We start from the raw sequence: 68285 nt of genomic DNA, 5'->3' as shown, positions 1-68285 counted from the left end.
GGAAGGATATGGTCATAGGTGTCAGGTTGCTTAAGCTGCAATAAAGTAGAGAATGGTTGGGCAGTAGGGACAGAGGGTCCAAGCTAGCCATGTAAGTGGACCATGTTACTAGAGCCTGTCAGCCACACACCAGGATTGCCATCCTGGGACCTCATTGACATTGGAGCTACATTCTTTTTGTTGTAGGACACCTGTCACCATCCTGTGCTTGGGAGTTGCTGAGCAGCCATCCTGGCCTCTGCCCACTGGGTGCCAAGAGCAACCGCACCACTAACAGAGGCAACCAACCATGTCTCCAAACTGGCCAGGGCCTCATGGGGAAGCTGCTCAGACTGAGAACAGTTATCGGAGGAAATGAGGAAAGCAGTGGCCTCTATCAGAGGTCACCAGAAGCTATGCCTGTAGTGAATCAAGGCAGGAAGCAAAGAAAACAGACTGAAAGGATTAACAGGAGGCTGAGTCAAGTGGATGAAGAAATTCTTGTTCACTAAGGTTTCCACTGTAGAAGCTTGAAGACCCAACTACACTGAGCAACACCCACATAAAAATGTCAGGCATGAAGCTAACAACCAACAGAGCCAGTTAGTAAGGGTCAAGTTCAGTGAGAGACCCTGCCTCCAAAGAGGTATGTGGAATGATAGAGGAAGACATCTGTCTTAGTTAGGGTTTTACTGCTAAGAACAGACACCACGACCAAGGCAACTCTTACAAGAACAGCATTTAATTGGGGCTGGCTTACAGGTTCAGAGGTTCAATCTATTATCATCAAGGTGGGAGCAGGGTAGTGTCCAGGCAGGCATGGTGCAGGCATAGCTGAGAGTTCTACATCTTCATCTGAATGCTTCTTAGGAGAAGACTGGCCTCCAGGCAGCTAGGAGGAAGGCTTTTAAACCCAAGTCCCCAGTGGCATACCTACTCCAACAAGGCCACACCTTCTAATAGTGCCACTCCCTGGGCCAAGCATATACAAACTATCACAACTTCTGACAGTGACCTTTAGCCTCTGCACACAAGCACACATGCACACACACATGCACATGTGCACTCGAGCACACACAACCAGGCATCACTAGTGATGTGTATACTTCAATCCCAACATTTCTCAGGCACAGACAGGAAGATTGCTCAGACAGAAGGACTACTGGCCAGCCTAACCTAATTGGTGAGTTCCAGGCCAATTAGAGACCTGAGAATAATGCCCACAGTTGTCTTCTGACCTACATTCATAAACATACACACATGTACACACACAGAGATTTTTAAAAGTTAGGATTAAAGATAACAGGTAAATGTTAAAGGGGAGGGGAGGAAGTCCAACCCTTCATGGCATTGCCCGATGGGTCAGGTGAGATCACATGAGAGTCTGAAGAATGGGATGAGGAGGGTACCAGGCTGTCCCAAAGTGAGTGACAATTTAAGAGCATGCGGCAGGCCATCAGTGGGCCTTGCTTCCTTTTAAGGGTTATATATTCAGCCCATGCTGGAATGGACACGGGCTTTCTATTGAAGCACACTAGTAATGCAAGTAGCTAGTTTTAAGTTGCTTCCTACTGGTCTCTCCATACAGGTACATTAGTGTGAGAGGAGGGCACACACATGCAGTTTCCTGAGGACACTCTGCTTGGAAATTCAATCAGTCCCACAGGCTAAGTACCTAGTCCCTCAAGACTGCCCCTACCTCTGCCATCTTTGGACATCTGATCTCAATTCTGCCTGGTCACCCGCATTCCTGAGTGACCAGCTATAAACTATCTCTCTGTCTACACCCTCCTTTTTTATGACTTGCTAGGATGTCTCAAAAGGCCCCAGGGAAAACCCTTTGTTTTATCATTATAATAGAGGATGGTGAAAGATGGTCAGATGGAGATGGGGCGGGGTTCACAAGGGTCCAGTACACAGGAGCTTCTGTCCCCATGGAGTAGGTACAATGCCATCGGATCCCCTTGTCCATGATGCTTTGCAGAGCTCAAGCTCCAGCTATGGCCACCCTGGGAGGAACAGAGATGAAGGTTCTAGCCCTCTAATCGGTCTTTCCCAGGTCTGGCTCCATCCCGAGGCTAGTATGATCCTATTTATATCATATTACCATCCTCACTGTGAGTCAGGAAATCACAAGAGCTCAGGAGTTCTGCAACAGAAACCAGGGACAAGTACCAAATACATATATTATTACGGTAGTGGCTTCTTATTCTCTGGGATGTGATTCAAGGCCCACGGTGGATTCCTAGAACCATAGATAAGAAGTGTACACAGCACAGCCCCCCTGGATGGTTTACATCAGTGGGTGTTGTACACAGCACAGACACTCTGCAGGGTGTGTCCAGAACGACAGGGGAGACTGAGCTGCAACAAGACTTCATCACACCACTCGGAATAGTATACAACATTAATCTCATGAATTATTGACTTCTACAGTTTTTCATTTAATATCTACAGTAGACCATGGATGGTTGAAGAATTATGGAAAACAAACCTACAGATAAAGGTGGATTATTGTATACCACACTGATCCAAAAAATTTAAGTAACTTTAAGATAAATTTAAATTTTATCAGATGAAATAATGATGCAAAGTATGACAAGTGGAGGGCGATTGAGCGAAGCTTCGAAATCAACGGATCAGAGGCCCAGTCAGAGTCAGAGCCAGAAGCAGGGCTTGTCATTGAGGCCCATTCACACCAGCTCCTCCTCACAGTCCATGGTCTCCCCGACATAGAGCCTTCTCTTTGGGTATCTTGTGGTTTTCTCTTGACTTGTCGTTTGTCCCCCACCAGTTGTGAAGTTCCTGGCAGGCGGGAGTCACAGGTGCCATCCCTGGGGCAGACTCAGGAGATCCAGTCACCGTATTCCAAATCAAGTCAATGTCCTAATGACTTCTCTCTCAATAAAAGGAACCATTACTAACATGACTCTTAAGGGTCTAAACACCTTGTTTTGCATCCTCAGTGAGCCTCTTAGTGTGTCCCTAGGAGGCAGTGATAGAAGGAAGACCTTGTTTTCCAAACCCCAAAGAGTTATTAGCATTTTTTAGTACAGGGAGACACAGAAAAGACCATCGGACCCCAGACATCCACCCACCTAACGATCCATCCCCATCACTCCAGATGAAGGAAGCAAAATCAGTAGACTGGTACAGTCATGTTTTGGAGAGCAATGGAAAAGAAGTAAGTTTTCTGGTATGACTTTGACAAAGAAAAAATCTTGAACTGGGGGCAAAGAAAGAAAAGAGAAAAGAGGAAGAGGAGGAGGAGGAGGAGGAGGAGGCAGAGGAGGCTGGCCAGCTAGCTGGTGAACAGCTTCATGAAGCTCTAGGGCAGCAGGGACTGACTGTTCTGTAGTGACTGCACTAGAGCCAGTAATACACAGCACTAACTTCACATCTTAACAAAGGCTGGGGCCCTCTCAGCAGCCCTTAAAACATTATCTCCCCAAGAAATCACTCAAAGTACTGAATATATATATATATAATCCCCCAGGTAAAACAAATTACACTTAGCAGCTACCAACCATATTATTTCCTTCCTGTCTAATATAATTTTTCTATCTTTTAAAATATAAACTGCTTTGGCTATTTTAAAAAAAAAAATGATCCACCCTCCTAAATTAACCTGGCTTTATTTGTTTTTAACAATTGAACAAACTAGGGACAAAGGGTAATTCTAAGTAGCTCTTTAAGTACCGAGATGCAAAGATTTTCCTCCAACTGTCATTTCAAAAGGCAAATTGTTCTGTCGGGAGGCACAGGATGCGGGGAACAGGGTGCGCAGAGGTGGGAAGCTACACCTGAAACCCAAGCCAAGCAGTTCGTCCATCTTACCCGGCACATCTCTGAATAGAACCACATGCCATCCGCTCCTGCCCCCTCACTTCTTAGTCATTCTCTCACGAATGTCATCTGTAATTATTAGGTACAGGGAGGAAATCACTGAACAAGCCTAGCAAGAGCCTCACCCTCACGTGCCTACAGACTAGAAGTCAAGCAGATAAACTAAATGGCCTAATTAATTCATTCCTCAAATAACTATTTCATTTTCAATAACCTTTAAACCCCTGCTATCCAGAGGTGCTGAGTGCCATGATGGAGACAGGCCAGGGCTGGCTTTCTGGGGGATGACTTACAATGGGAGCTAACAGATAAACAAGATGACTCCAGAGTGGTAATTGCTGAGGAATATGTAACAGGAAGTTGTGGAGGCACAGGAGGGCGTGGGCATCACTGAGAAATGGTGATGGAGATGACCTATGACCGTAGAGCAATTGGTCCAGCCCTGTCTGGGTGGCCTGTTCCACCAAGGGTAACCAACCCTGGGCTGGCAAGGGCACGGGTGCTGATTGAAACCACCCCTGTCCCGCCACCCCACTGCTTAGATTGAAGAGGTGGGACTAACTCTCTAAGACCACACCACAAAACCGTACTCTGGCAAACGCCGCCAGGCTCAGCCACATCCAATGAGAACTTTAGACACATATCAGCAACCCGCCAAACCAGCCAAAAAGTCCCGCCGCCAAGGCCCGCGCATGCGTAGTGCGGCGCCGGCCGGCCGCCTCACTTTTCGGCTCTGCGCCGGCGCACTGAGCCTTCACGAAGGAGGGACTTGATTGCGCCGAGCATGGGGGGCGGGGCTTGGTTGCTCTGAGCCAAGAAGACTGGGCAGGACTGCGCCGCGGGGCGGAGCCAAACCCGGCTTGGCTAGGCCGCGGGATGGCACTTCCGGGCGTCCTAGCGCCTGGCTCGACGGCGCCTGCGCGCTGCGAGGCCGGCCGGCCGGGACGGGGCGGGGCCGGCGAACTTCTGTGCCTCACTGTCCCCGGACACTGAGGGACACCGGGCAGGCAGCTGGCACCATGAAGATCTGGACTTCGGAGCACGTCTTTGAGTGAGTGTGGGTGCGGCGCCCGCCTCCGGCGCCCTCGGGGAACTTCCTGGCGTCGGGTGTAGCGAGACAAGCGGAGCTCGGGACTCGGGGGGATCGCCAAGGTCACGACCCCGACCCGAGCTAGGGCTCCCTGTCCCCAGGCCTGGGAATTCCTCCCACACCGTCGCCACTGACGGAAGACAAGAGCGGGCCGTCGAGCCTGATCCGGAAGTGACTCCAGGGGTCACAGAGCACGAGGCCCGAGGGCTTCACAGGGTTTTGGGGTGTCCTGAGCGCCGACGTATCCAGGGTATCCTGGAGTTTCCTGACTGATACCTGACAGACTCACCGGGACCTGACTGAACCCCGACGGCTTGTGGTGGCTGGAGTGCCCTGACTGATACCTGACAGACTCACGGTGTCGTGGCTGAACCCCAGTGATGGCATGATGGCCTGAGTGACCTGGGTTGTTCTGACTGAAATCCCCCATGTTATAGCGCCCCTCACCCCCACGGACATCTAGAAAGCTGGCCACCCACGTGGAGTGTCTTCCTGTTGGTCTCAGCTCATGCTACCATGATGCCAAACATTGATGACAGTCAATCTGGAGAGCAGATCTCTTGATTTCTTGATCAAGATCTCTTGATCTAGAGACCAGGGCCTGCTCTTGCAGATAATTTGTCACCTCTGTTTCCTATTCCTCTCAGCCATGACAGCTGACTGATAGCCAGTGTCTGCTATCACATCCAGTCACAGCTTTATGGTTCTCTGAACTTATAGTGGGAAACAGGATCAGAGTCAGTGGGGTGTTGGGAATTATACCACCCAGGTTCATGGTGCCACACACAAGAACAACAGAGCTTTCTACCTAAATAACTGGTTTACGCCTTGTTCCAGCCCTCCTTTCTGACTGATTTATTGTGCTCTATTCTACAATGTCATCTTGTCATAGTTATTGTTGACTTACATCCGAAACCACTTCCAGATGATCTGAGCTCCTTCACTCACTTGGCCAATGTTGCCACACTGTTTTAATAGTATAGCTTTATGGTGCCTTTTAATCTACAAATGCCAATCCTGATTACTGAGGGTAATTGTAAAAGAAGTTTTACATAGTAGATCATATCTGAGTACCTGCTGTGTCCCAGAAAGGACAAACTACTAGAACTAGAAGGGACTCTCAACGTTTGTACCACTTCTGGGACTGAGGGGCTGTGGTCCTTAGGATGCTGTCTGTTTCAGAACAAGGGGTTCTGGACCCCAGTCCTCTTCTACATCTGAATGCTTTGCTTCAGAGCTGTTGGCCCAAAGTGTCATCCTTAGAACTTAGAACTTGTTCCTCCCTTACGGTTCTCTACATCTATACTCTTTCCTCGGCTTGCCTCCCCCCTCACCCCCCCTACCCCAACCCTTGGATCCATCCCTTCCCTTTCCTAACGGCATGTGTTCAATGAAAGTCGGTCGTTGGTGATCCTAGTCTATTTTTGCCACAGACCTCTGGAGTAGATGAAAGCTGAAGGACCTGTCTTCTAGAAGATAGATACACAACTGCTCCCTGGGAGGAGCCCAGCAGTGCCTTGTATCCAGACCGGTTGGGCCACCCAAAGTCCCAGCCTACATGCACTTTGGCACCAGGATCTGTATGTCAGCCAGGATGGTGCTGCATGCCTGTAACCCTAACAGTTTGGGAGCCTGAGACAGGAGAATTCCCATGAATATCAGGCTAGCCTGAACATCCGGGTACACAGTGTGTGCTGGGCAGCCAGGACAGCATAGCAAGGCCACATCTCAAAACAGTAACAGAGACAGAAGCGCACTGAACTTCCCACTTCGCCTCCTGAATTGCAGTCTTGATGTCTTGCTTCCTTTTTCAGGGTTCCATCTTGAGAACATTGCTCTCTCAAGCAGGACTCTAGGTCATTCCTCATCCAACCTAGCTTGGATTTTTTTGGGCACTGTCTTCTTGAGAAGCCCTGATTAACCAGTCACTACCAAAGCTGCTTGGTATGTTTTTAGTCTCACTCCACCGATTTCCATACTGTCTGTGTCCTTGCTTTCTGAAGATGGATTTCAAACTCTACATATTGTATAAGTGAGCCTTAATTTGTTTTTAATCTCAAGCCCTATTCCACAGTCAACAAAGGTCTGTAAGTAGAAGCTTCATAAATCTAAACAGTCCCCAAATGGCAGTGATATAGGCCAAGGCCTCTTCTTGTCACTATGGCAACTATCTAAAATGAAAATCAGAGGAGGCCCTTCTTGGTCCCTCATCCAATCAGGAAGCATGGTTAGCTACCGACCATGCACTTATCTCCTCCCCCATTCTGAAAATTAATAAACATCCTGGGGCCACCGTGCCTTATTGTGGTTTTTCCATATCTCTTCTCTTCAGGCCAATAGGGAAACATCACTGTTGACCTAGCTCAAGCTTCACCAAGGGCAGATACATGATAGCTCGTGTCCCCGCAGTTAGGTTTATCTGCATTAACATAGCATCACTATGTGAAGAAGACCCTGGCCACAGCTGACTGGCCTGTCCAATCTCACTCCTGTAATGGGAACACTGGTAACTGACAGAAGTGGAAGCAGTTATCTTGGACAGGGCAGTGCCTAGGACAAACTGTACAATCAGTTGATGGGGGGGGGGGGGGGTCTCAAAACTTACTGCACACCTGAGCACCAATCATGTGTCGTGCCTCCGAAGTCCCCGAAAAATCCAAGCTGGGTTGGATGAAGAATCACAGTTTGCTCCCGGAGGCAGGTGATCATGCTAAAGGAGGTCATCAGGGCCTCCACCTTTCCTATTGCGCGGCCTTTGCAGAGCAGAAGCCAGACATGGAAAAAACAGCGGGGAATGACCAAGGGAGCTCATGTTATTTACCATATTGATAAGGAAGATGCTAATTGTGAATTGGTGGTGGGACCTTCCTAGTTCTTATCACGGGTCCTGAACTTCTTATAGCTATACAATTGTGGTCAGATGCAGGAATGAATGGTAGGCTGGCATTTTCCCACTTGTTTCTATGAACATCATTTCTTTAATGCATGTTCATGGGCTGTTTTTTCTTCCCTCCTGTGGAAGTGGATAGTGGTAAAGATTGAGAAAGGACTATCATGATGGCTAGCCTCTGTAAAGTGCTTTGCTTCAGAGATATCAGATGTGTCAAACAGTCTGTGTTCTGGAAAACACTGAAGTCTGTTCACATTTAAAATCGTCATCACTCAGCATCTTCAAAAGTTACTTCCCCACAAAAACCTATTGCCATCATGAGGCCTGACTCGCTGTGGTAGAAGAATGGTTTACCTCATCCGCAGTTTTACACATTCAGTTTCTGGTTTGTCTGCAGCCATCCATGGGAAACAGTCACTACGGCTGCAATGCAGAAATATCCAAACCCCATGAACCCGAGTGTGGTTGGCGTCGACGTGCTGGACAGACATGTCGATCCCTCTGGAAAGTTGCACAGCCACAGACTGCTCAGCACAGAGTGGGGCCTGCCTTCCATTGTGAAGTCTGTAAGTGTGCTAGCGTGTTCTACCATGCTTCCATTCGAATGCTAGGTGTGGTTTTTGCATGGGTTGGAATTGCATTCTAAAAAAGGATTTCGGAGCGTGAGATGAATCGGAAGTACTGTTCATTCATGGCTGCAGGAAGCTGGCCCTGGAGCAGGAGTCACATCTTACCCTGCTTTTGCCGCAGCCTGAGGCCTGTGATGAGATTCACAATGGTGGGGTCCTGGCTATTGGGTGACAGTGGGCTCTTGTCGGTTGTTTCCATTAAATGACAAGAATTCTGTTTGCAGTGCTTTTTTCACATTTAGGCCATGGTGTCTACGTTTAGAAGTAGTTCTGTTTCTATGACAAATGACCAAGCTTTAGTTAGCTGATAGAGACAGTGAGAAATTAGAGTGCCAGTCAGTGATGATACAACTGATGTGTGCTTAAATCCAGGTTTCTGCATTGTCTCTTTAGAGAAGGTTGCTCAATTCAGGATAGGGAGGAGGGTGAGCCTCTGGGACACTCCCAGGGAGGAGCACTGGCTACGGATATACTCCCCCTTCAGCTGTGATTCCTGCTTTTACGTAGATAATGGGGACATGGGGCTTCTCTCTGTGCTGGTTGAGACTCTGACTGGTCTAGTCAGTGTTCTGGACTCTATTAGACACTGTACTTCCCCAGTTCTTATGACTTCTAGACGTCCTTTTCCCTGCCCCACTATCCCACCTCTACAAATACAGTGTCACATCATGACAAGTATAGCGTCACATCATCGGTGAGCTGGCTACTAGTTGCCTCTGGGGAAGGTTCTTCAGTAGGGCATATGACCATCTTGGGATCCTCTGTGTGAGAGTCCCTGTTGCCTCCAGTAAGTTTTGGTTCAGTATAATTAACACAGCTGTACCTTCAGATGAAAGATTGACACGCTTGGCTGGCAACTGATTGCTAACTGTAGTGTTGCTCGTAGCTTATTGGTGCAGCAAGAACGAAAACGTACGTGCAGGAGCATTCTGTAGTTGACCCGGTAACGAGGACAATGGAGCTCAAGTCCACCAACGTGAGTCCTGCCTTCTTCGTTTTTACTCCTAACCTTTCTTTCCATAGAGTAAAATGTGTGGGGCTAGATGAGCTGTCATAGGCAGCACCTGCCTGGGCAGAGTGGCTGTGCCTACAGTTGCAGCTGCTTTAAAGGCTCAGGCAGGAGGATCACAGATGCAGACACCATAGTACAGATAGCATTCAAGGTTGGTTGGGGTAGCATGGACAGAGGCTTTCTTCCTTTTTCTGTCTGTCTGTCTTTCTTTTCCTCCCTCCCTTCCTTCCTTCCTTCCTTCCTTCCTTCCTTCCTTCCTTCCTTCCTTCCTTCCTTTCTTTCTTTCTTTCTTTCTTTCTTTCTTTCTTTCTTTCTTTCTTTCTTTCTTTCTTTCAAGGCTGAGGGTATAACAGAGCACCTGCCCAGCACACCACAAACTTAAAAATAAATAATATAAATGAGGAAAGGTGCTGCATGCTCCAGGGTCTCCCTCCTCACCCTAAGCAGCTTCCTTGCTGCGAGGCTCTGCCTCTTTAGGTGCCAGCACTCAGGACAGTGAGCGCAGCATCCTGCAATCCTGCATCTATTTATCTATCTATCTTCCTTCCTTCCTTTCTTTCTTTCTTTCTTTCTTTCTTTCCTCCTTCCCTCCTTTCTTTCCTCTTTTCTTCCTCCCTTCCTTTTCCATTTGGAGTAGAGGGAAAGAGTCCATGTGAAGGGGGTCAGAAGACAGCTTGCTGTGCAAGTTGGTTCTCTCCTTCTCAGATTTGTGGGGACAGGACACAGATCAGCAGGTGTCTTACTTAGGGTTTCGTTGCTGTGAAGAGACACCATGACCAAGGCAACTGTTACAAAGGCAAACATTTAATAGGGGCTGGATTACAGTTTCAGAGGTTCAGTTCATTATCATAGCAGGAAGCAGGGCAGTTTGCAGGCAGCCAGACATGGTACTGGCGAAGGAGCTGAGAGGTCTGCATCTTTATTCGAAGGCATCCAGGAGAGACTGTCCTCCAACAAGGCCACACCGCCTAATAGTGCTCCATAGGCCAACTATATTCAAATCACCACAGTAGGCTTAGAAGAAACATTTCTTTACCCACAGACCCACCTCCCTTTCCAAATAAAAGTTTGCTGAAATTTTAATATGAAAATTAAATTCTAGTTACCCAGTAATGCCAAGATGGGTTATTTTTAAGTTTTTGGTTTTTTGTTTTGTTTTGTGTGTTTAGTGAATAAGATTTAGGGTTGCGTTGGTTTTGGGAATCTTTCTAATCTTTTCCAAAATGGCTTGACTTTTTCTCCAACCTGTAGATCTCATTTACAAATATGGTCTCAGTAGATGAGAGGCTGACATACAAGCCACACCTACAGGACCCAGAGAAGTAAGTAAACCAGGCATCGACCTGACTCAGTGAGGAGGCTCTTTCGGGTCTTGGTAGATTACTCTTTGCAAACCAAGCATGAGTCATCTGAAGCTATGCTTGTTTTGCCAGAACTGTCCTGACCCAGGAAGCCCTCATCACAGTGAAAGGGGTCAGCCTCAGCAGCTACCTGGAAGGACTCATGGCAAGCACCATATCTTCCAATGCTAGCAAAGTAAGTGCACCGGTCTCCATGCCAGTCCTCACCACCCAGCTTCACTCCGCTAAAGGCTGGTGCTGAATGCAACTGTCCCCAAGCTGACGGGAAGTTTGGGGGAAAGATGCCTAGCACGTTGTTTCTTTAGCACATTTCATCAAGTCATTCCGTTGAGGTGTACAGGCAGCAAAACAAATGTGCTCTGCCCTCACAACACTCAAGGAGGCAGCGTTAATCATATTCTGTTAGGAAAGCAAAAGTAAAGGCAGGCCCGAGGGTTAATGAAGGTTTGCTAATTGATGTTTTTTGCCAAGTGTTAAGAAGGAGGGAAGGACTTGGTGCAAGCAGTATCCAGAAAGAACATTCGAGTGGGGGCTGCCCCTTCATTCCTCAAGAAACTGTAGAGCCACGGGAAGGAAGAGGGCGAGTTGGGGGGGGGGGGGGGTTAAAGACCAGATTCCAAGGTGTGTGTATGATTGATTTACAGTGTTGATATAAAAAGAAAAGGGGCGTGACCAAGCTAACCAGTCAGTCAGCAAGACACCCTGCCACTCAATTGTACGATTCTGAGAACATCTTCTGTATACAAAATAAAATTTGTTTCTGGATCAAGCCAATTGCTCAAGGCATTTGGTATTTGGTAAATAATAACTGAAAAGAGAAAGACAGCGAGGACAAGAGATCTGTCCCTGTGGTTTAGTTAGCCTGTAACACACACACACACACACACACACACACACACACACACACACCAAACGTGGTCACACCTTCACTGTTGCTAACAATAAATGCGTTGCACTTTTTAAGGGCCGAGAAGCAATGGAGTGGGTGATACATAAACTGAACGCTGAGATTGAGGAATTGGCAGCATCAGCAAGAGGAAGCATAAGGACACCAATGGCGGCAGCGGCAGCACTGGTGGACAAATGACAATGGAAATTGGTGTGCAGCATCAGGGCTCCAGGACTCTCAAGCTGGCATCATATTATTTGTTATTTAAAAGACACAATTATTTTAGGTAGATCTTTTTTTTTAATGAGGTGGGGTAAGGCTGTGACTTTTGATCTAAACAAAAGATCCAGAACCTCTAAATCAGAGGGATCATCTGAGGGGAGGATGTAAGACTGGGAGAGGCTGTGTTCATGTGAACAGTTAACGGGTTTGTTTGCTGTTGTTGTTGTTGTTGTTTAAGTACTTAGAAGAAATTGGTGTTGATCTGGAGTCTCTTAAAGCTCCAGGTACTGGAACACTACCTGGCTGCGGACCAACCAGAGCAGAGCCCAGCCGCCCTCCTGTCCACAGCTGCCCGCTGCTGTGAACCAGAACTGCCTGCATGAGGGACTCACTCTACAAAGAGAACCTGTAAAATTTAAATGACATTAATTTATATAAAATAACCTGCCCTGCTGGAAACCAGTGTTTGGATTTGGTACTTTTAAATGATATTTTTGGAGTGAAAATTAACAGTAAGGTAATATATGACTCCAGCAAAAATAGTATTTTATTGTATTAACGGGTACTATAATAATTTGCCAAATTTTGTGACTTAGTAAAGGCATTCCCTTCCTTGAATTTGTACTTTGTGATTTCGCATGCTGTACTGTGGGCTGGTTATGTTAACCGAAAAAATAAAGTCATTACCTGAGTGTCTCATCACTCTTAACAGAACACTGAGACAGAAGAGCAGCTCTTCCCATCTCTGAGCACTTCACATTGACTTATAAATGTCATGGGTTTGTAGTTGCTAAGACATGGTATGTCAGGTTATCGGAATATGAGTACTTCTTGAGGCAGTTAAGACCACAAAACAGCTTTATTACATGAAGAGCTGTCCATCATTTGAGACAACACATGTCACCTAGGACCCAGATCTTCTCACCTTAACTCAGGGCATTAGATGAGAAGAGCCTGGAGGAACACCATGGTCTGAGGGAAGTCCTAGAAGATTGCGCCCCGTGGGGACTCAGGATGGCTGCAAAACAGCCACAGAGATTGTCTAAGTGGTGTTGGCTTTGATGTGTACAGTTTTGCCTGGGTGACTGGTGACTGCCTTTTGCCTTTTATGGGGTGGGTTTTCCTGAAGAGACCAGTTAGCATGCATACAAAACCACAACTTCAAGTTCTTAGCTTCCTACTTTAAAGGATTACTCAGTTTAATAATTCTTTGGACATTTGTAAAAGATTTTTAAAAAGTAAAGGAAAAATCGTTTGACAAGTGGAATGAATGTTCCAGCTAAACAGAGCACTACTTAACATTGTTGGACAAAGTGTCAGGTACGGTTTCTAGGAGTTACACCTGTTCTGGAAGGGTCTGATGCCCTGATGATGTTTTTTTAAGTATATACATTTCCACTTTGCAATGTGGTTCCATCGTGAATTCTGCCTGAGTACAAATGGAATCCTGGGCATGGGTACATGCAGACAGGAACATTAGCTGTCACTCAGAGCGGGCTCGAGGAGGCCCCGCCCCCTGCCCGCAGCACCTGGAAGGTGACCGGCATGCAGCGGCCTCGCTTTCCCAGGTGTCTCTACGGCCACAGCTTCCGGTAGCCGCTCGGCCAATGGGCAAGGCGCGACCGGCGCTCCTATTGGCTCCTGGTTGGCAAGGGCGGGATGAGGCGCTGACTGGCAGGTCCGCGTACCCCACCCCTTCCGCTACTCAGGCCTGACCTTCCTGCTGCCGGGCCGGTTTGAGGCTACTCTGAAGCGACCCAGCGGTTCTGCCCGACGCGCCCGCTCGAGACACCATGGTGGCGTACTGGCGACAGGCTGGACTCAGGTACGCCCAGAAAGCGTTGGGAAGGCCTGGCCGGCCGTCACCAGGCCGTACGAGACGGCCAAGCCACGCGGCCACCCTCCAAGATGGCGTCGCCGTGGACAAGGCTCTTCGCGGGGTCATGGGGTCAGGGACCCTAAACAGAGGTGGCTGCTCCTCGGGAGAGGTAGCCTACAGTACCTGCATGATCGCTGTGACGGCCAAGTGCACAGCACCCTTGACCTGGCCACGCTGACACTGACCTTGCTCACCTGCGCAGAGGGAGGGGCGCACAAGTTCATTTTCAAGTGTGACCTTAGTGACCTTTTCCCAGTAGTGAAAAAAGGTGAAAGCCCTCTAACCTGTGGAGCGCCCTGCAGGGGCCCCGTGATGGGTGCGAGCTGTGGGCCTAGGAGTGGTGGTGCATGGTTTCCTTGCTCCAGGGAGTGCATCTTGTTAGTGTGCTGGGTGGAGGAACACCTTTCTGGGTATCAGGCTGAAGGCCCAGTGCCCCGACAGAGTTCAAGCAAAGTTGTGTAGAACAAAAGGACGGTAGGCTCACAGTTGATGCCTCTTATTAAACTATCTCCCATGGCGTCCATCACCTTATTTTCCTGCGCCCAGCCGCTTGAAGGACAGCTATTATTTTTACCCCGGTGCTTTGCAGGTTAAACCCTTTGCTCCTGAGCTCCCCAAACAGATTTAAAGCAGGAGAAACAGCCAGCCACTCCTCCATCTCTGGTTTCAAAAAGTGTGAAAAGTGCTATCTTCTGGGATAATAGTGTTGACAGGTGAATCCATCTACCTAACAGGAAGTTTCCTCTGAGCTCTGTTTGCTACTGGTGATGTTCTCTGAGAAGTTTGGAAACCTTGGTTAGGAAGTGTTTTCACGATAGACAAGAGCAAAAATCCAATATTTTCAGCAGTGCCTTTAATAGTTGACCATGAAAAGCACTCTTTTAATTCAAAATAGCTTTCCTAATTGTGTGTGTGTGTGTGTGTGTGTTGTAGGAATAATATAATTAAAGCAATTAAATACAGAAATGGGCTGGGGAATCTTTCCTACATTGTGGGACTTAAAAAAGCAAACAAACCAACCAACCCTTATTTTAAATTACTAAGTCCTGAAAAGATACACTGCCAAGAATTGTGACCTCCCAGCCAAGTACCAGCTGATCTGGGGGGCACAGTTCCGATTGTTTCCTTTGAATAGATCCTGTTTGATATTGCCCAGTTTTCAGTCCAATTTTACCTTAGTAATCAACCAAAATTATGGAAAGAAAACCAGGGTATCACACCTCATGACACCGCCATTCCAGCTGTTGGTAACCAGCCTCGTATCCTCTCTCACTTTGCCAGCTACATCCGGTTTTCCCAGATCTGTGCAAAAGCAGTGAGGGATGCCCTGAAGACCGAGTTCAAAGCGAACGCTGAGAAGACTTCGGGCAGCAGCATAAAAATTGTGAAAGTCTCGAAGAAGGAGTAGCTGGTGAGTGAGTCACTGGTTTCCTCACAAGTTGCCTCTTAAAGTTTTTAAAGTGCCATAAAGCCAAACCCAAAAACTTTAGTTTGAGCGTCTGCCTCTCGGTGGGCGGTGGGCTTGGATGATGCCGGATACTGGGGTGATCATTCCAAGTGTGCAGGTTGTAGAGGTCGCCTGGCATGAGGGAGGGGAGCCCTGTACAGCCCCGGCAAACAGTAATTGGCAAATTGATTTTTCAGTGCAGTTAGCAACCCTGAGATAGAAAGCCATCTTATTTTAATTAAACCTGGTTCATTTATCTGCACAAAATCAAGTAATTGGGAGGATGCCCCCCCCCCCTTATAATTGCTATTGGAGTTATGTAACGGTCTGGAACATGAGGCATGGACGGCAGTACTTCGAATGGTCCTCCCCATAGCTGCTGGTGTCTCACGCATCCCTTCTCCCAGCATCCGGGCAGGAAGGCTCATAACCCCAGGCAAGTCCTGCTCTGCTGAGCTCCCTGTGTGCTCAGGGAGGCTGGCTCAGTTTCCCTGTGCGGAGGTGTTGGGGTGTAAGAAGTTGCCAGGACAAGGTGGTCCAGTGAATTCAGATGCACTTCTCCAGACTGATTCTATCTCCCCACTACTGTGTTTGCATGGTTACTTCAAAAATAAGCCCCTCAAGTTATCAGAGAGACGTTCCTCGGCTTTCATTTTCTGTGCTTTTGAAAAGTGTCAGCTCTGCAGTAGCACAGTCCGTGACACCTGTGCTCCAAGCCTGACTGAAACTCTCCTCTAAGCACTTTTTAGCTTCATCTCGAATGAACAGACATCATACTCTGAACCAGGAGATGCAGGGTTTTAAATGGAGGCCCTTTCCTGGGGTCTGTCTAATCTCAGAATCTAGACCAGTAAAACCTGATTCTTGTTAGGCAGTTCACTCTCCACAACGAGCAGAGTGAGGCCATCTCCTCACCTGCCTGCACTCACACCACACTAGTATTGGCTTATTTGTCAGAGCCTTGGGGTTGGCCAGGCATCTCTTCAACAGGGAGAACCCCAGCCTGTTGGGAAGAGGGAAGAGGGTCATGGTATCTTGAGGACAAAGCTTTTTCTGTCACAGTAAGAAGTGATTGACTCGAGGATGTGCCTATTGCAGGCTGTGTGCCCACGGGTGGCCCAGGTGCAGGTCTCCCCTCTGGGTTGCTGCTGCAGGCAGATGCAAGTGCCCTCTCTTGTTCATGGTGGGTATGAAGAAGATGTGACAAGCTAGCAACTGATGTGTTTTCTTTTCTCTTTCTAGAATCTGAAGCCTGAAGTGCTGAGTCTTGAAGGTGAAGCATGTGGGCCCCTGTTCTGGCAGATGGAAATCAACCTCACCTCCTGGGGGACAGGCTGCCCATCTCGTTGATAAATTGACTATGCCAATAAATTAACATGGTTCACTTTCTGCTGGGTTTTGTTTCTGTTCTACTCTTTTCTTTTTATCTTTTTCTTTTTTTTTTTTTTTTTTTTTGAAATAGGAATTTTCCACATAGTAATGTCAGTATGACCATAGGAACCAAGAGTTTTTAAAAGGACGGAAGGACTTACTATCTCCTGACCACGGACTACAGGGCCCACTCCTTACATGTATCAAGGTCCGTTTGTCACGGCAATATTTGGTGAGAGTTTGGCACTGTCGTGGAGGTTGTGTTGTGTCAGGAGCCATCACAGGAGAAGCTAATAACTAGCAGGTGATCTTCATGAGATGAATCCTGCTCCGGAAGGCAGGCCCAGGAGAAGTCCGTTTTTGGAGAGCTTCCTGCTGGTTACTAGCTTCTCCTCGGATGCCTTACGGCTCCTGACAGTGGTGTTCCTCGTCTCTGGATGGCATTCACGCTAAAGCAGTGGTTCCATGTGGTTCCGATTAGCCGGTAAACCAAATGAAACCGAGCACACATTAGAGGGACGGATTGTATAACTCACCTTGCTTCACGCAGCCTGCAGAGAAGAGCCATTAACATCAGTTTATCTAGACAAAATGCGCCTTTATTAATCTGTATTTTCTGGGCGCATTTCTTACTGGGAATGAGGCAGAGCCGGTCAATACCTTGCTTCCTGTGTCGATGGCTGAACTGCAATTAAAACCTGTGACTCTTAATGACCAGTCTAGCCACAGTGATTAGGACAGTCTGATGATATTTGGGTGGCCATTCATTCATTAAATGTTTAGAAATGAAGTGTTTTGTTCTTGCCTTTCTTTGAAACATGGCCACTCTTGGCTGAGCGGAGCCGCTGAGAAGTTTAGAGCAGAAAAATGACTAGAACCTGCTCAGCCCGCAGCTTCAGCTGAGACTGAAGACTGAGTCGGGAGAAAGCCGCTTTGTTTTCAGCCCCTAGGGCTGGCTTCCGGTCCTCAGTACACTTCACATCTGGGTCTTACTGGATTCTCAACTCAAGGCTGACCAGCAGATTGAAAGATTAGGAGCCCTGGTGTCTGCCCAGGGGCTGAAGTCCTCTGATGAACTTGTAGCACTCAGCAATATACCACCTTCCCTAGGTTAAGGTTCCAAGAAGTATCTCCCGTGACCAGGGATGAGGGCAGTGGTCTCATAAGCCTTCTTAACTAGCCAGGTTAACTAATACGCAAAGGGCTAAGTGACTCCCAGCTTAGGGAGTCGTTCCATTAGGGGAGTCAGAGGAATGGCTAAAGGTGGACTCAGGGATATGGATTAAAGTAATAAATAACAACCAAAATTGAGTGTCCATCAAGAATTCTGAGACTATAGCTGATCCAACAAAAATATTGAATTAACACCAGGATCAAATAAACTCAGGTCCAGCCCCTCACGGTGACACAGGACAACTTGCCAAGTGATGGGGCTAAGCCAGCCACTTATCAGCATGTGAGCAACCAGTGGTATCAAAGGCAGAAATGTGTCCTTATGTGCAAAACAAAGGAATCCAGGGAGCTTTGAAACAAACTCCTGTTGATTTGAGGTGCACCAGTGTCACCATGGCAACCATACTACTGAAGGGCCCAGGTGTCCCTGGGCATTTAGTCAGTGGTGATTTAATCTGCCTGTGCCTTATAGAGCTGGAGGTGAGATGCTTCAGTCTGAGTGGTCGGGTTCCAAGAAAAGGAGTTTATTGAGTCTGAGATAAAATGACTTAGTCATCTAAAGTGGAATTTATTTGCATTTTAGTGATTACTAGTGAACAAACAGAAGTCTTCACAGTCTTACAAAGCCAAAATAAAATTGTTTTTTCAAAAGAATTAAGGTCTGCTTTTTGCACTATGTAGTTGCCTTTTGAAGCTTACAGTGGAAGTGTCCAGGTTAAGTATGCAGCTGACTCCGCAGAGTCGTGGGCTGTTGGTACCTAAGGAAGCTTTTCCTGCTAGTCATGAAGAGGTGCATATTTCACTTAAGCCGGTGTTTCTCCGTCCACAGCAAAGTGGAAGGTATCTAAAGGACTTAGTGCTTTTTTCAATTATATAAACTGGGGCTTGGCAAGTCATGTCAACACTAGGGCCTGATTTCCTCTAGATAGGAACTTTAAGTATTTTCTCACAGTGCACATAGGAAGAGAATGCCATCCACCTGCCGCTTTATTATTGATGATTATAAACTGGGGCCCAAGGGAATAGCTGGTGACAGAGGACTTGCCTAGCACATCCCAAGGCCTTGGGTTCCATCCCTCCTCCCCATCCTGGGGACAAACCAGGACTTGAGAATCCAGCATCATGCAAATAACTCCCTTTGGAGAGGTCAAATAGGAGAGCTGGATAATTCCAGCAAACTACGAAGACCACATGTACCTCAGGCCTAGGTCAAGCCATAAGAGGCCCCTGTGTGCTCAGTCCTGTTATAATGTGAATTGCAACTGCATAATGCTTAGCGCTGTGTCATTCTGCTAATGTCTATGGCATCTTCTGCAAATTAATCTGAACTATAAAAGTTCCCTAATGAGACCGTGTCCTCTGTCACCAAGGAGGATGCTGCGGCATCTCGGTTACGTCCCTGTGCTTTCAGATGGTTGCTGAGCATGCCTCGAGCCCTTTCCAGAGAGCGGAGAGGCTGTACAGCAGCCTCAGGGGTGGTGAGTGAGAGAAAATGAAAAGAGCATCCCCAGTCTTTAAGAGGAAAACCAAGGACAATCATTAGCGAACTACTGGCATCTCGTTCTATTAAGAAAACACAGAGAAATAGGTTGGAAGCTGGTTACTGGGAAACAAAGGCCTGGGGACTGGAATGCTTTGCTCTTGATGGTCTTTTGGACGGTGGGAGCCGAGAGAAGAGACGTGGCTTTTCTTGCCTCCCTTTGTCTTTTTCCAGTCAGCCTGCCGAATGGTACATAAGGTCCACACAGCTTGGCCATAGAGGCAGAGTCATACTTCCGTTGGCCCTGAACCTCCCTCCCACACACTCTTCAGACACCCAGTTCTGCTGGCTTTGAGAGAGAGGACTCTGAAGCATCCTAGCTGCCCTGGGTACCCAGCAACACTGCTAAACGGCTCCTGGCAAACTTGCACACTTTGTCTGCATGTCTATCCTACAACTAATAAAAAATAAATAGGGCTCACTACAGTAAACTCACTCACTATTTAAAAAGGAAGAAGGAAAAGCAAGCATCGGCTGCCCTATAGCTTCTCTCCTAGCTAATGATCTTTGTCTTCTGCCTCCACCTCTGCCTCCTCCACATCCTCTTCACTGTCCTCTAGCCCTGCTCTGACATCTTGGAATTGTTGGTACTCAGACACCAGGTCATGGATATCACTCTCAGCTTCCCCAAATTCACTTATGTCCATCCCTTCACTGGTGTACCAGTGCACAAAAGCTCTCCTTCTGAACATAGCTGAGAAGTGCTCAGAGACCCTGGTGAAGAGCTCTTGGATGGCTGTATTGTTGCCCAGGAAGGTAGCTGCCATGTTCAGCCCACGGGGCGGGATGTCACACACAGCTACCTTGACATTGTTGGGAATCCATTCCACAAAGCAGTTGCTGTTCCTTGTCTGAATGGACAGCAGCTGTTGGTCCACTTCCTTGGTGGACATCTTACCCCGGAATATACAAGCCACAGTCAGGTAGCGGCCGCGGCGAGGGTCACAGGCAGCCATGATGTTGCGGGCATCGAACATCTGTTGGGTGAGCTCCGCTACTGAGAGGGCTCGGTACTGCTGGCTACCCTGGGCTGTGAGTGGAGCGAAGCCAGGCATGAAGAAGTGAAGACGAGGAAAGGGCACCATATTCACGGCCAGCTTGCGCAGGTCTGCATTGAGCTGACCGGGAAAGCGCAGTGAAGTCGTGATTCCGCTCATGGTCAAGGACACCAGGTGGTTGAGATCCCCGTAGGTGGGTGTCGTCAGCCTCAGGGTGCGGAAACAAATGTCATAGAGCGCTTCGTTGTCGATGCAGAAGCAGGCATCTGTGTTCTCTATCAGCTGGTGGATGGATAGCACGGCATTGTAGGGCTCTACCACCGTGTCTGATACCTTGGGTGATGGCATGACGCTAAAGGAGTTCAAGATCCGATCCGGGTACTCCTCCCTGATCTTGTTCATGAGCAGGGTGCCCATGCCTGAGCCCGTGCCTCCACCCAGAGAATGCACGATCTGGAAACCCTGTAGGCAGTCGCAGCTCTCGCTCTCCCTCCTTACCACATCCATGACATTTTCGATCAGCTCCGCTCCCTCTGTGTAGTGGCCCTTCGCCCAGTTGTTACCAGCACCAGAGTTACCTATGACCAGGAGAAGTGTGGGAGGGGGAGAGGTAAGTGGAAGACATCCAGCTTTTCTGGTAGAAGCTTCGGGGTTGGGGCTGGGGGCGGGGGAGGAACCTACCATGAACAAAACTGTCAGGCTGAAAGAGGACTCCCAATCTGCTGGATCGGATGCTGTCCATTGTCCCGGGTTCCAGGTCCACAAGGACGGCTCGCGGCACATACTTCTTACCTGTGCAGATTAGTTGCAACAAGTCAGCAGGTGGCTGTTTTTCTAAAGGTTACTGTTTCACTGAAATGGATCCTAGGGATGCTGGTCCAAAAACCATGAGTATCTTAAGGGAGGCCTTTGGTAAGTGGACATCTTCTTCCTTCCTTCCTTCCTTTCTTTCTTTCTTTCTTTCTTTCTTTCTTTCTTTCTTTCTTTCTTTCTTTTCTTCCTTCCTTCCTTCCTCTCTCTCTCCCTCTCTCTTTTTCACTCTCTCTCTTTTGTTCTTTTTTTTTCAGTATAGAATAGAGTTTATTTAGGGCATGGGGAGGGAAGTTGAGGAGGTAATGGAGACAGAGAAGGGGGAGAGAGAGAGAGAGGAGGAGGAGGAGGAGGAGGAGGAGGAGAGGCTGGCCATGAGCATGTGGAGAGAGAGTGGGAACTGGAATGGGGAAAGAAGGGACGGACAGAGCAGGAAGAAGCGAGTGAGAGAAGAGAGTAAGCAGACATTTTATTTTCTATGATCGTATCTGACCCAGCCCACCATGACATGGATCTGTAAAAATACCTTTTAAAAACTCTACTTCTGTCTTTCCTGTGTGTCTAGCTCGTTGTCTCAGCAAGAGCATGGCTTCTCTCCCTTGCTGTGGGGAGTGGCTGGCTGACACAAGGCTGAATGCACCTCATCCCGACCCTTGCAACTGGAGTGGGCCACTCGCCATCCAGACTCCAAAACCCTGCATGCCTGCCCGTTCCATGCTGGGACTCCATTCTTTCACACTAGGGTCATCTTCTCTGCCCACGCCGCCCAGATGACAGGCCAGAGCTCACCCAGCAGGCAGCCCTACCGTAGGCTTCGTTGTAGTAAACGCTGATCCTCTCCAGCTGGAGAGCAGACGTCCCACAGTAGCTCCCAGCGCAGTCAATCCCATGTTCTTCCCCGATCACCTCCCAGAACTGTAGGCAGAAAGAGTAAAGTCAGTTCGCAGTCCTGGGAGGAGAAGAGCCATCCTGTGGCTCGGCAGCTCAGCCAGGAAAGGTGCTTGCCACCCAGGCTGACCACCTGAGTTCGATCCCTGTGACCCCCCACATGGTGGAAGGAGAGAACCAACTACCCCAAATTGTCCTCTGACCACCACACTTACACCACCACAGCATGTGTACACACTCTTGCATGTGCATGCACATAAATAAATAAATAAATAAATATAGTAAGAAGAAAAGTAAATGAAATGGTGAGTTGGCTCCTGTGCATAGGTGCCCTGGGGGCTGCCTGACCCTGCCCCACGCATGAGTCCTCCTCCCTCTTCTCTTCTTACCTCCACTATGTGTGACTAAGAAGGCTGCGCTAGAACCCTACGAAGTGAAATGTCAAGCACATAGAACATTACATTGGATTTTGCCATTAACTCCGGTTCCTTAGAAATGTTAGAAGGTTCCGAGTCCTTTTTAGAATCTCACTTCGGATGAGGGAGCTCAAATTTCACCTTCCCACAGCCTGAGCTGGAGAAGTGCTGATCTTAGGAAATGAGGACAGACTGAATTCTTATTTGTTTCACAACGGTATCTCCTTCTCGCTTTGGGAATTTTTCTTCATTGAAATTCACTTCAAAAGTCTACAGCCAGGGTTGTCCTGCACAATTGGATGTATTATGCTTTGACCATCCAACATAATCCCAGTTCAGAGTTATGTACAGCCCTTGTCTTGTAACTGTTTGGAATATTCTACGTTTCCAATCGTTCTGTTTTGTTTCTTGTTTGTTTTTGTTTTGTTTTGTTTTGTTTTGTTTTTGAGACAGACTCTTATTGTGTAGCCCTGGCTGGCTTGCAACTTGCCATGTAGGCCAGGCTGGTCTCAAACTCACAGAGATCTGCCTGTGCCTCCTGAGTGCGGACTCAAAAGGGGTGTGCCGTCATACTCTGCTGAGTAAAGCATTTTATTCTTTTTATTCGTTCACTTTTTCATGTGTGTTTGCTAATGTGTGCAAAAAGGACCAGTGGTGGTGAGTCCTCTCTACCACGTCGGTCCCCAGGATGGAACTCGGGTCATCAGGCTTGGTGGCAAGCACCTTTACCAGCTGAACCATCTTGCCGGCCCACAGCGTCTATTAACACAGGAAACTACTGGAATGGTCTTATCGGGCCATTCATATTAAAGCACAATAAAAAAATACATTCCCTTGAGTCGAAAATCTCCAAGGGTATTTTTCCAAGCTACTCGTAAGCAGCACCTTTGCGCCAGACGCGCTCTTAACAAGAACACGCTGTGCTAGAATGGACTTTGGAGAGCAGGGGAGTAAGTTTGAGAAGTTATGAGATGGGAGAAATGAAATGTGTCTTAGCATTGTGTGTATGTGTTTGTGACCGTGTGCACACTCTCCTGTCGGTGCACACGCTCCTGCTTGGACGGTCGTGTGTAGGTCAGAGGTCGAGGTCCGGTGGTTTCCCCAGTCATTCTTATCCTTACCTTTAAAGACGGGGTTGCTCACTGAACTGGAGCGCATTGGTTTTGATTCAGACCTGTGACAGTTTACCGACCTCTCGGTATGGGTGTTCGGGATCTAAACTCGGGTCTTCATGCTTCCATGGCAAGAGCTTTTCCAGTTAAGCCTAGAATGTTTCTTGACATTCTTATAGGCCCGACAAGAAGTCATGGCTGGGACTCCAGCCACCAGATGGCACAATCCCGGAGGCTGCAAGAGCTGAAAATCCCCTATCTTTCCGCTCATTTCCTCCTCAGGGCCTCTCTCCACCTTATCACATAGGGTCAGAGCAGTCTCCCTGGGCCCTCCCCACCCCCACTTCTCTGGTAATTATGAAGGTCTGATCTGACTCCTGTGGCACATAAGGGTAACTGATGCTTTCCAGGCAGCCCTAGGGCTCCAGGACCCAAAGGCCTTCAAGTCAACACAGCTCAGAGACACTTGTACATCCATGTAGATTGTACACCGTTCTTGGAAGCTAAGAAATGAAACTAAGACAGCAGTCCCTAAGTAAAGTATTAGATAGGAAGTACGACCATACACAGTGGGATTTTCTTCAGCCTCAAAGAACCAAGTTTTTTGTCACTTTCTGGAAAATGGTTGAAACTGGAGAGTAAGAGGACCAAGCCAAAAGACAAACATCATGTTTTCCCCCATTTGTGTTTATATAGTCATATAAAATAATGTATGCATACACAAGATAAAAGTGGGGGAATAAAAAGGTGATAAGGATTTAGTGTGGAGGAACACATTCAAGATACAACACAGATCTGATTAAAGATGTAAAAATAGACAAGAAAATTAGGAGAATTGAAAAGGCCCTCAGGTTTTCCCAGCTGTGTTCCCTACAGAAGAGGAGGCCAGCGTCCATCCCTGGGTCAAACACAACAACACTATGTAGTCCGTACACACAGTGAGCTATCGCCCAACAAATGAGAGGCAGGAGGGAACCACATAGGTCCACTCACAGTGCCTGGAAGGGCACCCACGCACAAAGACCTGAGGTGGAATGGCAGCTGTCAGGGAAAGCAGTGAGAAATGAAGGAGAGATGTTTGAGCAGGGCAGAGTTTGCAGTTTATAAATTGAAAGGTATTTTGATGGGGGGACAGTGTTATACAACATACTCAATACTACTGAATTTGCATGCAAAAAAAACCCGACATGGAAAACCTTATACAACATACATTTTATCACCCCCCCAAAGATTTTAATGTTATCGTTCTTTTTAAAGTTGGGTAATATTTTATTGAATTAATAATAAATAGAACAAACACACTGTGTTCATATATTTGTACATCAGGAGACATTTGCGGTTTCCCTACCTGTAAAATGTGTTTTATACATTTATTTATGTATTTATTTTGTGTGTGGAGAGCACACAAGTGGAGGTCAGAGTGTAGCTTGTAGGAATTGGTTCTCTTTTACCATGTGGGTCTTGAGGGCCACACTCAGGTCGTGAGATTTGGCAGCAAGTATCTTTACCCACTGAGCTGTCTCTCTCTTTGGTCCCACCCTTTGACTGTTGTTAGTGATGCTGCTATGAAGAAACAAAGGTCTTTAATGGTAGTGTGTTGTTTTGTTTTGTTTCTTGTTTTTTGTTTTGTTTTCTTTTGTTTTGTTTTTTGTTTTTTCGAGACAAGGTTTCTCTGTGTAGCCCTGGCTGTCCTGGAACTCATTTTGTAGACCAGGCTGGTCTTGAACTCAGAAATCTGCCTGCCTCTGCCTCCCAAGTGCTGGGATTAAAGGCGTGCACCACCACCGCCCAGCCTAATGGTGGTATTTTTAAACACATAATTCACACACGTAAAAAATAATTTCCAATTAGCACAATGAACTCTCTACATAGATGCTACACATCCGTTGTTGATCTTAAAATTAGGAGTGGAGATCCTGGCTTCCAGCCCCTGCCTTCCTGGCTTTGCCCAGGGGAAGGAGACAAGAGCCTCCCTCAGAACTGTAGCAGGAGAAGAATAGAGTAGAGAGGAGAACTCATGTATATACCAGAGTGTTTTAATTACTTATCTCTGTATTTGTCTCAAATTTTCTATTGCACACTAAGTTTCTTTGTACCATAAGCATGAACTCCACCCCACCCATGATGGCTCATCAGATAGTGAGGAAGAGGGGCCAGAAAGAATGCAAGAGACAGAGGATGGGGAGGGACTGCTGGAGGTTGTCTTCCTGATGTGAACTGACCATGGCACTCACTAACTCACAGAATCTGTACTGGCTCAAGCCAAGGTTCATCAGTACTCCCACAGGCAGCACTGAGAGGACTCGGTGGGTTATAAAAATGTTTGTGTGTATGTGTGTGTGTGTGTGTGTGTGCGCGAGAGAGAGAGAGGGGGGGGAGGGGGAGGGGGAGGGAGGGAGAGGGAGAGGGAGAGGGAGAGGGAGAGGGAGAGGGAGAGGGAGAGGGAGAGGGAGAGGGAGGGAGGAGGAAGAGGAGAGCAATGTATTAGAGAGTGTCCAGGGAAAGCGGTGAGAGGTAAGTAGTATGGGTGAATATAATCAATATAAGCATGGATAAAATTGCCAAAGAATACGTTTTTAAAGGAACATTTGGGAGTGAAGACAATACAGTGATGTAGTATTAAAAGAAAACAAACAAACAAACAACAAGAAAACAACCTTCCAGTAAGGCTGGCAAGATGGCTCAGCACGGTGACGGAGCTTGCCACTAAGCTTAATGACTGAGTCCAATCCTCTATAACAGAAGGAGAGAGCTAGCTCCAGCAGGCTGTGCACTGAGCATCATATGTACACAGCCTGCACCACCCTCCCAAATAAGTAATTCAAATGAAGAAAAACATTTTAAAGCCCTGCTTTTCAGGTGGTTCACAAGGTAAAGAAGCGGTCAAACCTAATGAGCTGGGTTGGATCTCAGGGAGCCACAGTGGAAGGGAAGAGTCAAGTGGCAAAACTGTCCTCTGACTTCCAAATGCATGCTGGGACACCATACCTGTATACACACACACACACACACACACACACTGCCACCGCCACCGCCACCACCACCACCACCACCACAAATATAGTCACACACATAATTATAATAAACACAATTTAAATTAAGAAAATTTCCCAAAAAGCTTCAGAAAACTCTTGAAACAAATTACTAGTTTTAGATGTGGAAAGCTCATCTCTAAACCACTAAAAGCAACATGGCTCCTGTACCTATTTGCATGTCTAATTACAGGCAAAATTAACATTAATTAACACTCTAACTCTAATGGTTTTGCTAAAAGACTTTCTCTAATAAGCCATCCATTTAGCAAGTATTTGCGAGCCGCCTGCCTCTCAGCTGCTTTGCTCTGCTCTGCCTTACCTTGGCTCCGATCTGGTTGCCACACTGGCCAATCTGGATGTGCACGATCTCTCTCATCCTAGCCTTGAACCCAAGAGTCAGTTAGGTCGCAGAGTCTGGAAGAGCCTGGGTCACCAGTGTGAGCTGGGTGCAGTTTCATGGTCTTGGTGGGACCAGCCCACCCAACTGCTCTCCCAATTGGCCCAGGGGTGTGTCTGGCTGAGGGCCCCACCCCAGGCCTTCCCTGCTTTCCTCAGTCAGGGTAAGAGGGGTGTTTCTCTCTCCTGCGCTGTGCTCAGTCATTTCCTAGATATGAGTTCAGCTGAGGCTTCCTCTATGTGGCAGGAACCCAGAGCTGGCCCCTCTCACAGACCTGCTCTCAACAGCCTCTGGGCTACGATGGTATCACTGACATCCATGAGTTTGGGGTGACATCCACGAATTATGGGTGACATCCATGGGTCATGGCTGAATGAAGCGGCTGGAACATACCCCAAAAGGGTATCCAAGTCACCATGTTGCCTATCCATGGCTTGCCTTGCTGTCTTCAGCCACCTTGCCAATTTGGGAGCCAGCCTCAGGCCTCGGGAACGTGGCTGGACAGTTTTCCTTCTTAAATTGCAAACTTTAATAGTAAAAACAAGTGCTAGCCTGGCCAGACGGTTCACCAGGTAAAGGCACCTGCCACCAAACCCAATGATCTGAGTCTAGTCCCTGAAACCCACACAGTGGAAAGAACTGACTCCCCCGAGGTCTTCTGATCTCCACACATGTGCTGTGAGGCGCACACACACACACACACACACACACACACACACACACACACACACAGATACAGACACACACACACAGATACACACACACACACACTAAAATAAAATAAAATAAAATAAAAATTAAAAATAGCTGTTGGCATTTCATCTAGGCTCTGCCCCACAGTTACCTGGCAACAGCCAGGTGTGCCTGACTCACTGTAAAGGGGCTGCTTGACCCCTCCCCTCTCTCTTTCTTTCTTCTACTTTTGCTCTTGCCCCTTACCCTCTTCCCTCTCTCTCCCCCACACACATGCTCATGGCCAGCCTCTACTCCTCTCTCCCTCTCTCTTCCTCTCTCTCTGTCTCTCTCTCTTTGTCTCTCTCCCTGTCTCAGTCTCTGCTACCCCCTCAACTCCCCTCCCATGCCCTAAATAAACTCTATTCTATACTATACCATATGTGGCTGATACCTCAGGGAAAAGGGATGCCTCAGTATGGGCCTGCAGAGGCACTCCTTCCCCCACCCCATACTGCACCTCCACCAAACATATTCCTTCCTTCCTTCCTTTTTTTTTTTAATGCAACACAACAATAGCTAGTACTTATAATGGTAAAATAGTCATAAAATAAAGCTTTCTTTTAAACCTGACCAAAGCCAAGAAGTGACACAAATGTCTTGAGCACTCAAGAAATTGCTATTTCATGGCCGAGAGGAGGCTCAGTGGCTAAGGGTGAGTGTGAGCGCTGTCCCTGGTGAGGACCAGTTTGGTTCGAAGCACTCAGGTCAGGCAGCTCACAAACAACTGTAACTCTAGTTCCAGGGAATGCAACATCTTCAGTTTCCCAAGGCACCTGTGCTCATAGGTGCCCAGGCCCCTCGCAGACACATACACAGATACATAACTAGAAATAGAATAAATCTTTTAAACAGAAATAGATCACCATTGAGAGAGGAAAATGCAGGGATGGAGATAGTGGCCAGTTTGGTAGAGTGCCTACCTGGTATGCATAAAGCCCTGGGTTGGATTCCCAGCACTGCATAAAACAGACATTGTGGTGCATGTCTATAATCCTAGCATATGGAGGTGGAGGCAGGAGGATCAGAAGTTCAAGACTGTCCTCAGCTACATAGCTAGTTCAAGGCCAGCCTGGGATACCTGGTCTCAAATTCTCCAGGCCGTTTTCCAGAGTTTGATCTGAGAAACCTATGTTGTAACCGGCCAGAGGAGCCATCCCGTGGGATGTGGACTCAAGTGTGCTAAACCTAAGGCTAGACATTCATATCCCTGCTGCCTGCCCACAGACTAGTTCCTACTCTGATGGAACAAACCCCGACATTCTATTTTTCCAGGGTCTGTTCCAGGGGCTGTATCTAAGGAACTTTCCTTAGACTCAGTGGGGCACTCAAGGCAGAGGGAGGTGACTAAGGAGGCAGAGACAGGAGAATAGCCTCTCCCTCCACGGGGTGTTGAATCAGCCTGTGGAAAGGCCTTGGTTCCAGACAGAAGAGAGGCAGGCCTTGGAAAGGACCTTTTCTCCAGAGGACCGGGTTAAACGCCTTCTGAGCAGGGCACCCATTCCCAGACCCCAATCCCAGCTGCTGTAATGGGTGAACTTGGCATTGCTGACAAATCCAAATGCAGAGTGTGAGTACTGAATGAAATATCACATCCGCATTCGGTCTTAGCTTTGTCTTTGTCCTGGTGGTCCATGAGTGGTAGGAGATATCCTAGCGGAGAGCACTGTGAGGCTGGTCACTGGCTAGCTAATAGAACCACAGAAGTGACGATGTGCAACAGGCACTGCTGCCACCCGAGAGAGGCCTCTCTACAAAGTCAGTGTGGGCTTTGTTTCTGTAGCTTTGGAACCTACTTCAGAGGTCTGAATGACCACACGATTCTCAGATGTCCTTGTCCCAACCACCGACAGCCAGGATGAGGGGAATGTGTAAAACTCAGGACATAGCTAAGCAGTGGGAGAGCTGTGTACACAGAGGACCAGAGTTGAGATCTCCGGAACCCATGGGAAGTCCCAGGTGGGTGTGGAAACCCACCTGTAATTCCAGCCTTGGGAGGAAGATAGGGAATCCCCAGAGCAAGCTGGCTAGCAAGACCAGCCAGACTGGTAAGCTCTGGGTTTGACTGAGAGACCCTGTCTCAGAGAATAAGATGGAAGAATTGAAAAAGATTCCTGATATTAAAATCAGATATCCAGGTGCACAAACACACATGTACAATCACACACAGGAAGCCAGACATATATATACCCCACAGACACATACATCCCCATAGGCACACACATGAAAAGGGAAGGAAAGAAAGAAAAGAAAGAAAGGAAGGCAGGAAGGCAGGAAGGAAGGAAGGAAGGAAGGGAGAGAGAGAGAGAGAGAGAGAGAGAGAGAGAGAGAGAGAAGAGAAAGAAGAGAAAGAAAGAGAGAGAGAGAGAGAGAGAGAGAGAGAAACAAGAGGTACACACAAGTTGGTGTGTTGGTAATACACCTGTCATCCTGTCATCTGGCGAAGCAGGGACAGGAGGATTACCACAAGTTAGAGCTGACCACCATGGGCTACGTAGTGAGGTTCTGTCTCAAAAGGATTAAATAAGAGCCAGGAAGATGGATGAGCGGCGTCTACCAAGCTCATCAACATGAACTCAAACCCCCAGGTCCTCACGGGACAGAGGACAGAACCAATTCCCACAAACTGTCCTTTGACTTCTTGCGTGCACTGTGGCATCTGCCTCCTATGATCTACAAAATCAATCTGTAAAATATAATTCATCTAATATGTGCATGCAGCATCGATTCAGAAGCCGGCACATTCTTTTGCCTCCTTATTCCTTCACTCTTGATGGCTCTTCGGAACCCTGGTGGCTGAAAGGCATCTGCCGGGCCCTCAAAGCCCCTCACATCCTCAGGATTAGAGGACAGAAGTGGCCACAGGCAGCTGTTTGCTAATTACTCAGATGTATGCCTTCCCTCCCGGCTGCTGGTCTCAATCAACTTTGAGACCCTGAAGGGGGACACAACAGGGTCCCAGCGGTGTCTGTTAAGAGTTCACCAGCAGCTGGGTGAGTTTGTGTAGCCCGACTCAGAGCCCAGGTTTCCTTCAAGCCCATAATGGGTTCTTTCAAGAGAGTGCCCCTGTAATGGTGGGTAGCCCGTGCTCAAGGATGCCTTCCTCCACCCCCTGAGAGGTGGTCTAAGTTGAAAGAAGAAAGTGTTCCAAGAAACTTGGCCATCAGGCTCACCTGGGTGGGCAACAGCCACAGTGAGCTATTGTGGGGAAGCCATGTCGGTGGTAGCCCCGGCCTCTGAGCAGAAGCCTTGAAAGGGGCCCGTGTGGCTGCTCGCTGCCTTGCAGGGCTGGCTCCAACGACCCTTTTTTGATCTCCTTGTGTTCGTTCATTCTTCACAGTATGACCAGGACCCAGTTTGCTTGGGTCCCCCCACAGCGGCCCTCACTTGAGCACATTCCTCCTGGTCATCTCAGTTTGCTTAGGGAGGGGAAAGCCTGGCTTCCAGATGGGCCCTTAAAAGGCTTTTCTGTTAATGGGGCAGTTGGCAAAAAGAGAGTCCTTGTTTGCTTTGATTCCTGTATCATCAACAGTGTTTACCCAGTCTCAGCTCAGTGCTCAGCTCTGGATGCTGGCTGCAGGAAAGCTGGGGTGGAGGTAGATGCTGGGCAGGAGAGGGCTGGCAGGCCCCCAGGGCTGCCCCTTCGAGGGGCCTATCTTCTCCCTGGCTGAGAATTTCTTCATCTGCAAAAATGGACTAACAGTCTCAAAATCACAAGTCTCTTTGGAGAAGCTAGCAGTATGACCGACCCCCACACCTCAGAAGTGTCCCAAGCTCTGTGGAGGACTAGATGTGGCTCTCTGAATGGATACCACATGTGGACAAAGACTCCCAGTTGTCCCTGATACTCAGGTGCACAGAGCGCTGAGTGACACCGGCAGGGATGAGAATACATGCACAGAACTTAGAAACGTAGATCGTTGTCTCTCGGCTCCTTGCCTATGAGAATACCTGTTCTCTCAGGGAACAAACTTTCGACTGCTCGTCAACTGAGGAACATAGGACAACTTCTCACTCAGAGCAATGGAAGCTCAAGATGCAGATGAGCAGCATCCCATAGAGCACAATGTCTCTCTCAGGTCTGATCTCTTGCCAGTCTGAAAGTGACCCCTTCGCCCCAAACTGTGGTGAGTGCGGGAAAAGTGGCCCTCTGTGATGAATGACAAGGCTATTCTCTGACCCCCAGGGAATGAATATGGCAAGGGCAGGTTAGCAACGACTGAGTTCAGGTGCAAAGTTTCACCTGACGCTGCTCTGGGGGCACGGAGGGCAGGAGAGGTGGCTCTGTTTAGCATGCAAGGTGGGACACGAAGCAGAGACTCTGATTCCTAAACAGGAGCAGGCAGCCCTTCCCCAGCAACACCTTCCCTGCAGGCTCTCAATCACCAGGCCACAAGAAGATGGCTGTAGCAAGCCTTTTCCGGGATGACTCTGGGGTCTATTATGGGAATGGAGCCTAGAAGATAAGAAAAGAGCAGTGTCAATGAAGCCCCCAATCAGCCGCTTCCAGACTTCCCCCCCAGGAGCTGTTCCCCAAGGGGTCACACAGAACTCCCCGACTCCCACTTGGCAAATGAAATTTATCCACTTCTCAGAAGACTCATTGATTTCATCTGCCCCTGGTCGGATGCATTGATGTTCCTTGAATAACTCGAGGAGATTGTTGAATTACAGTGTTTGCTTGTGACTCAGAAGCAGAAAATTTTTCTAATGTCTTAGCAAGAAAATGACATCTGAGAGGTCATTATGAGTGACTCAGCAGGTGTGGGCAGCCCCTCTGACGAGCTAAGCTCTACCCTCATGCACCATGCCTCTTGGAGTGTCTCTAAGTCAAAAAGAAAGTCCCAGAAAGAAAAAGTCACTTAGAGCAGAGAGGAGCCGAAAGATGTGGATGGCCGGGCATGGTGGCACACACCTTTAATCCCAGCACTCAGGAGGCAGAGGCAGAGGCAGAGGCAGAGGCGGACAGATTTCTGAGTTCGAGGACAGCCTGGTCTACAAAGTGAGTTCTAGGACAGCCAGGACTATACAGAGAAGCCCTGTCTCAAAAAAAAAAAAAAAAAAAAAAAAAAGATGTGGATGGTGTCCTAGCTCTACAAAGGAGCCTACCATCTTGTTCTCCTGGAGTAAAATGTCTGCAAGAACTCATTCGCTGCTGGGCTCCTCTTCATGAGGTCTACAGCCCCAGAAAGACCATAAAGAAACCTGGCCACCTCTTAGGTATATTGACAGCAGCCTCTTGAGCCAAGGTTTCTCTTACTAAAAGACAGAAATTTGAGTGTGTGTGTTAAACACACACACACACACACACACACACACACACACACGCACGCACGCATGCACACACTCACACACACACACACACACACACACACACACAAGCACGCATGCACACGTGCTGCTGTGATTCTGAAGGTGATGGGTCTTGAGCTTTCTCAGTTGTACTTTCAGTCCCCAAGGTGCCACTGCTGATAAGCAGTGATCCATGGTGGGAACAGAGATGTGCTCACAGCCGTCAGCACCTGGAGCCAAAACCAAACAAAAATATATCTTGAGTTCTTCAAGCCCGGGGTTTGTCTGAGGGAGCTGCCATGTGAATATCAGAAATGATCTATTTACCCAGCAAATATTATCCGAGGGGGGGCTTAGAGAAAAGATCCTGCCCTCCAAGGATTTGAGGCACATACTGGAGCACAGGCTGTCTCTCTCTCTCTCTTTCTCTGCTGTGACCCAGAAGTCGGGGCTTGGAGAAGAAACTGACTCACCACAACTTCAGAATAGCTTGGTATGTCTTCAGACCCCTCAGGCCAAGGGTTCAGTCCAAGGTGTCAGAAGACAGTCTCTGGAGAGAGCTTCCAGTCAGTTATCCCGGGAGCTGAGGGGGGCTCACTGCATGCTAACCTCCCCAGTTCTGATTACCTCTCTCCAAGTAAGATTCTTCATCCACTGCCAGTGGACGCCCTTCCTCATAGGCTACTACTAGGTCCCCCAAGCAGCCTCCTGAAACCGGTGACAACCAGGCTTAGCTTGGTTTCTCATGCTGTGATGAACACCATGGACAAAGTAACTGTGGGAAGAAAAGGGTTTACTTCATTTTATAGACTACAGTCCATCCTCGGGGGACCCCAAGGCAGAAGCTTGAGACGGAAACCATGAAAGAATGTTGCTTTGTAACTTGCTCCCAAGTTCAAGTTCATCTCTCTTTTCCATGCAGTTCAAGGCCACCCTCCAATGGACGGTGCTGCCCATGGTGGGCTGGAGCTTTCTATATTAATTAACAATCAAGAAAAGACTCCTCCATACAATGCTGACAGGCCAATCTGATGGTTGTAATTCCTCAACTGAGGCTCATTCTTCCCAGGTCTGTCAAGTACTGTGTTCCCCAAATAGTGGCCTTGAAACCAACCTCATGAGTATGACTACAGGAAACTACTTTCATGGCAAGCACGTGCCGACGGCAGGTCAGGATGTGAAGCAAGATGGTCCTGGGGACAATGGCAGGGTCCACGGTAAAGCTGAGCCACCCAATCGGAAGGCCTTCTCTGCCTGTATGTCTGTAAGCTAGCACAGACTTTTGGCCATTGATCAGGGGCTAAAGAGGAGGCCTGTGGCTGATGAGAAGGCCATGATGCCCTGCAAAACCAGCCTGCTTCTGGAACACTGTCAGCAGCCATGAAAACAAACGCTGTCTCCAGGATGTGGCCCCACTCAGGAATGTGCAATAATAGGAAATGTCTGCAGTTTGCCAGGGTGGGAGCCAGACAATACCACACAAAGGAAGAAGAGAGAAAAGATCTTGAGGCCACTCCACCATGCACCAACTCCAGTCCACCCTCCCATTGGGTTAGGAAGGTGGGCTGACCCTGGCCTAAATCAAAAATATGCATGTTGTCCTTTAATAGGACGAGGGGGAAAAAATCAACCTTATTTTTAGAAATGAATAGTCTTTTGTGTCTGTGGCCTTGGATCATGTGTTAGCCAGGAGACTTTATGGAATATTTAAAAAAAAAAAAAAAGCCCTCACGCTCAGATCTGCACCCAGGAGCTTCATGCTACGTTCTGGCATTTCTGGAAGCGCCATCTTCCCACATGTAAAATGGGGTAATAATATCTACCCGTCCCAGGGCAGGACAGGAGGAAGAATCAAAGCAGGACTAAGGTGCCTGCTCCAGCAAGGTGCCAAGCTGGGATGACTCACATTATCTCTGGGAACAGCCCAGGGCTGCCAGTTACTCAGGCAGAGAACCGTGTAGTGGTTTCCGGAAACATGCCCAGCTCACGAGCACCTGCTTCACTGCCCCAAGCCTGGGTGGCAGAGACACACGACTGCTCATAAAACACCTGCTGGAAGCGACGACATGTGTGTGAGCAGAGCCTGCAAGGCAGGAAGGTGCGGGCCCTGCCCTGACTCTTTCTTTCCAGGCCCAAAGTAGGAGATGAGTCACTGTGCCCAGAATGACCTCCCCGACACCTGACGTGGTGTCAAAAGGGGACACACCTTTCAGGCTGTGGCTCCATGCTGCCAGGCCATTGAGTCGGCTGCGGGGGGGGGGGGGGGGCCAGCCACCGGGATGAACTCAGCCTTCTGCACGAATGGGACCAGGGCAGAGATAGACCACATAATTTACACTTCCCGGGTCCTAGCAACCTTTACCCATGTGCCCTTCAGAGAAGCCCTTAGGACTGAGGTCCTTCAAGAACAGCAGCAGTAAATATTGGAATTTGCAACAGGACACACACACAAATACACACACACATCAAAAAAAAAAAAAAAAAAAAAAAAAAAAAAAAAAAAAAAAAAAAGACCCGTGAGAAGGGTGCCCCTTTAGCATGGACTTACAAAATTATAAAGCAGGGTTGCCAGTGGGGTCTTTAGAGCAGGGTGGTTAAATATTACTCCAGCAGCACTAAACTTCAATGTGAAGAGCCCTTGGCAGCTCGGCTATGCTGCCATCACAAGGGGCTGGAATAACATACAGAGAGTGAGTCATAGGCCCGTTTCTTTCTTGGCTTAAAAATCTTGGGCCCCCTTCCCCTCTCTCTAACCAACCTCTCTTCTCGCCACCTCCCATGCTCTGATAGGGAAGCCCAATGGGCTTCTGCTCACCCATCTTGGACAATGTGTACCTCACTAGCCCGTAATATCGTAACCCCTTCCCCCACTCCTTTAAGCAGCGTTTAGTGAGATTCATCAGATAAATGCTTCCTTGTGACAGTGCTTACAGAGCAAGACGACAGACGGGTGCCTTTTAGCCTTCACGACTTCCTGCGGGCCACGCAGATGACACTAAGGTCATCGCACCTGCTATGCAATTTTCTGAGCCTGGGAAAAAGTGAAGCCTCCTAAGCTCGTGGACCTACGAGACAGGGCCAGCGAGGGGAGGTCACATGCCCTCGTGGCATGCCCATCATATCTAAATAGCGTCTGAGTGTTTGCTGTGATGATGCCCAAACATGCTCACAGTACCCCAGGGTTGTCAACACCACATGGCCAGATGAAGATGGTAAGCTCCCTTGTAAACCATCGTGAGACATGAGCGTTCAGTCTGGGGCCCTCCTGTCTGCTGACTCCAGGAAGACTGTAAGCCCTGGAATGTGTGAGTGGACTTTGCACCATCAAGAAGACCCTGGCCTATCTTCCTTCCCCGGCCATCTTATCGGCTGATTTTGGTTGGGGGTTGTCCTGTACCTAAGGCATGAAGATGGTGGCTGCAAAGAAGATGAAAAAGTCTCTGGAGTTGATCAACTCTAGGTTCCAGCTTGTTATGAAAAGTGGAACGTATGTGCTGGGATACAAACAGACTCTGAAGATGATCAGACAAGGCAACGCAAAGTTGGCTGTCCTCACTAACAGCTGCCCAGCTTTGAGGAAATCTGAACTAGAATACTATGTCTAAAACTGCTAGAATATTGGCTAAAACTGGTGTCCATCAGTACAGTGGCACTAATATTGAACTGGGTACAGCGTGTGGAAAATACTACAGCGTATGCACACTGGCTATCATTGACCCAGGTGATTCTGATATTATTAGAAGCACGCCAGAACAGACTGGTGAGAAGTAAACAAGAAAGTTTTCCTTTAATAAAACTTTGCCAGAGAGCCTTAAAAAAAGAAGAAGAAGAAGAAGAAGAAGAAGAAGAAGAAGAAGAAGAAGAAGAAGAAGAAGAAGAAGAAGAAGAAGAAGAAGAAGAAGAAGAAGAAGAAGAAGAAAAGCCGCCCCTGGCTGGCTTCTGGGGGGGGGACGACAACCTCTGTTACTCACAAAATATTTTCAGCTCTTCCTTTCTTCCTTCTTTCCTTCCTTTCATTCATTTTAATTAATTAATTAGCTAATTAACTAATTCAGAAGTTGAGCACACAGACTGCCCTTCCAGAGGGCCAGAGCTCTGTTCTCAGCACCCACATCTATTGGCTCACAGCAGCTTCTAACTCCAGTTCCATGGTGCTGGGTATGCTCTTCCGGCCTCCAAGGACACCCAGACTCATGCACACATATAACATATAGGCACACATAGACGACACATTATTTAAAGTGTATATTTTGTTAATTTTAAAACTCCACTCATTCATTTGCTCGTTATCTGTGCCAGGGATTGAACTTGGGACCGTGAGCACACTGAGTACACACTCTCCCGATAAACGCTGCTGCCCTATTGTGCTCTTCACTAGACCTTGCCTGTGGGATGCCATAGAATCGCCAAGACCAATTGTCCCCTTCCTGCGAGAGAGAGCCCATGTGGAACCCACGTGGGAGGCGACACTCCCCCAGAGTGGACCGAAGGGCTCTAAGGTCAATGCATGGTCACTACTGGGGAGAACTGGCTTAGGGAACTCAGGTCTCTGCCTGGGCCTTGGGAGGCCCTCATTCCTACCAGGCTACTTACCACCCAGCAGAAGGGAGAGGTTGCCATGACCCCCCAGGATGAAAGATTTCAACATACAGATGCCAGTGTTCATTTGCCTCCGTGACTACTTTATAGCAACAGGGAACAAAACTCTTGCGTTGTTAAGGGTAGCCCCAAGTTTGCTTCTGAGGTCTTGTTCTGCTCTCTGACAGGAGGTATCCAGCAGGCTTTTGAGTCTTGTTGGAATCCTGGGTGATCTGGAAAGGCAGGCAGCAAGACAGCCATTATGATTTCTGACTGCCCCTATCCACAGACAGAGGAATGGCTGTAGCCCCACTGGCCATCGCGCATCAGGAATCTCACACCCACCACCTGGAGAGAGCCTGAGATAAAACACCAGGGGATGTTTCTTACAGAAGAAGAGATAGCTTTGTGGCCTGGGACTGCTGACAATAGCTCACGGGGCACAGGGGGAAGGGGAAATTCTCCCATTACGAAACCTAGGCTGGCCAGGTCCCACTTCTTTCTCAGTTCCTCATCTTGGAAGAGTCTGGTTAGCAGGGACCCTTTCCAGAACCCCAGGGACTCACGATATATGTGCCAAGTGAAAAAAAAGAAAAAAAAGAAAAAAGAAAAGAGTAATCCTGGAAGGATCCTTCTCTGTGAAGGAGAGCTGTCTCTTCAGGAAAAGCCTGGGTCTTGGGGGGTGGAGAGGAGGGGCTCAGAAAGCCAGGCTAGAGTCCAATGCTGGGTATGACCCACACCTTCTTCCAGCCTCAGGATATCTCTGTGCGCTCCTAGGGAGACCTAACCTAATGGGACACTGCACCACACTCCAGAGCAGAGAAACAAAAGAATCTGGGCTGAGTGGGCCAATGGAAGCCTGCTGAGCCCTACCCTGCTCCAGGATGCCTGGGTCTCTGAATAGTAAACTTAAGTTTTGCTGTCAGTCCGTGTTATCACAATGGCTGGTGGCACTGTCAGGTCTGGGGTCTGGTTGTGTGACCCCAGGTTCTGCTGATCCGGTTGTTTGATTCCTAGTGAGGCAGATTATCTCCTGGGGGCTGCCGAGCGGGGCGGGGCGGGGGCAGGAGCAGCGGGGAAGGCCCCGCCCTCGGGGTGTGTCCAACTTGGGCGCCTCCTAAAGGACCGGGCGGGGCGTCCCGAGCGCGTGGGCCTGCGGGTCGGGTCAAGAGGTCGAAGGTGCTGCGCGTGATCCAGGATCCGAATTGGCCCGGAGCAGGAGCATGGCGTCGTCGGGGTCGGTGCAGCAGCTGCCCCTGGTGCTGCTGATGTTGCTGTTGGCGAGTGCGGCACGGGCCAGACTCTACTTCCGCTCGGGCCAGACTTGCTACCATCCCATTCGCGGGGACCAGCTGGCTCTGCTGGGGCGCAGGTGGGCGCGGGGCTGTGCCTAGGGAGGAAAAGGGTCAACTTCTAGGCCAGGCGCGCACCCCCTGACACTTGGGACCTTGCCCCATCCTCCCTCATTAGGCCTGGGAAGCACAAATCCCATCCCTTCCTTTTGGGATGATTTTCACATCCGGGGAGCTCTGGGGTTTGCTGGTTTGGGCAGTTCTCGCCTCTACTGCCTTTGTTAGTGAGCATTAGCGTATTTCGGAGATGCTCTGTCACATTCAGCTTCCAATAGTCCTGGGTTCTGCTGGTGGCTCTTCTGGGTCAAGTTCTGAACCGACCACAGTTTGGGAAGAAGGCCAACAGGAGAAATGACTGGATTTGTGGCCCTGGTGGGGGTAGGGAGAGGGGAGGCCCTATGCGTTCCAGAGTTGGTTTCCATTGCCATGATGTCCTCCCAGGACTTATCCTCGGCCGCATGAGTACCTGTCCCCAGCGGATCTCCCCAAGAATTGGGACTGGAGAAATGTGAACGGTGTCAACTATGCCAGCGTCACCAGGAACCAGCACATCCCACAGTACTGTGGTTCCTGCTGGGCCCACGGCAGCACCAGTGCCATGGCAGGTAGGTGGCCTGGCGCTCCATGCTAAGCCTAGGGCAGGGCCAGTATCTTGGCCAGGTGGGTGGCTGCACTTCACCATCCAATCTACCTTTAGGTGAGCCATGATAGCCATAGCCCGGGGCTACAGGGGCCCATGGCCCTGTACCATGATTCAGACTTGGATTTCCCCTCAGCCAGAGTGAGGTGGCTGTGTCATTCTGGAGTTCTCTCCTGTGGGCCTACTAGGGCCTCTGTGGGACAGGCTTGGGCTGGAATCTGGTGACAAGTGGCTCCCAGGAACCTTCCCTTCCTCAGAACTTGTGACTTCAGCCATTGAGAACCATGGGACCGGTGTTGCAAAATCACTGAGTTCACAGTTGGTTTGTGGGGCGTGGAAGTGAAACTGCTTCTCAGTAGCAGCTGGCATTTGAGGTGAACATGTTCCCCAGTACGAAATGGCCCCCCCAGCTCTCTTCTTCGAACCTTAGCCTGGCCGCCCAAGAGTCAAGTAGAAGTTCATTCAGTAGGAAGAGAGAGGCCCCAGAGGGCTGCTGTGCCCTTCCTTGGTAGAGGAAGCAGGAGCCAGGGAGTGCCAATCTACCTGTAGCATGGAGATTCAGCTTTGCCATCCCCAGAGGTGGTTCCTGGAAACCAATGGGGAAGGGAGTCTCCTGCCTGGGAGTGGGACTCAGCCAGTGTCCTCTCTTGATTGGGTATCTTTTTGGCCAAGTCTGTTGTAGGTGGAGCCTAGGTTGAGGATTAAGAAAATGAAATTTCATTACTGAAATGGCAGTGCTCTTGCCCGTAGGGCTTATGTAGGTCTTGCCTGCCAGTTGGCTCTCAGTGCCCAGCCTAGGAAGCCTCTTTCAGGTCGGGAGACTGCGTTGTGAGATGGATGGCAGCTTCAGTTCAGCCCATCAGCCTGGACTCTCTTTTGAGGATGAGGGGTTCCTGTCTGAGGGCAGTCTGTACCCCAGCAGTAGCCAGGGGCAGATGTAGCTGTGGCCCCTCATAGAGCCACCTCTGAGGGCTGGGGCATACTGCTGACTTTTCAGAAAGAGGAAGAAAGAAAGAAGGTGGGCTGACAAGAGGTACTTACCAAGCAGGCAGGGGGTAAGGAGTGGGCAGCCATAGCAGAGGAGTAGAGCAAAGTCCGGGGCGCTTAGGAATGGTGTGGCCAGACTGCTGTTGGGGAAGCGAAAGGCCCCTCTCAGCAGAGCATAGTGTGGGGTGAGTGTGACATGGAGTGGGAAAGATCCTTGGGTCTCTGGATCGAGTTAAACGAGGAGGGTGTAGAACATTGCAGGATCAGGAGAGATGGCCAGAGGCTGTTGGGCCTACCCCTCTTGGGTGGGCACTAGGCCCTACCGAGGTTGTATCTTCCCAGTTGCTACAAGGCAGTGTCCTTGGGGAAAATGGCTGCTTCGTTCTTTTCTTCTTCTTCTTCTTCTTCATTTTTTTTTTTTTTTTTTTTTGGTTTTTCGAGACAGGGTTTCTCTGTGTAGCCCTGGCTGTCCTGGAACTCACTTTGTAGACCAGGCTGGCCTTGAACTCAGAAATCCGCCTGCCTCTGCCTCCCGAGTGCTGGGATTAAAGGCGTGCGCCACCACGCCCGGCTCCGTTCTTCTTAAGTCCCCGACATCTTCGTCAGTAGCAGTCAGAGCCTTGCTTCCTCTTTCGATGAGTAGACATCAGAGAGGACTTCCGTGGGGCCCTGGCCATTTGCCAGGGACAGAGCAGGAGACTAGTATACCTTTCCCCGTCTCTGGGTTAAGGGGCGTGTGGGTTCTTTAATGAAGCGTTTGCCAATGGTTGATGCGGTTAAGCATCCAAGCGGCCTCTCCTTGACCAGTCACTTCTGATAGGTGACCAAGAGACCCTTGGTCCCACCCGTCTCTCACTGCCCTGTTGCTCCTGTTGGGTTAGCTGGAGCCAGCCCCATCCCCCGCCCACGTGCTCCTCTGTGCCCTCACCAGCCTCACTTCCGCATTGCCTCACGTCGAGTTTTTTAGCTCCTCAGGCCAGGCTACCAGGCTTCCTAACATCCTAACGATGGGGTGGAGCGAGTCCCTCGCTGTACCACACCCGGCTCTGCCTCCTTCCTAGGACCTTTGCTTCGCCAGTCCCCACACTTCTGAGTTCTGGGTTCCCAGCAGTGACCTTTTCCTAACTTTCCTGTCCGTGTGCTGCTGCCCTCTGACCTCCATTCCTGCGGCCTTCAGCCCCAGACATTCAGGTCATCTTACTCACCAAGCCCATCCTGCCCCTGAGGACACTCAAGCAAAAGCTTAGAGGTTATCAAACTCACCTTACGTTCCTCCTGCAAACTGGTCCCAGGTTCTTTAGCTGTTCCATTCGTCCCTAGTGAGGGCACTACATGGTGTCTTTCCTAACACCTTGGCTCCTGTCTGGTCACAGACCGTATGCTTGCTAAACCTGAGTTCCATCCTATTTCTTTATTTGATACCATCTCAGGATTCCAAAGACAGGTCCTTCTCTGACCTCCAGAGCCTGCACAGTTATCTGGCTCCTCCTCCTTCTTGTCCTCATGTCAGCAGGTGAGGAATAGTCACCTTCATACCCAAGTTGCTCCTCTCCTTTTCTAATGTCCTCTCGCTCCTCTCCTTGGATGAGAGTTTTGGTTATTGCTCTATTGCTGCAATGAGACACCATGACCAAGGCCACTTTCAAAAGGCAGCATGTAACTGGGGCTTTGCTTACGACCGTCATGGTGGGAAGCATGGCAGCAGGCATGGTGCTGGAACAGTCGCTAAGGACTTACAATCTGATCCAGGGCCCAGAGGTAGAGAGGTGCGGGCTTTTTTAAACCTCAGAGCCCAACCCTAGAGGCACAGCTCCTCCAAGGCCACACCTCCTAATTCTTCCCCAAATAGTCCACCAACTGGAGACCAAGCATTCAAACACATGAGACTATGGGGGCCGTTCTCATTCAAACCGCCACGGATAAACATCTCCCAGGCTGTGCTATGTACATGATAACTTAGCCCCCGGATGGTCCCCACCACATCTCCTTGCAGTGTTGTCCTGCTTGCCCTCTGCCTTGCCTCCAGTGCCATGGCACAAGCCCCACAAAGCAGAACTCGCTCCTGCTGGCCAGTCCTACTGTGTGTACTGCACGGTGCGCAGAGGTGTGAATGGAGATATCATGATGGGACTAAGGCTAAGGACGCAGAGCGTGGTTGTGTAGACAGGCCATCTCAAGAAGCCTGTGAAGTCTGGAGCTGGTTGGTTGGTCAGGTTGGAGCTAGACATTAAGTCAGGTCTAGAAGATGGCAGGCCTGAGGTTATCCAGACAGCCCCTGACAGCGGGTCTTAGCTGAGGTCACCAGAGGGACCTGAGAAGAAGAAAGGGACCTCAGCAAGTCAGAGTGAGAAGCACTCTTCTGAGGTGGAGTGCAGAAGAGCCATGCCAGGCAGACATGCCAGGCGCTTCAGAAGACCGGGGTGGCCCCTCTGCTGTCAGATGAGGATGGAGAAGGGATTTGGATGGATGGGTGGTGTGGAGATTGGGACCCTGACAAGAGTGGCTTGAAAGGCCAAAGAGAGACGTGCACGCAATGGTGAATCCCTCTCTCCCAGTGCTGAGAGGGAAAGCGTGGAGCCATTGAACTCTGGGAAAGAGGTCTGTGCTTGAAGGTGCCCTCTCATGGAAAGGTGACCTGCTGCTGGGGATGCAGAGGGAGAAGGCTAGAGGGAGCCGAGCTTGGGGGAAGGAGACAGGAGGGAGGGTCCATCTGCCTTGGACAGCTGGGAGCCTGCTTGCCTGTAGCACAGAAAGATATCCCAGGCACAGAAACAGGTCTAAAATGGTGGCGAGACAAGGTCTGCTTGTGCGTTGTTCCGTGGCGAGCCCTCTGAGGTGGTGGAGTGTGACTAGGGCGTGTGAGGGATGGCTCAGAGCTGAAGACCATGTGAAGGAGGGAGAGAAAACAAAGGTAAGCTTTGCTTTAGGGGAGGAGTGGGTGGGGCTATAGGGGAAATGGCCTGGGGTGCTTGGTTGCTTTATACGGGCGGGCGGGCGGGCGTGTAGAGCTTAAGAGTGAAGAACAAGATGGCTTTTCAGGAAGTAGGTCAGCCATCCCCTGGTGGATGTTGTGATGATCCTATCTATCTCTTAGTGGGGGTGGGGGTGGGGGGGTGGTAGTACGTGAGCACTGAGTGCTGGTGTCCGGCCCCCCACTGAGACTCATCTGGCTCCCCTAGGCTGCCCTTGTCCCTGGAGATGCCCACCCCAGCCTTCCCCGTATGGTGTGTCTGGTCTCTAGCCTCCTCACAGGAGTAGTTTCGTTGCCATCCTATAGTGATGCTTTACAAGTTCTTGGGACCTCTAAACCCGGCCCTGCCTCATGTCACTTGCAGACAGACAGGCAGATGTCATGGCGCTGAGGAAGACCAGAGAAAGTCTCTGAAGGACCGTGGGGCAGAGCCCTGGGACGTTTGCTGGGGCAGTCTTGGTGTTGGGGGAACGTGGGTGCTGACCAGAGTGCTGCCTCTTACAGACCGAATCAACATCAAGAGGAAAGGTGCATGGCCCTCCATCCTGCTGTCCGTACAGAATGTCATTGACTGTGGCAATGCTGGCTCTTGTGAAGGGGGCAATGACCTTCCGGTGTGGGAGTATGCCCACAAGCATGGCATCCCCGATGAGACCTGCAACAACTACCAGGCCAAGGACCAAGGTAGACCCTGCCTATGTTCCCACATTGCTACACACCTGTCTCGTTCCAAGGGAGAGTGGCTGAGAGCTCACATTTACTCCATATCTGTCACACTATGTGGTTGGAATGCTGCAGAGGACTCCAGACTGGGGATTTAGCTCAGTGGTAGAGTGCTGGCCTACTTACTTTACATGAGGCCCTAGGCTCAATCTCAATTTTTTTTTTTTTTTTTGTCTTTCTACACAGGGTTTCTCTGTATAGCCCTGGCTGTCCTGGAACTCACTCTGTAGACCAGGCTGGCCTCGAACTCAGAAATCTGCTTGCCTCTGCCTCCCAAGTGCTGGGATTAAAGGTGTGCACCGCCACTGCCCCACCCAATCTCAAATCTTAAAAGTAAACAAACAAACAAATAAAATAAAGCAGAGCACCGCATGACTGGATGTGGCATGTGCGTGTGCACAGCTGGCATGTGGATGGTCTCATGGGCCTTACTTACAGAGAAAGAATTCTCTGCTGTAATTGGGTGTCCTTTGTTCTGGATGAGCAAACCCAGCAGGGACCAGAGATCCCACCAGGGGGACAGACACAGGGTGGAGGGAAGGCAATGGACTGCTTTATGGAATAACCCAGGGGCCTTATCCCTTTTCCTTCATTCCCAAACTGGCGAGTGACATCCAGCTGAGGTTAGGTCCCTTTGACCTTCACTGGTGGTTAGGGTCATCAGGACCACTGACCAGTTTCCTCTTCCCAGAGCCACTATGTTCCTGGTGCAACTCACGCTGGGACTGGTGCCTGGGGGGTGGGGATGACTAATTAAGTTGATGATGTAATCCTTAAGGAGTTTACTGACCCAGGGAAGGATCTAAATAGATGATTGTTAAGTACAGGTCAGCCTCGGTGTCTTCCTTAGTCTCTTTCCACCTTGCTCTCTCTCTCTGAGCCTAAAGTGCATCCAGTTTGCTAGCCTGGCTGGCAAGCAGACTTCAGAGACCCACTAGTCTTCACCCCCCGGGGCTGGGACCACAGACAGGTGGCATCATGCTGACTTTCTGTGGGTGCTAAGGATCTGAGCGCTGGTCCTGCAACAGCTCTTTACTACCTGACTAGTTTCCCCAGCCTTAAACCTGATTCTTTTCTTCCTTCATTTTTTATTTTTTATTTTATTATTATTATTTTATTTATTTATTTATTGGTTTTGTTTTGTTTTTTGAGACACGTTTTCTCTGTGTAGCCCTGGCTGTCCTGGAATTCACTTTGTAGACCAGGCTGGCCTCGAACTCAGAAATCCTCAGAAATCCGCCTGCCTCTGTCTCCAGAGTGCTGGGATTAAAGGCATGTGTGCTACCACGCCCTGCCCCATTTTTTACTTTTAAAAACAAACTACAAAGTATTCAGCAACAGTGATATATTGTAGAATCGCAACATACAATGTAAAAAGCAGGTTCCTTTCTTTTTCTCCCCCCCTCCCCCCCTCCAACTCAGAAATCCACCTGCCTCTGCCTCCTAAATGCTGGGATTAAAGGCGTGTGCCACCACTGCCCGGTCAAAAGCAGGTTTTTGAGCATCTCCAAGTCCCCACCCAGCATGTTATGCTTTGAGATTTGGGTACAATACATCACTATTTTATCTTAGGATTCCCAAGAATGCTGGAAAATTCCAAAATTAGGATTACTCCTAACATACTTTTAGCAAACTTCACATTCTGTTAGACAGCTATAATTTTTGTTTCACAAATACAAGTTTAGTAATTTTTCAAAGAGCTATGTCCTGCAGTAGTGTTCAATATGAAACATAATTTACAATTCCGATCTCCCCAGTGAGGCAATGGCCCCACGTGAAATCACTGCCCATTAGGGGTATGTTCTGTATTAAGAATGTGTGATTCCTCCTTGAAAGAACAAAGGACAAAATATCCTAGCTATGTGATTTCACTAGTAAGCAGTTTGCCCTTTTTTATTAGCCTTCCTTGTTCTCTCCAAATGTTACACTGTACACACGTGCATTTGTTTTCTTACATGTATGTATTATGGGACAGATAGGCTCTCCCTATAAAGGTGAACAGGGTTTCCTGGGTTTGGGTCACTTTGCTTAATATTATACAAGCTAAAGTCCATTCATTATCTCTGCAAACTTTGTGATTCCATTTTTCTTCAGCATAGTAATCATTTTATATGTGCCAGGTCTTTATTATCCATTCACCTGTTGGTGGGCAGCTAGTTCCATTCCACTGTCTGCCGTACTGATCCATTCCACTGTCGTCTGCCATAGTGAATAAAGCAGCAGTAAACTTGGGCAAGCAAAGAACTCACGGGGAGGCTATGGGGTCAGGGTATGTGTGCAGAGGTGGAACAGCTGGATCGTACGGGGTTCTCAGGGTATGTGTGCAGAGGTGGAACATCTGGATCGTACAGGGTTCTCAGGGTAGGTGCCCAGGGGTGGAACAGCTGGATCATACGGGGTTCTCAGGGTATGTGCCCAGGGGTGGAACAGCTGGATCATATGGGGCCTCAGGGTATGTGCCCAGGGGTGGAACAGCTGGATCATACAGGGTTCTCAGGGTATGTGCCCAGGGGTGGAACAGCTGGATCATACGGGGTTCTCAGGGTATGTGCCCAGGGGTGGAACAGCTGGATCATACGGGGTTCTCAGGGTATGTGCCCAGGGGTGGAACAGCTGGATCATATGGGGCCTCAGGATATGTGCCCAGGGGTGGAACAGCTGGGTCATATGGTAGTTTTAATTTTTTGAGGAATCTCCAAACTGATTTCCATAATGGCTGTGTTAATTTGCATCTCCATCAGCAATGAATAAGGGCTCCTTTTCTCCAAAACATCCTCTCCAACATTTGCGGTCAGGTCGCTTGATGACAGTCATTGTGACAATGATGAGGTAGTTTCTCAAAGTAGTTTCAATTTGCATTTCCCTGCTAGCTCCATGACTAGGGATATTGAATTTTTCTTCTTCTTGAGACAAGGTCTCACTATGTACCCTTGGCCCTCCTGGAACTCAATATGTAGACCAGGTTTCAAACTCAGAGATCCTCCTACCCCTCTCCCCCAAGTGCTGGGATTAAAGATGTCTGCCACCACCCCTAGACCTACTTTTGAAAAACTCGATGCATGTGGCCATTTGTTGACTGGCAGGCAGTCTTCCTTCCTTGCTGTTCAATGTTTGAAGTGCTTAGTAAATTCTGGATGTTTCAAGTGTAGCTGGTAAAGATTTTCTTCTATTCTGTGGATCCTGTGTTCTGACGCTGTACAAAAACATTTATTTTCAGGTGGTCTCATTTGTTATTTGGGGCTAATCCCTGTTCTACTGATAGTCTATTCAGAAAGTTCCAGCCTATCCATGTATCTTAAGGGGGATTTAACATATCCTTGTCTAGAAGCTTGTGTTTCGGGTTTTAAGTTGAGGTCTTTGATCCCACTTGAATTGATCTTTATACGGGATAAAAGGTAGAAATCTAACTTTATTTTTCTTATGTACATATGTAGTTTTCTCAGCACCGTTGGTTGACTGGGCTTTTTAATTGTTTTTTTTTTTTTTTTTTTTTTTCGGAGACAGGGTTTCTCTGTGTAGCCCTGGCTGTCTTGGAACTCACTCTGTAGACGAGGCTGGCCTCAAACTCAGAAATCCACCTGTCTCTGCCTCCCAAGTGTTGGTCTTTTTCCTGATGTATGTTTTTGCCTCCTTTGTCAAGAATTAAGGGGCATAATGTTGTCAGGTCTGTCCAGATGTTCTGTCCATCTGTCTGTTACTATGTCAGCGCTAGTTTTGATCACTATAGCTCTGTAGTGTAAGTCGAGGCCAGCTTTGGCTGTTCCTGTAAACCAAATTCTGATGCTTCTCAATGCAAGAAGAGGATGCACGTCTTCAAATCAAGTACACTGGCCTGCTCAGTCACTAGCCTGCAGTGCAATTGCCTGGTTCATTTTAAAAATCTGATTGCATTCAGTTTTTAATTCCAGCATGCTGTGAGGGCCTCCTGGCCTTTAAAGCAGAAGAGAAGGGCTACTGTAGAGGGCTCTGCTATGTACTAATCCTGCTATGTATCCTGCCATGTACTAATCCTGCCATGTAGTAATCCAACCCGCTTGTTCTTTCTGTTCTGCCCAGGCCGGGGTGGGGGAGGGGCTTCTCTTTGCAGCTGAGAGAAGCATGTAATTAGGGAGCACCTGAGCTGGATGGCTTCCGCTGTCAGCTAATGAATGGCACACTAAATGAGAAAAGTGGAGAAGATGGGGCGGGCTTCGTTAGCGGGTTAATGAGGAGCTAGTGTCATGCTGACTTCTTGTGTTGTAGACTGTGACAAGTTTAACCAGTGTGGGACCTGCACTGAATTCAAAGAGTGTCACACCATCCAGAATTACACCCTCTGGAGAGTGGGTGATTACGGCTCCCTGTCCGGGAGGGAGAAGATGATGGCCGAGATCTATGCCAATGGTCCCATCAGGTAAGGAGAGGTCTCTTCGGGTAGTGGTGAAGCCACAGCTAGGTCTGTGCACATTCCTGTACCTTGTTCGTCTTTCCTACCTTGCCATTGTGACCCCCTAGCTTGAGTACCACATAACGTTTTTTGCCTGTTGGCTTTCTCAGAAGTAAACAGGAGCCATTAGCCAGTCTGCCCCAGGGAACTCCTGTGTAAGCTAGAAGCCCCTGACTGGTGAATCTGGATGTTGGTGGGACCACTGAAGCAGGGTTTGGACTCCTGTAGCCCGAGTCACACAAACACCCATGTGCCACTTACACTGATAACTTTTCACAGCTGCGGGATAATGGCAACAGAGATGATGTCTAACTACACTGGGGGCATCTATGCTGAGCACCAGGACCAGGCCGTTATCAACCACATCATCTCTGTAGCTGGCTGGGGTGTCAGCAACGATGGCATCGAGTACTGGATTGTCCGAAATTCATGGGGCGAACCCTGGGTAAGATAGCTCCCCTTTCTTAAGGTTAGACTGGAATCCACAACCCTCCTCAGCTTCACGGAGAGCTGGCTGCAGCTATGTCACCAGGACACAAGCAACGTCAGGGCTGTGCAGGACTGCTGCTGTCCCGTGCGTGTAGCACTGGGTGTTAGAAGCCCCTGAGGTGCCAGTGGCTCCTCCCCAAGCCCCGGTGCTCGGGAAACAGTTAAGGCTGGGGTCAAACAGTCCTGTTGGTGGCGACTGACTGGCTACGCCTTGAGGACCAGCTCATGCTTGCTCCTGCCATGTGTTTCATTCACCGTGTGTTTCATTCGAGCTGGGTCAAAGGTCCAGGGGAGGATAAGTGGCCACAAGTGGGGTATTAACAGGGAGACAATCACATTTTCTTGCATTATTTAGCTGCCTGCAGAGTTAAACATTTAACTGAGAGGGGCCGTATCAGAGCTTTGCTGCTTATGTGGGCCTGAGGGAGCCTGTCTGGACCCTCAGATTCTATAGGGCTAGTCTACGGATGGTGGCTGAGGGCAGGGCCTGGGTCTACAGAACAGAGGGACCATGTCCTGAGGCACTAATGCAGAGTTCTTGCTCCTTACAGGGTGAGAAAGGCTGGATGAGGATCGTGACCAGCACCTACAAGGGAGGCACAGGTGACAGCTACAACCTTGCCATCGAGAGTGCCTGCACATTTGGGGACCCCATTGTTTAGGTAGATGTCTCTGGAAGCAGCGCTGTGAACCATGACAGGGAGGGGTGATTAATTACTGACACTGGACATGTCCAGACAGCTATAAACAGTGCTTGTGGACATGAGGACCAGAGTGTGGACTGCATCCCGAGAGGAGACGGTAAAGGATGAAACACAACTGCACTGGGACCCTCCGCCGTACCCTCCAGGCCTGCCTCCTCCACCACTGAGCCCTCCAGGCCTGCCTCCTCTTCTACAGTGCTTGCCTTCAGCCACCCGGAGAAGAGAGCTATGGTTTAGGACAGCTCAACTTATCACCAGATCTGGAGCCCTGGAATCCATGGGAGGGGGGAACAAGTCCAGACTGCTTAAGAAATGAGTAAAATATCTGGCTTCCCACGCTTGTGTACTTTATTTACACGAGACTAGCACACACAACACACGCACACTCCCACACACACACATACAACTCAACATTACTCTTGGAAACTTAAAGTAACTGACCATCTGGGTCATAGGAAGGAAACTTACATAAACCCTTCATGAAGTGTCCCAGCTGCTAGATTCCCACTACCCAGAGGCCCACTGGGTCCCTGTTCAGAGGTGGCACACGCCTGGGATGTGACATGTAGCACAGAGCCACACTGCGACACAGGGGGGCTGTCTGCCACAGAAGCTACCTTTGAGAAGAGTTGCCTGCTTCTTCCCAGCAGACCCTGCTTCCAGGAGGCTGGTTGAGCCTCTTCACAGAGCAGCTTTCTGAACGAGTCCTCTGGTCCCCCCACCCCAGGCTGGCATGGAAGTTTCGGCTTCAGTTACAGATGCGCTCAGTTCACCACGATGAAGTTCGACTTGCAGTGAGCTGTACAGAAACACATGGCCACTGCATTAGAGCAGGTGAGGAGTAAGGTGGGCCATCATGGCACAGGGTACCTCGAGGCCTTACCAATGAACTCCGTCACGGGGTCATGCTCGCCCTCTGCCTTGATGGTGCCCGCGATGCTGTCATTTTCCAAGATGGGGAGGAAAAGCTGCACAAAGTCTGAGGTGTACGGAGGGGCGATGACATCCAGAACCTAGTGGGGAGACCTCAGGGTGACTGACCTGCTGATGCGGGAGACCGCACTCCATAATAGTCAGGGAGGTGTGAGAGGCCCTGCCGGGCTTTTCCAGAGACACCGCAGCCCCCACCTACACCACCCAGCCAGAAGGGCTGGGCTAGTGAAGAGTGACCCGTGACCCCACGGTGCGCTCACTGCTGACCTCAGTGACAAAGTAGCGGATGAGGGAGATGTCCGTGTCCAGCTTCTCCAGACATTTGCGGATATAACTGACCACCGGCAGGACGTAGCCGCGGCTCAGCAGGTGCACCATCCTGTCCAGCAGGGTCTTTTTCAACTCGAGCTGTGGAAGAACAGAGACCGGGAGCAGGTCAGAGCTGCAAGTCTCCAGCATCGAGACACTCTGGGGTGCAGCTCACCTGCTCCATCACGTCTAGCTGGGAGTGCTCTGTCTCAAAAAGCTTAACAAGCAGCTGCAGAACCTGGGGGTGCAGGAGCTGGTGGCAGGTGCTGATCTGTGAACACCCAGAAGACATCACTGAGGCGCCTGCCACTCTCAGGGCTTATTAGCAGAACATGGGGAGTATACAGAATTGTCACACCCACCCAAAGTGGCTTACTGCCGATGGGGACACCACCTGTCAGCTTCTAGGTTTCCTCCCCCTAACACTTGATAAAAACACATCTACAGTCAAGTGAAACTAGATACTTAAGGAAAAGCTGGTAGGACACAAACTACCCCAACGCAAAGGTCTAAGACACAGAGCACTATGCATCTTACAAGTGGTCCTTCCGACCTCTCACCTCATCCAACAAGGCCAGGTGAACTGGAGTGTGATCAGTCTGCAGCTGGAAGTACCTTGGCTCCGATACGGTCCAATCTACCCACTTGAGCACGCCCATCGCCACCACTGGAAACCTACAGGCAGAGTGGGGAAACTGAGGCTGAATATGCCAGAGCAGCAAACAGCTGGGAATCAGAAAAGGCAGTGTCTGCGGACACAGTGGCTCCCCTTCACTCTGCCCTGAGGTAGTGGCTTGTGACAGAAGTGGTTTGATGAGGTCCTCCCAGAAGGGATCTGTTCTCAGCTACTTCCAAACCCATCATCCCTCCCCATGAGGAAAGGGCCATGCGGAGGGCGCTGCCTGGCAGCCTGGGCTCCCGTTTACCTTTACTTCAGACCCTTCCTTAGTCCCCAGAAAAGTGAAAGTGCCTAAGACGGTACATACGTACCGTCATACGTACGCAGTCACGAGTCACTCCTATCCAGGCAATGCTTGTTGGTTTAACAGTGTGATTACAGATGAACCCAGTTTCTCTAATTCTGGATGTCCTTTCTTTAGTCTACTCTGTGAAGGTCTGCTGGGCAGATTTCTGGCCAATAAGCCCTCCTGCTGCTGCAGCTGCTAAGTTCCCCATGTGTGCTTAAGCACGAGAAACCCAAGTTTCTTACTCAGCGCAAGAGTACATGCTCTAACCATGGAAGCATGAGGGCTTGAACTCCAGGGAATGGATGGGGGAACAGGTGTCACACTCACCTACTAGTGCACTGACAGAGTGACGGGTGTCACACTCACCGAATGCACTGATAAAGTGTGCTCAGCTCAGCCACCAGCTCAGAGGCCCCTTTGTTCTCGTTGCAGCACAGGTTGTGGACAGTCTCGATAGCCTTTGACGTGGACTTGAGCTCGTCTTTGCCAATGCTGACCCGCTTGTTCTGAAAGCATACAAGCTGCTGAGGGATGATGGGAGTGTGGCCTTGCCGTGGGGTATCCCGGCACAACCTCTTTTCTCCCCAAGTCCCTTTCCCTGTTTCCACGTCAAAAATTCACTCAACCATCAGACTACACAGTCGCACAGCCCATAGAAACCAATTGGAGGCAGCTGATTGGGTGGTCCAGGGAAGTCCTAGTGTAAGAGATGCCACACAATTCCTGTGGCACCGGGCTCTCACTATCTTGTGCACAATGGTAAAGATATTGCTGATGCTGGGTAGGCTGGAGATTTCTTGCTGCCCAAACCCCCACAGAGTAGCAGATCTAGGGAGGCCACTGGTCTGAGAGCCCATGGGGTCTCAGCACGGACTGTACCTTCTTCCAGGTCTCAACCACACTGGCAGCGTAAGCCAGGATGTGGATGTACTTGTGTTTGTGGTCCTGGTTGATCTTGGCCCCTGGCTTGAAGAGCGACTGCATGAACAGGTCCAGGAAGGCCGGCACCCGGATCTAAGGAGAGGCACACTTGGGAGTGGGCTGGTAGGGAGGCCCTGGCTCTCCCAACCATAGGGCTCTGACAGAGGGAAGGCTGAGGGGAAGGATAAATTGACAGTTTAATGGTGTAGGATGTGCCTGTGTGGTGAACCGTTTGCCTAGAATGTGACAGGCCCTGGCTTTAATTGCAGTAGTGCCAGAAAGCAAGGTTGGGAGGAGGGCTTATGCCAGGTGTAGCCATGCTTGTAACCCCTGGCATGTCACTCAGAGAGGCTAGGGCAGGACAACTGGCTCTGTTTGAGACCAGCCTGGGCCAGAGAGCGAGACCTTGCGTTTAACAACATCAATAAAAACTACTATAACAAAGATCAGCATGCATGGCCTTAAGAGAATGAGGGGAACTTGGAGACCCCCCAAGACACCTGACACCTAGTGTGGGGCACCTGGCCTCACTGAAGCACGGGCAGCTTACGAGTTCCACGGGAGGAGGGTCCATGCTGGTGAACATCTTGAACAAGACCGTGATGTCTGCAGGATTCAGGGCTCCTCTGGACAGCATGGCGCCAAGCGCTTGGCAGGCTCGGGGGTAGGAGGCAGCTGTGCCCAAGGCCAGCGTGATCTGACTGGCATCATGGCCCCTGGTTGGAAAACCACACACCATCACTAACAGCTTTCTTTCTTTCACTTTTGAACATCCAGGACTGAGCTGGTAGGACCCCTGTGCTTTCTGACAGCTCTATTATTCGCTCCTTCAACAAACTGACCCCTGGGAACAACAGCTACAGTGAGCTGCGAAAGGCCCTGATGCAGCTACAGCCTCCATGAGGGATTCACACACCCTACACATGTTAGCAGAGGAGGCTCAGCAGCAGACAGTGAATTGCCTTGGGCTCCTGGAGAACCAGGCTGGACTGTTTTCATGTCACTCCTACAACATGTGTGCACACGCCCAGCCTACCAGAGTAATCGTGTCCTTGGCAAAATGGTCACCAACAAGGCCTAGAGACACTGAGTTCAGCTCCACAGGTAAGTAAAGGTGACCTAGAATTGATGGAGCTGGAAGCGGGCTGTGGGCCTGAGGAAGGGAGGCAGAGCAGGCAAGCAGATGTCTCACTTCTCCTGGGCGAAGCGCTGGACTTCCTGAGCGACCCTGCGCACTGCAGAACCACCCTGTTCCTCCTGTGCCAGCACGGACATCATGGCCTGTGCAAACAGGTACGTGTGCTCGCCATGGCATACCATCTTCTAGAAAGTTACAGGGAGACAAGGTCAGGTCACAGTGTAAGTGCAGATAAAGGAGTTTCTGGCCAGGGGTTTTCTGACCTGGAGAATCTTTACAGAGTGAGGACGTCTCATGCTCAGAAGACTGGCCTCAGCCAGCCGTCTCCATGTAGCCTGAGATTCAGAGGGACTTACTGCAAACTCAGGGAGATTTTTCTCAAGGTTTTCTTCTCCCCCATCCAAGATCGTGGCTAGAGAGGTCCGAAGCACTCTGGAGAACACTTCCAACTGCTGGCAGGCTGTGGACACGCTGGTGATCTCCCCTTGGTACCCCGCATCAGAAATGAGCTGCCACACAACGCAAAGCCAAGGGTCAGCACCTGGGGCGCCCGCCACCTTTCAGAGCAGTGAGCCAGTCAACTCTTTGTAGGGGCTGAGCCAAGCAAGAACTGCTCTTGATCCCCAACTTTTCCTATGCTTCATGCGGTGCCACCATGTAGGTGCTTGCTTAACCCAGACTCACACGTCTCCTGGGCCTTGGCATCTGAAAAAAGGCAGCCAGGTCGGGTCTGCCTGAGGCCTGTCAGCGCATATGCGCCATCTAAGCTCAGCTGTGCCCCACACTGCGACAGTCAGCACTGCCCTAAGCACAGACACCATCTCTGCTCCTCGCACCCAGGGCTGACCTGCTTCTCGTCTTTCCTGGAGTCCAGCGTTCTCCCTACCTTCACAGTGAAGTTGAGCATCAAACAGTCAGGATGGGCCTCGGCCAACTTATAAAACAGATCTCTCCATGTTGTGTGTGCGATCATCTGCTCAAGCCAAGCTGGGGTCTACCAAAGACAAAGGACAAGGCCAAAGACCTCACTTTAGACTCGGAAGTCTGTGCTGTACAAGCCGTGGTTCCAATTGAAGAGACCTATGGGCCCCAGCTCTGGGAGGAGCAGGGCTTGCCTTGCACAGGCAGTTTAGCTGAATGGTCACTTCCTGGATGTCGGGTCACAACTCTGGAAAGATGTGCCTAACCAGAGAGGGTACAGAACATGCTTCCTGGAAGACACATGAAATGTCCCATGGAAGCACGGATCCCTTGGGGCCACATCACGTACAACTAACTCATGTTTACCGAGCCCTTTGCCTTTGGCAGCGGGGAGAAAGGCATCCCTGCCACTGCGGGAGCACAATGGGGCTCCCAGAGAAGACAGAGTCACCTGGACCACTGGCTGGTCCTGAAGGAAGACGGCCAGAAGCCGCAGCAGTCTGTGACATTTCCTATACCTTCCTTCCAAGCCCGCCTCCCTCCACCAGGGGCTGAGCCACAGACCAGATCCACATGATTTATATACACTCTGCACAAGCTCTGCTCCATGGTTTCCTGTGTACCTAGTGTTTGTCATGCTTGCGTCTTGGAGGACCCGCGGGCAGCCTTCAAGCCAGACCTGCACGCAGTAGTCGGGGGAGACACTGGGTGCTCCTGGCCTCAGCACTGGAACCTCCCATGCAAGCACCTCACTCCTCAGAGTGCAGAGAGGATGCTGGCCAAGGCTGTGGCATGCTGGGGCAAGGACAGCGTCCCTCACCTCTCCTTCTTCAGTGAAAATAGAATCTGCTTTCCGAGGGTCGAAGTGCTTGATCAGCAAACTCTTCAAGTGGTTTTCCACAGTCTCCTGCACCTGCACAGGCTCAACGCCTGGGAGAAGATGGAAGCTTTACCTGAAGCAGCACCCCCTTCCGAACCCCCAAAACAGCATGGCCAGTCTACCAGTATCGCAGAGCTCTACCACCACCACAGCAACAGCAGCCAAGATTCTGGACCCTGTAGAATTAGCCTCTAAGTCTATTCAGTGGTAACACCCAAAAGAAAGAAACACAGTGTGGGTCCATGAGATGTCTGCCCTTTCTATATGGCCAAGAGAGACATCTTCAAACTTATACTCATCAAAAACAGAGGGCCAGGTGAGGAGCTCAAAGAGCACTCTGGCCCTGTGGAGATGGCAGGTGCAGTCAAGAGCCTCACTAGGATCCAGTCACCCTGACAGCCGTGAGGCAGCTGGTTTCCGGACAGTGCTTGAATGACGTCAGTGTACCCAATTCAGTGGATTTACAGTAAGGCTCTGTTCTGATCACATTAGCTAAAAGCCATCTTCAGAGCCAGTCCTAAATTATCCATCATTTAGTGCTGGCTGTAACAGGCCTCTTGAAAGGAGACACTGAGCATACACCGTGGAACCCTGTAATTCTACGGCTGGGGAAGCAGCTCGGTGAGAATCAGTTCACAGGCTGCCTGCAAACCCAGCAACTGAATCAGAGCTCAGAGCTGAGCACACAAAGCGGGGGACTCAGTCCTTCTGCCTTTGAATCTTGGAAACCAGGAATGCTTGGAAGGCTAATCTATCAGCATTGTAAGGACCCAAAGGTCTCTTGAAGAAGATGAGCAGAAGTTGGCTAGATGGCTCAGTGGTTACAGTGCTTCTCATACAAACATGGGGACCAAACTTGGATGTCTAAAACCCATGCAAAAGTACCAGGTGGGCATAGTGGTCAACTTGTAACCCAGCACTCAGCAGGAAGGACAGGGTCTACAGCAGCACTCAGCAGGAAGGACAGGGGTCTACAGCAGCACTCAGCAGGAAGGACAGGGTCTACAGCAGCACTCAGCAGGAAGGACAGGGTCTACAGCAAGCTGGCTGGTGAGAGTAGCCATCTCAGCAAGCCCTGGGCTTGACCGAGACCCCATGATAATGAGTGAGGCAGTAAAGCAAGCCAACAAGACTCCAAACTCAACCTTGAACCCCCATCTGCATCTATGCCCATCACACCCATGTGTACACATATGCTTGTGCACCCACACATCTATGTATACACACACACACACACACACACACACACACACACACACACAACTTGTAAATGGAAAATGAAACAGGAGGGTAAGTGGCCAGGACAGGGACTACCCTCCCAAGCACCTGTCTGAATGAGCCACTCAGCCAGCAGGTTCACTGTCTGGGCCACTGCCGTGTAGTTCTCAGATAAGAGCTGGATGACGTTTTCTGGAGACCCTCCTGCCTGGAAATACCTGGGAAGAGCAAAAGGTCAGCTTTTACACTGAGGGGACACAGAGGAGCTGGGGTAGACAGGTGGGCAGGACAGGCAGTCGGGGTTCAGGGTCTTCTAAGGGGCCAAGGACTCTAGCCAACTTCCCTGCCGAGGTCACATTCTTCACACCCCCGAGTGTGCACACTGCCCTCGCACACCTCTTCAGAGTGTTGAAGATGGAGGGCTCCATGATGTAGTCCCGGGTGGAAAACTTATGCAGGCATTCCTGCTGCACCTCAGCATCGTCCTCTCCTTCTCCGGAATCATCTTCCTGATGCTGGGAAAGGCAAGAGCCCCGAGAGGTCCCCTTAATATATAAATGCCCTGCAATCTTGCTCTAGAGATCTCAAAGACCATTTTCAAAGTGTCACACGCATGATCTCATCTGACCCTATAACAACCTCACGATGTGAGCTAGACAAGAGGCAGCTTCAAAGGGGTCAGGAACCACACCAAGCACGCTATCTGCTGGATGGTCCACAGTGGTGAGTCTTGTACACCAGGCCTGGCATTCTCTTTCAACAAAGGCATTCATGACTCCATTCCAGTCAGGAGTGGGGTCTATGAGCTGGCCTAGGGAGGACCAAGAGTGACAGCTGACATTCAGCTCAACAGTCAGCCACCGACACTACTCCACACCGGCTCCCCGATGCTCTCCAGTAAAGACTAACAGAGTGACTCTTGACAGTAAGAGCCACCAAGTTACACTTACTATCACCAACCCTCCAAATGACAGGCTTGTCTAGATTTAGACATACTTCTAGCTGGAGGCCACCCACGCTGGCTGTCTGACCTGCTAACAAATACATGGTATGAGCCGGGCAGTGGTGGCGCACACCTTTAATCCCAGCACTTGGGAGGCAGAGGCAGGCGGATTTCTGAGTTCAAGGCCAGCCTGGTCTACAGAGTGAGTTTCAGGATAGCCAGGGCTACACAGAGAAACCCTGTCTCGAAAAAAGAAAAAAAAAAAGCCAATAAAAAAACAAAAACAAATACATGGTATGGTGGACCGAGTGACCTCAGGTCTGTCTGGCTGCAAAGCTGTCGTCAAAATAGCAAGCAGATACTCTGTAACAATGACTGCACTGAGTCTGGGAACCTGAAAAATACAAGACATAGTGTTTCCATGGGAGGAGTTCGCAAAGTAGGAGGCCAACCTCCAGGCAACTGACATGATGAGGTAAGAGCCAGGCCAGGAACCAGCAAAAGAGCCAAACTCAATCCTCTCCCTGTTCTCGTAAAGAAAATATTGAAACACAATTATAGCCACTCTTGTGCATTATTATCCGTGACTACTTCTCCTAATCTGGTTGTTAAGTAGTTATGAAACAGCCCCACACAACCTAAGACACATACAATGTGGCTCTTTACAAGAACTTTGTCCCAGTGGTCTAGACTCTCTGACAGCAATGTGCTAGGAGCAGACAGAGTCCACCGACTTCATTCTGATGGCTGGGGTGTATTCTCTCGGACCACATCTCTAAAGGGTGCCTGCAGAAGGTTGCACTTCAATCTAAGAGCCACTCAAACGATGTCAGCATTGCCAGGCTTCTACCCTGCCCCCCACCCTGACAATATTTCTCCGACACACCAGGCCTTGAAGCCTCTCTCATGTCTACAGCTTCAGCCGGCTGGACCTGTCTTGACCACTTCAGATGGAAGCATGCAACACCCTTTCCCACTCTACATCCCAACAGGACTCTGAACTCTCAAGTTCAACTGATCCGGTCTTTGCCTGGAAACAGAGCAGCCCGCACAACGAGACTTCAATAAATGACTCCTCTAGTCAGCCATGTGCCACCCAGAAACCTTGGATGTGTCCTCAGTTTCTCCTCCTCTCCCTTCCCTCCTACTGTCTGCCAGCAAGCCCCCCCACCCCCCGCACTCCATCTCCCATTCGAGGGTCCAGGATGCTTCCTGCAGCAACACCTCCATACGCCTGCCTCAATCTGTGACCCCACGAAATCACCTTTCACGTCGATGCTACCCTCGTTAAGTCACAAATCTGACCTAGCTGCTTAGTTTCCTGTTTCCCTCGGCAGGGAAAAGAACCCCAGCTCTGATGTAACCCTGTCCTGCTTACCTGTGCAGTCTCAGCTACCATCAGTCCCGTGTACATCCTGTGGACAACTCATCTAAGTGTCTATAAGTCAATTGCTTTGAGCTCCCACCATCCGGACTCAACAGCACTGTAGGCTCTCTACCTCGTCCTGTCCCCAAACCAGGGAAGATGGACCCAGCTCAAGTCTCCATCCTCCAGCCCTCTGGACTTTCGCCCCTTCAAGTACAGTCAGAGAATAGAGATGAAGCAAGTGGGCAAAGCGCAGGGGTGTGCAGTGTTTTCACACTGTCACATTCCCACCTACAGGCGTGCTGAACCACAGTCAGGACACCTAAGTCACAGGTGTGACACCCCACTAGCTCATCCCTCTCATTGGAGAGAACACATTAGGGTCAACAGGTCAAACCAGCGTCACTAAGACTGAAATTCAGTGCCAGGTATAGTGGCGCACACCTTTAATCCCAGCACTTGGGAGGCAGAGGCAGGCAGATTTCTGAGTTCGAAGCCAGCCTTGTCTACAAAGTGAGTTCCAGGACAGCCAGGGCTACACAGAGAAACCCTGTCTCGAAAAACCAAAAACAAAAAAAAAAAGGACTGAAATTCAGTGGACTCTAGGCCAGGGCCTGGCACGCCTAACCCTCAACAGACACAGAACATGGACGACAACCACCAAGCTAATCCACAGAGTACTTTCTTGTGTCTGTGTGGTCTCCTGAGATGTTCCTGTGTGTACATTGTCTGTGTGTAGATGTTAGAGATCAAGGTTGGGTGTCTTCTCCAGTCACTCTCCACACCCCTTTTTGAAGGTCTCTCGGTAACACGGACGGTTCAGCTGGCTGGCCAGGGGGCTCCAGGGATCCCCCGGTGCTGGATTACAGACAAGAGCTTTTTATGTGGATGATAGTTTCTGAACTCAGGACCTAGTGCTCCTGTGGCAAGCACAGTACTCGCTAAGCCATCCCCGACTCTTACTGAATCTGAACCACCTCAGTTACTGAGCCACTTAAGTGACACAAAGGACATCACTCTGAGTCTTCTTTCCTTCCTTATGCCCTGGGCAGGTGGCTGAGTCTTTCTGCCTTATTTTACTTATGAATAACACTCAATTCAAACTCTAGAACAGTGGTTCTCAGCCTTCCTAATGCTGCAACCCTTCAACACAGTTCCTCATGCTGTGGTGAACTCCACCTGTAAAATTACTTTTGTTGTTACTTCATAACTGTCATCTGCTACTGTTAGGAATCACAATGTGAATATGCAAGATATCTGATATGACCCCCACAGGGTCACAGCCCACAGGTTGAGAACTGCTGCTCTAGCGCCTAGCCTGCGATACCACACAAAAGCACTTAGCCCAACATCCAAATTAGCTAAATCCAACTCTATATATCCACCTCCGAGTTCCCAAGTGATGTAGTATGCTCTAGCATACAAACAGATGCCCAGGGTCTTATGTCCTACTGGTCAGCAGCTAGCTCTATAGGACCCCTGGAAGCTGCAACTGATGACTGACAGCTCCTGGTCCAGCAACCAACCAACCAACCACGGAGGGCTTCCCTCACTCGGTTCCAGAAACCCCTCACCTTTCCTCCATCACCCTCACTGCACCACTGACCACTCCACTGGTATACCTCACTGCATCCCATATTCATTCAAAGCTCATCTCACTTCCTGTAGAAAAGCCAAATTCCAGGGCCCCTACTCACTGTCCAGAAGGATATGGGAGGCTTAAGTCAGTCATACAGCTGGGTGGACTTCTGATTTCCTAACCCTGGTGTTTGGGGGGACACTGAACGATACCCGTTCCCCATCTCTCACCCAAATCTTGGACAGTCGGGGCTACGAGATCTTTCCTGTCCTGTACTCTAAGGATGAATGAAATCACCCAAAAGTGGAAAAAAAAGTTTGGTCTGTCCAGCACCGGAGAGTGTTTTCCCAACCCCAGAATGCTGCTGGAGTTTGGAGTTAGTTTGTTCACTGTATCACTGTGGTCCACTTCTCCCTTAGAGTCTGTCCTGCCCCCTCGGGCACCATGGCTTCTGCTTCGCAGAGATCAGCCCCAGGTGTCACTGGGAATCGGAATGCATGGGAAACTGAGGTCCCTAACGGGGCAGGACCGGCCCGAAGCCCTGAGTGCAGTTCCTGGACCCGCTTTGCTAGGGTCCGGGGTCGGAGGTCAGGGAGTCAAGGGTCACGGGTCCCCGTACCCGGGTCTGGCCGGAGCAGGAGCCGCGAGGACAGGACACAAACCCGGCTTCCTGGCGGAACGCCTACGGCCCTCTCACCTGGCCGCCGTCTGCCTCTTCGCCCCACTCTGAGGCATTCCCGAAGTAGTCTTCTCCCATAATTGTACCCGGCGCCGGACCCGCCATATCTGCCGCGTCTCCTCACTGCGCGTGCGCCGGACACAACAAATGGAAGAGCGCGTGCGCGGTTCTGGGCCTCAGGCAAGGCTAGAGAGGCGGAGTTGGAAAGGGGCGTGGTTACAGAGGAGGCGTGGCCTAGTCTTTGGCCTGCTGGGCGGGGAAACACCTTGTAGGATCTCTCATGAGCAAGATGGCTTGAGTCACAGCTTTATGTCTGCCCAGAACACTTCCAAGTTACCTTTTCTCCTTTTTAAGACAGGGTCTCGCCGGGCGCGGTGGCGCACGCCTTTAATCCCAGCACTCGGGAGGCAGAGGCAGGCGAATTTCTGAGTTCGAGGCCAGCCTGGTCTACAAAGTGAGTTCCAGGACAGCCAGAGCTATACAGAGAAACCCTGTCTCAAAAAAAAAAAAAAAAAAAAAAAAGACAGGGTCTCACTCGGAAGTGCAAGCATGCTTCCAGTTGCTATAAAAACCTCGAACCTTCAGTGAGCTTAAGCTTTGCCTGGACAGTGCAGCTGCCAACCGAGCAGGTATCACAGAAATGTTCGGATTTCTTTTACTATGGGCAAAAAGTACTCGGTGCATTGCAGAGCGAGATATAAAACATATTTCCAGTGGAGGAGGCCCTACAGCCTACAAAAGCCATGACTGGGCTCTGGAAAAGTGGACCCACTGAACACCTAGACTGAAGATACCTGGAGAGGCCTCCTGGCAGGTGGCCCCAAATCATCGATCGGGGAGGTTAACACCATGGGCTCTGGATGCAGACAGTGAGGAGAGGCTAGAGAAAAGAGCCAGCCATGTAGTACAGTCCTCAGGCACTGTCTGCAGAGCTGTTGGAATGCTATTTTACTTCTTCCTTCCTTCCATCATTTGACAAGTGTTTGTTGAATAACTCCTAAGTGCCTGGATCATTGATAACACCTGGAGTACAGTGACGTACTCAGGGACGAGATCCTTGCCACTTTGCCACCCATGATCCGAGGGAGCTAGCCTGCAAACAAAGGGGAGAAATGATAATACTGGATAACCAAAGTAAATAGTCTGTAATGATAGAAGAGACTTTCCCAAGATGCTCAGGGTGGCTCTTTCCATTCCAAATAACCTGGTGAAGAAAGTCCCCCACCAGAGCTTGTGGCACCCTGCATTGTAGTTGATGCCAGAGCCACCCAAGGTGACAACCACTTGCAAGGCTTTAGTCCGATGGCACATTGAAGCACTAGACACAGAGTTAGCAGGTAGTCAGCAGGAATTAGTTATTATAAAAGTTCATCTGGATTTTTGTTTAAGGAAAGTGATGGAACAGATATATCTGGAATGTCTAGCTATTTGCTACACCCAAAGAGGACTTATGGAGAGGAGGGAGGAAACCAGAGTTGCAGGGAGTGAGGAGGAAGGTGGAAAGGCAAGGAATGGTCTGGTAAGAGGCTACTTAGACTTCCAGTCTGTACACTCACAGATAGCCCAGCAGGAGGTAGGTTTCTGCCTGGGGACAAAGATGTGTTCAGGCTGAGGCCATTGGAGGCAACCCTGAAAGGCTTCTTTGCAGATGGTGGAAGGACCACTTTCCATCTCTCTGCTTGGTGGGTCTAGATCCAGCTCACATGATGAAGGAGCTTTAAGTTCAGGAGTGCCCTGCTATGGATTTGTTTCAGGCTCATTTTTATTTGTTTTCTGAAAATGTTGGGAATAATGAATGTCTGTTAAATTCCAACTATGGCTCTTAGATACTGTCTGAGTGGAAAGCAGGCAGATTCATTTATGAATAATTAATTGCACGTACAGAAGCAGGGATTGTCTAACTCACCTCTCCCTTAACCAATAAATGGCTAATTATGACAGTGGTTAACAAGCCTAGCAGCATTGCATCCAGCCTATGTCACTGTTGCTAGAATAACTGATCGCTAGCCTCCTGAGATACTACTGTTCTCTGGAAAGACTCATCCAGCCTGATTTCCTTAGCTTTCATTACCTGAAATTAATCCTCTAGTTATTTGTTCCCTTGGTTAAGAGGTCTATGGGAGGGCTGGAGAGATGACTCAGCAGGTAAGAGCTCTGACTGCTCTTCTGAAGGTCCTGAGTTCAAATCCCAGCAACCATATGGTGGCTCACAACCGCCCGTAATGAGATCTGACACCTTCTTCTGGCCTGTCTGAAGACAGCTACAGTATACTCACATACAATGAATAAATCTTTAAAATAAAAAAAAAGAGGTCTATGAGAGCTAGAAGTTGTGGTCTCATGTGATCCATTAAAGAAATATTCAGTGAGTGCCTCCCAGGTAGCATGGGCTAAGACCTGAGCTGGGCACACAGCCTGTCAATCACTAGGAAAGAGAAGAGAGAAAGGGGAATCTGTCACAGATAGGAAGGAAGGCAGAAGCCTAAAGCAGGGGTCATTCGGAAGTTTTCCAGGGAAATGTTGAGACTTAAGGTCCTGAAGCTGAAGGGTGAGGAGAGAAGAGAGACGCATGTTGACAGTGGGGTCACTGAGGGGCCTCAGCAGGGAAGCACTTGCCCCCAGCCTGGGGACACGTCAAAACATAAAGTCGGGGTGGGGAGAGCCGGGAGAGGGTGTCTGCAGCACCAGCCTCCCTGGACTTCCTCACAAGCTGTTCCTGCTGTCCATCGCCTTGGTTTGTCGCTCTTGGGCCCTGAGACTTGGACATGGACCTCTCTCCTACTTCCTCCTGCTAGGAAATCTCACCCACCCCTTATCTTCCAGACCACTATATGCTGTGAACCCTCATTTGCATTGTCAGCTTCCATGTCTTCTCAAAGTGTCTGGTCTTGAGTATTTAACCAGCAAACTGACTGTTAGCTTCACTGTTAGAGATCCGAAGGGCACTGCAGCATCTCCAGGAGAACCCCCAAGCTTAGTCCTTGCCCTTTCAGGTGGTCACCTCCATAGTCACCCACATCAGACACCTGCAAGTCACTTCTCACTTGTGTTCCCTTCCACTCCTGTGAAGCTTGTCACATCTTTCCATAGGTCTCCATCTTCGCTGCCAACACCTGAGTTCAGATTCATACCAACTCTCACCTGAGTGACTACCGAAGCTCAAACTGGTCTGGGGCCTAGTCCCTGGCTGTCACTTCTTCTCACCAGAGAAGATCTTACTTCACCCTGAGTACAGCTGTACATAGAAGAGACGTGCAAGTCAGTTACCAATAGTAAATCATAGATTTATCTCAAAACAATTCTTTTTGTTAAGGATGTATCTATCCTATGTACATGACTACACTGTAGCTGTCTTCAGACACAGAGAAGAGGGCACTGGCTCCCATTACGGATGGTTGTGAGCCACCATGTGGTTGCTGGGAATTGAACTCAGGACCTCTGGAAGAGCAGTCTGTGCCCTTAACCACTGAGCCATCTCTCCAGCCCCATAGAACATTTTTTTAGGGCCCAGAAATGTAGTTCAGTTGGTAAATGGTTACCAACCCACTCCTCTGGAAGGCCTGGATTCAAATCCCTGCACATAAAGCGGGTGTAGTGACACATACCTATAATCCCAGCACTTGGAGGGTGGAGGCAGAAGAATAAAAGGCTCAAGGTCATCCTAGGCTGAACAGTGAGCTCAAAGCCAGCCTGGATTATGTGAGACTGCCTCAAAAACAAATAATTCCTCAGTATGCATGTACTTTCAGCATTTGTTAAAGACGAAAACAAATTTGCATGCTAACAAGACCTCTGTGCTTATTAATCGTTGCATAAGAAATTAAATCTTGGTTTAAGATTTGATCCTACAGGATGTAGAGTTTTTTTTTTTAAGTGTTTCCAGAGTTGATTGATATTTTGATTTTATAATTGTCAATGCCAAGAACACCACTTCATATAAATACATAGTACAAAGAGGCAAAAGTATGTTCAGGAGCATTTCAGGAGTTGAAGTAAATTCTATTCTAATCCCAACTTGAAAAATCATTTTTCTAGACTGGGTGTTTGTGTGTATGTGTGTATGTTTCTGTGTTTAAGTGTGTGTGTCTGTGTGTATATATCTGTGTGTGTATGTGTCTCTGTGTGCCTATGTATATATATATATATATATATGTGTGTATGTGTCTCTGTGTGCCCATGTATGCATAGATTTGTGTGTCTCTGTCTGTGTGTGTATGTGTGTGTACATGTACATATGTCTGTGTGTGCATGAGAGAGAGAGAGACTCGTGTCAGCGTTTCAGTATCAATCCTTCAAATACTAATACAGTACATATACAGCCCCCAGGTTTGCTAATCTGATACATGCTGATGAATGTTCAGAGAAAACTATTACCTTTGTTTTCTTTCATTAAATTATTATTATTATACTTCTATTAGTAGATAGTGAAAACATTACAGTTCATATCACAATAGTCTAAAACTGGAGTGCACAATTACAGGCAGCTTTTGTCTGTGCAGTAAAAGGTGTTAAGGCTCCTGAGGCGCACACTGTGTGTTCAGAACCTAGGCCAGAGTGATGAGCCAGGCTGCAATATGGGTGAGTTCTGTGGGAAATGTCTCAGATTCGTTAGATATTAGATTTTCCTTTTGGTTTTTGTGGTCATCAGTACACTCAGAAACCTTTTGTTGTTGCTTTATTTCCATGATGCCCACATTCAGTTATGTGAGCTTCTTAACAGAGCAGGACCCAATACAGATTAAGATGTTAAGTTCCCAGTCCCAACAGATATGTCTTCAAAACAACTCCACACCTAGGGCTTGGGGAGCAAAGCAGAAGGAGGAAGGCAAGAATGTAAGATCTGGAGGACCAGGGAGTTTGCTGTGAGATTGTTTCTCCTAGTAATGTCAAGCTATACCCATAAAGTCTCACCAAATGACTGTCCAAACATGAATTGGGCAAGGACAACAAGAGACATGGCAGAGTGGACAGGAGACCCTCAGCTCCCCACAAAGAAGTACAAGCAACTAACGAGCAGAGACGGGAGAACTGGTCTACCCAGGAAGTGTGCGCCAACTGTTTGGTATCCAATACCAAACAGTCAGTCCTAAAAACATACAGATAATACCATTATACAGACCAAGCAAGGTGTGTTTATGTATTTAGAAATATATATGTATATACATACATACACTGTACTTTTTTTTTAAAAGACTTATTTATTTAATGTATTGTTTATTTATTTAATGTACACTGTAGCTGTTCTGATGGTTGTGAGCCACTATGTGGTTGCTGGGATTTGAACTCAGGACCTTCAGAAGAGCAGTCAGTGCTCTTAACTGCTGATCCATTTCTCCAGCCCATACATGTATGTCTTAACAAGTAGTGAAAAACAGATAAAAGAGAGCAATGAAGGTTTGGAAGGAGGGAGGGAAGGGGAAATGATGTAATGAAATTCTAGTCTAAGAAATAAAGGAAATAGTTAAAAAGAAGCTGGGCTCTACTGCATCTACCCTCCAAGCAGTCGCATGGTGATTTATAACATAGATCATGAGAATCCTTATCCCTTTTGTTCAAGAGGTGGAGCTTAACCTCAGCCGCCTGGGCTGGGCTGGGCTGGGTTGGGCTGGGCTGGGCTGGGCTGGGCTGGGCTGGGCTGGGCTGGGCTGGGCTGGGTTGGGCTGGGCTGGGTTGGGCTGGGCTGGGCTTTGAAATTCCCTCTTTTGGAATAGAATAAAGAAAAGCCTTGGAAGGCTTGAGGCCTGGGACACCTGGAGTCATGTGACCTCCATCTTGGCCCCTGACTCTTGGACTATTCACTTCCAAGGAGGTCAGGTGCAATCATGAAAAGCCCAACTGAGAAGTTCCCAGAAAATGTATCCTCCTGCTCCTAACTAAGTATGTGTGAGATGAGTCTGCACACCTGGCCTATGCTTGGCTGATATCTTGTCTACAGTGTCATAACCCTTAACCCAAACCATCCATCCAGTTAGGCTGCTTGCGAATTCCTGGCTCGCAGAAATAGTGTTATAAAATGTTCATTGTTTTAAGCAGATAAATTTAGGGATAATTTCTTATCTATTGATAATTTACTCCTAAGAGTATCTGTAGTGTTGGTTTAAAACACAAACACAAGGCAGACAAGGTAATGTATACTTGTAATCCCAGCATTTGGAAGTCTGAGTCAGGAGAATTACTGTGAGTTCAAGGCCAGAATGGACTATATTTGCTGAAAGCTGTCTCAAAAGCAAACCAGAGAGCTGGCAAGATGGCTCAGTGGTTAAGGACCTGCTGCCAAGCCTGATGGCCTGAGTTAGGCCCAAGGAACCCACAGCAGGAGACTGACTCCCAAGGGCTGTCCTTGGTGATGGCTTTTCTTGGTTGTCACCTGACTACATCTGGAATTAACTGTAGCTCCAGTAACTGGGCACACCTGCCAGGGATTTTTTTTTCTTAATGAAATCATTGAAGTGGAAAGACCCATTCTTTTCTTCTTTTGTTTTTTTTGAGACAGTTTTTCTGAGTAACAGAGAGAGCCCTGGATGTCCTAGACTTGCTTTGTAGATCTGGCTG

At 49.2% G+C, this 68285-nt stretch overlaps 5 protein-coding genes, 2 long non-coding RNA genes and 1 pseudogene across 9 annotated transcripts in view; 5 read left to right on the top strand and 3 right to left on the bottom strand.

Moving 5' to 3' along the window:
• The window catches only part of Gm52540, a 2087-nt gene extending 425 nt beyond the window's left edge, over window positions 1–1662 (top strand). Inside the window, exons 2-3 of the long non-coding RNA XR_003953978.1 lie at window positions 187–625; window positions 1568–1662. This is a non-coding gene — a long non-coding RNA (predicted gene, 52540). The remainder of the gene's footprint in view (window positions 1–186; window positions 626–1567) is intronic.
• A 1936-nt stretch (window positions 1663–3598) lies between these two features.
• Gm38546 lies at window positions 3599–4697 on the bottom strand. Its single transcript, XR_867090.2, has 2 exons — window positions 4119–4697; window positions 3599–3894 (listed from the first exon to the last, which is right to left on the bottom strand). It is a non-coding gene; the product is annotated as a predicted gene, 38546 (long non-coding RNA).
• A 10-nt stretch (window positions 4698–4707) lies between these two features.
• Prelid3b (PRELI domain containing 3B) lies at window positions 4708–12632 on the top strand. 2 transcript variants are annotated; one of them, XM_006500002.3, is made up of 7 exons: window positions 4708–4876; window positions 6730–6859; window positions 8203–8371; window positions 9321–9410; window positions 10698–10768; window positions 10880–10982; window positions 11772–12632. In XM_006500002.3, exons 3-7 carry the CDS (start codon window positions 8234–8236, stop codon window positions 11892–11894), a joined length of 525 nt encoding a protein of 174 aa, XP_006500065.1. In that variant the 5' UTR covers window positions 4708–4876; window positions 6730–6859; window positions 8203–8233; the 3' UTR covers window positions 11895–12632. The 2 variants fall into 2 exon arrangements, with proteins under 2 accessions (XP_006500065.1, NP_079807.1); NM_025531.2 differs by lacking the exon at window positions 6730–6859 and having other exon boundaries at window positions 4767–4876; window positions 11772–12617.
• Window positions 12633–13606: 974 nt separating this feature from the next.
• On the top strand, window positions 13607–16633 carry Atp5e (ATP synthase, H+ transporting, mitochondrial F1 complex, epsilon subunit). The gene is made up of 3 exons (NM_025983.3): window positions 13607–13743; window positions 15079–15208; window positions 16487–16633. Exons 1-2 carry the CDS (start codon window positions 13712–13714, stop codon window positions 15203–15205), a joined length of 159 nt encoding a protein of 52 aa, NP_080259.1. The 5' UTR covers window positions 13607–13711; the 3' UTR covers window positions 15206–15208; window positions 16487–16633.
• A 2694-nt stretch (window positions 16634–19327) lies between these two features.
• Window positions 19328–27113, bottom strand: Tubb1 (tubulin, beta 1 class VI). The gene is made up of 4 exons (NM_001080971.2): window positions 26907–27113; window positions 21943–22051; window positions 21008–21118; window positions 19328–20904 (listed from the first exon to the last, which is right to left on the bottom strand). The coding sequence occupies exons 1-4, from the start codon at window positions 26961–26963 to the stop codon at window positions 19826–19828; spliced, it is 1356 nt and encodes a 451-aa protein (NP_001074440.1). The 5' UTR covers window positions 26964–27113; the 3' UTR covers window positions 19328–19825.
• Rpl30-ps5 (ribosomal protein L30, pseudogene 5) lies at window positions 36353–36821 on the top strand (annotated as a pseudogene).
• Window positions 38669–50214, top strand: Ctsz (cathepsin Z). The gene is made up of 6 exons (NM_022325.5): window positions 38669–38958; window positions 39380–39543; window positions 44041–44220; window positions 48502–48652; window positions 48965–49130; window positions 49726–50214. The coding sequence occupies exons 1-6, from the start codon at window positions 38810–38812 to the stop codon at window positions 49834–49836; spliced, it is 921 nt and encodes a 306-aa protein (NP_071720.1). The 5' UTR covers window positions 38669–38809; the 3' UTR covers window positions 49837–50214.
• Window positions 50203–61904, bottom strand: Nelfcd (negative elongation factor complex member C/D, Th1l). 2 transcript variants are annotated; one of them, XM_006499946.3, is made up of 15 exons: window positions 61674–61864; window positions 57563–57681; window positions 57275–57384; window positions 55889–55998; window positions 55034–55141; window positions 54504–54656; window positions 54202–54332; window positions 53560–53725; window positions 52968–53102; window positions 52455–52594; window positions 51681–51795; window positions 51296–51391; window positions 51079–51219; window positions 50762–50891; window positions 50203–50677 (listed from the first exon to the last, which is right to left on the bottom strand). In XM_006499946.3, exons 2-15 carry the CDS (start codon window positions 57592–57594, stop codon window positions 50643–50645), a joined length of 1602 nt encoding a protein of 533 aa, XP_006500009.1. In that variant the 5' UTR covers window positions 57595–57681; window positions 61674–61864; the 3' UTR covers window positions 50203–50642. The 2 variants fall into 2 exon arrangements, with proteins under 2 accessions (XP_006500009.1, NP_065605.2); NM_020580.3 differs by having other exon boundaries at window positions 50206–50677; window positions 61752–61904.
• Between the last annotated feature and the right edge of the window lie 6381 nt (window positions 61905–68285).

Source organism: Mus musculus, chromosome 2 (assembly GCF_000001635.26).
Source record: "Mus musculus strain C57BL/6J chromosome 2, GRCm38.p6 C57BL/6J".
Lineage (NCBI taxonomy): Eukaryota > Metazoa > Chordata > Mammalia > Rodentia > Muridae > Mus > Mus musculus.
Note: the sequence above shows the minus strand (reverse complement) of the source record. Positions and strands in the feature narration are given on the sequence as shown.

Excerpts from the sequence above, each read along its gene's own strand:
- Prelid3b (NM_025531.2), top strand. The coding sequence starts at position 4,845 with ATGAAGATCTGGACTTCGGAGCACGTCTTTGA. Across the intron at positions 9,411-10,697 it reads TGGAGCTCAAGTCCACCAAC|ATCTCATTTACAAATATGGT; the intron begins GTGAGTCCTGCC and ends TCCAACCTGTAG. Across the intron at positions 10,769-10,879 it reads CACCTACAGGACCCAGAGAA|AACTGTCCTGACCCAGGAAG; the intron begins GTAAGTAAACCA and ends TTGTTTTGCCAG.
- Atp5e (NM_025983.3), top strand. The coding sequence starts at position 13,712 with ATGGTGGCGTACTGGCGACAGGCTGGACTCAG. Across the intron at positions 13,744-15,078 it reads TGGCGACAGGCTGGACTCAG|CTACATCCGGTTTTCCCAGA; the intron begins GTACGCCCAGAA and ends TCACTTTGCCAG.
- Tubb1 (NM_001080971.2), bottom strand. The coding sequence starts at position 26,963 with ATGAGAGAGATCGTGCACATCCAGATTGGCCAGTGTGGCAACCAGATC. Across the intron at positions 21,119-21,942 it reads TTACTACAACGAAGCCTACG|GTAAGAAGTATGTGCCGCGA; the intron begins GTAGGGCTGCCT and ends TAATCTGCACAG. Across the intron at positions 20,905-21,007 it reads GCCTGACAGTTTTGTTCATG|GTAACTCTGGTGCTGGTAAC; the intron begins GTAGGTTCCTCC and ends TCCTGGTCATAG.
- Ctsz (NM_022325.5), top strand. The coding sequence starts at position 38,810 with ATGGCGTCGTCGGGGTCGGTGCAGCAGCTGCCCCTGGTGCTGCTGATG. Across the intron at positions 38,959-39,379 it reads CTGGCTCTGCTGGGGCGCAG|GACTTATCCTCGGCCGCATG; the intron begins GTGGGCGCGGGG and ends ATGTCCTCCCAG. Across the intron at positions 48,653-48,964 it reads TATGCCAATGGTCCCATCAG|CTGCGGGATAATGGCAACAG; the intron begins GTAAGGAGAGGT and ends AACTTTTCACAG.
- Nelfcd (NM_020580.3), bottom strand. The coding sequence starts at position 61,838 with ATGGCGGGTCCGGCGCCGGGTACAATTATGGGAGAAGACTACTTCGGG. Across the intron at positions 57,682-61,751 it reads AAGAGGCAGACGGCGGCCAG|CATCAGGAAGATGATTCCGG; the intron begins GTGAGAGGGCCG and ends TGCCTTTCCCAG. Across the intron at positions 51,220-51,295 it reads AGCTAGACGTGATGGAGCAG|CTCGAGTTGAAAAAGACCCT; the intron begins GTGAGCTGCACC and ends GTTCTTCCACAG.